Raw genomic sequence first — 72,089 nt, 5'->3', positions numbered from 1 at the left:
TCAGCAGCAAGCCACACCTAGTAACATCAAAACATGCTGAACACCTGCAAGTAGAATACTGTAATCAGATTTATCAACCATTAGAATAGCAAAAAAATGAGGGGGAGTTGAGTGGCAGAACTCAAAGTACCCAAACAAGATATTTGAAATCTTATTACCGCTACACACATGTTTCAGGCTTATCTGCTCCAGAATATGTTCAAAACAAATGCAACCATCAAAGACTCTGTTTGACTTTGCATTTTCTATTAGATGTCCTCGGATGCTTTTATATGCAAACTACAAACCAGGAATAATTGAAATATAAATAGTTCAGTTGAGTGGAATTCTTGATTTTGTGGCAAACCTTCAAAACCACAACTACAATTAAACTTTTCATGCGATAAAGAAAGCTAATTGGTTGAAACATGGAACACAGAACAAAGCAGCTTGATCGGTGGAATTTTGAGTAATGAACAAAAGATGACCTGTAACTGAAATATCAACTTACAGGACAAGACTCTACAACATAAAACTGAAGTCACCGAGATAAATCCCATGTGTCACAACATGATTATAACTGCAGCGGCTTTTATTCCTGACCATAATGAATTCAACACTCCAAATCCATTTCAAACTGTACATGTGTCCTAATTGTAGAAATTTCATCACAAACTGAGATAGCAGCTGGTCTGGGGGGCACAGGAGGACAAGATAAGAAATCCCAGATTGACTGAATAGAGGAACTTGTGGGGTAGGGCGCCTGGGCGTCTGACCAACTCCCATAAAGCGCTGGCTGGAGTGGATATGAGTAAATGACATCACCATCCGCAAGTCAGGAGGAAGGGAACCCTAGACCAAGGGAGGCATGTGGTGCAGAGGAACAAGAGGGATTGACTTCATGAGCCCTGCTGTCAGAAGTTTGACGAATAAAAGATGGATTAATGACTATCACAACCATCTCCATCTTTAGAGATAGCAAAGATAGTTGATCAAGCTCACACTTAGACAGTAATACCAGACTTGTTACAAGAATTGGTTTAGCCACAATGGCGCCAGAAAAGCGCAAACTAAAAGCTAAGCTAGAAAAAAGCACAAAATAAATTTTCAAAGGCCCTATACCACTATAAAGTACAACATATTGTCACTAGATTGCAAGCAAATACTAGGTTAGCTTTTCATAATGAAAAAGTTCTACTGAGCAGATTAGATGATTATTAGCTAGCTCCCACAAACTTGTCTGTCTTTATTTAAAAGTGATGTACCAACGGATTTTCACACAGTAGTCCCAGCTTCTTCAATAAAGTTAAAAGTAATAATATGTGCCCTATTGGAATAAAAGTTAGGACTTCAACGTTTCACTGGCAAAACAAATCAATAAGAGTAATAGCAATTACTTATTGAACGCTCTTTTTTTAGTATAGAGATTACATTTTTCCTACTTACTCGCAAGCACTTAAGGGAATAATACAAACTCAGTATGACTTTCACTGGCATGTCGCTTGATGGAATAATACAAAATCAGTGTTCGACTTCCACTGTACAGTCTAAACATTATTGATGCAGTACTTATAAGAAAACTTGATCAAGTTGAGACAGAAAAAGGAAGGACAGATGCTTCGAAAAGGGGTATAAAACAGTCCGCAACACTAGCATAACTAGATATGCAAAAAGACTCAACTATTGACACATCTAGATATACATGCTTCCTCGACTCCTCATGCACATAAATTCGAGGAAGTAAAAGAGACAAGCAGTTGGTGCCATTTTTATTTGTATATTCTAGTAAACATCAATCTTTCTAATTATCAACTCACAAAGTTGCCAAGTCTATGCACATAAGAAAGAAAAAGGTGATCAACACAACACTAACATGACAAAAGTCTAGTTTAATCTTCAATAGGGTTCATAGGGGGCACACAAGACCATTACCAAAAGAAACAATAAAACTACATGAACCAATATAACTTAAGCTTCTATGGTAAAATAAAATGTTAGTCCATCAGCTAAACACGTACAGATGAGTAAAAGCATGCTAACAATAACATTGCTGCCAAAAAACTTATCTCGGGAATTTAAGGTTGTTTGGAAAAAAATAATCAAATTCTTGATGCTTACCAAACTGTACAACTGATAATCAGCTTCAGTTGAGTTCATCACCATGGCATCTACATAATAATCTATCAAACGGATCCATAGTCAAATCATGGATCTGCTCCATATGAACCATGCTATACGGCAGACGTGTAATGCCCCAATTTCAAATATGGCTCAGTTCTACTCGCATGTTGAGTAAAACACGCACTCGCACGAACTCCGCTTACGCTTTCGTCCTCGCTTCGCGTAAAAGGGTTAACCCAGGGGCTGATGTACTTGACGCTTGGGTTTATATGTTGGTGAGGCTCACCCTCAACTAGCAAGGTGGGACAACTCCCCATGCATGCCATGTCACTCACACTTGGGCTACCAGTGGGCTCAAATTCATCCTTGTTGGGCCCGGATGTCACATACACCCTGCTAAAGGACCCGACGTCCTTGTCGGCAATGTACCCGCACACACTGGGGCAATCGACCAGAAACTTCCTCTCTTAGCACATGTCATCCATGTGTCTAGTACCGGCATACATGCCATACCGTGTGACCACACACGGGTGTCCACACGCCGTGCGCCATATGTCCGCATCCCTAGCACGCACACGCCCGTGTAACCGCGAGGGTCGGCTCTGATACTGATACCCCTCGTAAGAACCGCCCAATTTGACATCATTTTAAGCGAACCGCCGGTCATTATCATTAAGATGAGAGCTAACATGTGCTCGCACCAAGAGCATGCCACGTTTTAATCCACATTTAAGTCATGAACAACCGACACGTCATTCGCCAAAAATAATATCAAATCCGGTAGTCCCGGTATGTGCTCCACCATATACCCAAGATCACACATACACACATACCGTTTACAATCACATATATTGCCGATGAACCACAAAGAGCAATTTTAAGCATTACAAGGTTTAACAAATAAACATTACAAGTTCAACATAGGAGGGTTTAAATCTGAAATTTAAGGTTCAACAATAAAATACAAGCCTCGGCTCACAATTTAGCATTTGAAAGGGACATGAATCATAAAGTTTAATGTTTAACATGATATCCCCAAAAGAAACGATTGCACAGCGGTTAACTTGATAAACGCGATAAAATAATGGAGTCTTGCTCAAGGACATCATCAAGGCCACATTGACCTACTCCTCATCTGCACCAGGATCGGCGGGGTAGAAGTGGCCAAAGACAACTTCCGGCTCACCTGCAACTTAGTTAGCAATGTGAGTACAAAGGTACTCGCAAGACTTACGCAATTAACAACCAAGGAGTATGCAAATGAGGGCTCACAAAATAAGGCTTTAGAGTTAAGTAAATTTGCATAAGCATGAGCTCTCTATTCCAACACCTAGCTTTCTAGCAATTTAATTATCTTGCCAAACCACCTTACAATTTTAGTTGATTGAATTACTAAATAAATAAAGCATCATGAGGTGACATAAATCCAAAACCAAATACAAATGATACTTCTACGAAGAATTCATTCGATATTAAGCTTGCTCATAACCGAAAGCGCGGCAATTCGAATTGATTAATTAACCTTGCAAGGGTGTACTTCTTTACCCACACGATAGAAGGACCATGCGACTCACCCAACCGATCACATTGGGTAAGGGGGTACTCGCATCAACCTTTTTCAACAAGTCTCAACCGTTGAACATCACGCCTAACTTGCACGGAGAGTCACCTAGGTCCACCGGGGACACCCCTAAGCCTCTCTGCAAAGCCCTATGGCCACGCATCTAGGACCGTGCATCAAAGATTAAAACTTAGAAGGTATTCGGCTTATCCATACCATGATTGGATATGTGGTAGTACGATAAATTGCTCAAAACCGAGGTCATCCACGGATGGTCCTTAACCGATTCAAGCGGACTATGCCTTCGACACTCCTTTCTCTAGGCCCTACGTTCCGCCCGAACCACAAAAAACACATAACCAACTAGACCGTTCCGATTATTCCAACATCTCGAAACCGGACAAGAGCGATCAAGGTAACCAAGTTGTGTAATGAGCAAAGTGATCCTATTCCAAAAATTTTCTTACAAGTTACAGACCAACTCTAAGCATGGCTAAACATTTATTCAATTAATTAGTTACTGACTACAAGTATCAAGGACATGGATATATAAAAATAAGGAAGGTAAATGCACAAAAGTAGGATCAATGATGCAATAGATAAACATATAGCATAACCACATATACTCAAGTGAGATAACTAAGTTTAACTAATTTAAGTGGGTCAAGAATCATACTTAGCTGCTTGCCTTGGTTTTCTTCCGGCTCGACCACGAACTCAACTTTGGGCTCGGGTTTGATGGTCTCAGCGGGCTCAACGGGCTCGTTCTCCGGCATTTCGGTCACTATAATGCATGAATAAAATGCATGCATTAGCATGATCCCGGTGATATGAAAGTGATATGATATGAAATAAGGAATAAATGGCACACTTAAGCAAGACAAGCATTACGAACGCTAGCAACAAGATTTCGCTTCCTATGCTATTAAACAAAAGGACCTAAGCGAGGATTGCTCAAAACAATTCATCTAGCAATCATAAAACAAGATTTAATTTTGGCATACTGAGATCATCATAAGAAACTCATGGGAGTTGGGTTTGCAACAAAAACATTTTTGTAGAATTACTTATGCAATTCACAATTTTCAGCTACTCTAAACAAGTTAAATCTTAAAAGACATGCAAAATATTTCCACAAATTCTCAAAAAATTACCAGAGGATACATACATGAAAACAAAGATAACAGAAGTATTTTTGCCATTTTATCACTTTTTAAACAAAAGTTATAAATTAAACAACCTTGCAGGCAGAGAACAATTAAACACACTAAAACCCTATCAAACAGCATAGATTCATTAGAACAAGTTGCACCATGAGATAGCACATTTCACAAGGATTCCAATAAATTTTAGTTTGGCATTTTTAGAGCATCCTACCATTTATTGAGCAATTATCTTACTTTAATAAAGATAAAGCATAACAAAACTTACAGAACATTAACATGCAACACAACAATTTTGCCATGTAGATCTACCACATAGGAACCCAAAAAAAATAAGTTTCATAATTTTTGGAGACCTACACAAATTTTCATAAAATTTACAAGTTGACAGCTCAATTGAAACAAATAAAAACTTTGAAAAACACTAAGCCACCCATATCCGGTGCTCCCAGGCGCCGATAAGTGGGCCTAGGAGGCCAGGCAGGCCCGGACCGAGTCAAGGCCGGCCACTGGCCTTGATTCGCCATGGGGGCGCAGCCAGAGCGCGCCCACGACGCGGCCTACGCGCGAACGCGCGCGCGCGACACTGCGTCGCGGCGGCCGGCGGAGCAACGCGGCCGGGAATGCGAGCGGGGCGAGGGCCGTGCGCACAGGGAGCTTGATGTGGCAGGGATGCTCACCCATGGTACCAACGGACGGAGCGGTGCGGCGAGCGGCTCAGCGAGGAGTGGCTGCGGCGGGCGGAGGCCGGCATTGAGGAGCTCCTGTGGGGGAGGAAGATGACCGGTGAGGGTTGGAATCAACGAGGGGGTTGAGTTGGTGCCGTGCGTGCAAGGAATCGGAAGGGGGCTCACCGGCAGTGGCGGATCGTGGCGGCCGGCGGAGAGGAAGGAGGAGGAGGTGGCGACAGGCGGAAGGGAGCTAGGGTTTTGGGGGAAAACAGAGCGGCGTTTGAATGAGAGGGGAAGGAAGGCGAGCGGCCGCGGGGCGGCTTTCCATCCACGGCCACGCTAGCCCATCCAGCAGCCGATGACGTGGCGCCGTTGCGTGGGCTGGCCAACGGGCGAAGCCGGAGGCGCGGGGAAGGCGGGGGCGGAGTCTGATGGGTGGGCCTGAGGCAAGTGGAAAGAAAAGAAAACGGTGGTTAAACTTCCAAATTCAAAAACTGGTACTTTCTGGGCTCCAAAAACTATCAAAAATTTACTGGAGCAAGATCAAACTACCAAGAATACAATGGAATGATAAGAACTCAGAAATCTATTAAGGATTACTCACAGAAATTCAAGCAAAATAGCAGTTTTCAAAGCTTCCAAGAATTTTATGGCTCGGGATGAACGTCACAAAATTAAGAAAAATTATTTAAAATTCACCATTTGAAATCTAGTGTTTGAATAAAATTTTTGGTTGCACAGATACTTAGCAAAATTTAAACTTGCTTCACAACATTTACTTAAACAAAGCAAGAAATTTAATTAACTCAAGCCAATGACATGCATATGATGCTTAATTATGCTTGGATGATGCTCACGATGATGTTGTTTTAATTATTGACCATGTTTATCAACTTTGGATTGTGACAGACGGCTACAATCTGCTTCGAAATCAAATACCACTCCCTCAGAAGCTCTATCATTCACCTGTAGCTTCTTATGTTGACGAGCAATCCATTTTGTACCACATTTGTCACGACGGACTACAAACTTCATAGATTCAAGCACTCTAGCGTTTAAGACAAAGAACTTGATGAAGTTTACATCTAGCCTCTTCTCATCATAATTTATTATCTGCACCTTCTTGAGATGTCGGTCAAGGCATTCGAGTGGAGCAGAGCATTTTACATCATTCTTGAAAATCATCCAAGTATCTAACTGAAATTGAAGAGGGAGTGGAAACAAATACGATATCAATAAATCATGATCGACGATCATACAGCAGAGACTATGTAACGAATAGAATTTAACAAAGAAGAAACTCTGACCACAATGTATAACTTCTCCACGCATGGAAAGCATTTCAAGAAGCCAGTAACATAACCAAGATCGGGAGCAGTGAGTAGGCCTAAAATCTTCACAGAGCGCATCGCATCAGACGGTCCAACAAGCAAAGTTTTCTGAAATAAGAATGAACAGAAAACCATATGAGCGAGCGAGTAGCGGCTGGCAACATATAAAGACATGGGAACACCTCAGGCACAAGCGGCTGCAGCTACCTCAAAATGCATGGTTCCAAGCTGCAATATGGGGATGTGATCATCATAAGCCAATGTCCTCAGTCTGGGTGCCTGAATTATCCGGATCATCCGAACACATTGGATCAGCCTTTCTAGGAGGGGAGCGCGCATCGACAATAACAAGCTCTTCCAACCTTGCCTCCCGGCAATACCCACATTCAGATACGCCAACACTTCGAAGGGTCAGAGAGCTGATCCAGACGCGACGGGCGCCACTGATGCCATCCAGCGACAAGGTCTCCAGGACAGGGCACCTCGACAGGACGCCATGGAGAGCGCTCTCAGATATAATGAGGTCGAGGAGGCTGAGCTGCTTGAGGCTTGGGAAGCAGAGCGTGGGAGTGGTCAGCGCGGGGAGTTCCATATGCCAGGATGATAGGTAGAGCACGCGGAGGGCAGGAGAGAAACGGAAGACACACGGCGGGAGCTCACGGGTGAGATAGAACTCGAGCTCGAACTCCTGGGCGTCTTGGAGACGGGGAGACTGGAGCAATCGTTCGACGACGTGAGGCAGGCCGCGCCCCCCGGGGCACGTGAGGGAGAAGCGGCGGATGGGGGGCCTCGTGGGCGCTCAACAGCCTGCGGAGCCTGGTGGCCAGGCGTTCGTCGTCGCGAACGTCGCCGCAGCTGCCAACGAAACCGGCCTCGAGGTTGAGAGGGGCGAAGCGCCACAGGGGCCGCCACCGGCGCGAGAGGATCTGGGTGCGGGCGCCGTTCTTGGTGGGGAGGAGCGTGATGACGCAGCCAAGAACCTCGTCGGGGAGGCGGCTGATCAGGTCGTCGTCGGGGCCGCCGTCTCCTGCTCCTCCTCCGGGCGGCACTCCTTGGCCCCGCCTCCTCTGCTTGCTTCCCGTATCCTTCTCCGCCATCACGATCGCGATTCCTTGAACCCTGGTTGCAACGTGAGGAATTGGGAGAAAATCATCTCATCAAGACCTAGCAAGAAAACCCCCATTCAAGATCATCGTGGAGACGATGCGCGTACCTGGTGGCGGTCGGCCGCGTCCTAGCAGATTTCGGCCCCGTCCACGCGGCCATGCATTCTCGCCGGCATCCCGCGCAGGCCGCCGACCGCCGACCGCCGCCGCCGATCGGAGACTTCGAGGGCGGAGTCCGAGACTGAGGGGGGGGGGGGGGGGGCGGTGGGGGCGCGGGAAGCGTCAGCCTGGCGCCGCCAGTGGTAGACTAGAGCGAAGGGGAGTGCGCGACGCGGGCCGACGGCTTATAGCAGGCCTATCACAGCGCACATATTATCGAATTTGTTTACTAATTTTTTTAAGGGAATTACTGAAGGTAGAGACTTCCTGGAGGTAGAGACTTCAGGTTGGCCGGCCGTAGATTAATAACCTTTTACAGCCACGTTGTCCATTTCACACGGATCAAAGATATTATCCTCTTCGCAGAGCAGGTCTTTTCTTTCTCATGGAGTTGGAGCACCACGGGCTTTTCCATTAAAAATATATATTTAGACCTTTTCATCACTCACGTCAACGCATGCAATTAATGTTAAAATTTAAGAAAGTTATCGTTCTTGAACCGGGCATCAAACTCAAATTTCAATTTCACAGTTATATTTCTTTCAACGACACCTTCAAAATAAGATCCTACTTATATATGTTTGACTATATTTTTTAAAAAGACATAATTTGCTTATGTAAGGGGCGGGCCCCACATGTATTAGTATTCAGTTGAATACCTAAATTTTTGGCAAAAAAATTATATACATAGTATATAGCATGTATATGTAACAAAAAATAGAAAATAACACCACTAAATAGGCCTCCCAATATCATACGTTATGGGCTCAAAGTCCACTACTCCCCTCCTCAAGGCCCAGTTATGGGGGCCCATCCCCCGCCCCCTCCCCACAACCTGACCGGCCTGCTCCCTTCCCCGTGCGGCCGTCCCGAGCATGTCCTAAGCCCCTAGCCATGCCGCAGCCCCACAGGCGGCGAAGGCGAACCCTAGCGGCAGCCTGCCGCCGGCGGGCGGCGACGCCTGGGCGCAGAGCGGGCAGCAGGGGGCCAGCGTCACGCGGCCTGAGCGCATCCGCGGAAGGGCGGCTCACCGGCTCGGCACGCGCGGGAGTGCCGGAGTGCACCAGTGCGCGCGGCTACGCGGCGCAGGCAGCTAGGCGGCGTAGGCAGGGCGGTCTGTCCCTATCTGCGAGGCTGCGATTCTGAAAAAAGAAAGGTGAGCACAGAGCAATTTTGATTGGCGATTGCTTATTAAATTGTGACAATTCTAGAGCAATGCAGTGACTAGAGTGATTGCAATGTTTAGATTCAAATCATGAAGAGGAAGAATGGTAGTAGTGCTACTACTGATCTGAGGTCTTTCTTGCAAAAAAGTGCCGCAAAAAAGAAACAATCTGAGCCAGAGATTGTTACTCCATCTACCAATGAAAACAAAATGCAGTTGGTGGTATGCTAAAGACAGAGGGACAAAAGAACAAGCACTGTTCAACCTCAAGCTGTGATAGATGATCTGCGGCAGCCAGTTGAAACCCCGATAACAGAAGATGATGAATCTATGCGGACCATGCCCCCGGTTGAATCTGATTCCAGTGATAGTGATAAAGACAATAATGATTATGAGATTGAGCATGATCTGGGAATGAGGATTCCTATCTCAAGCTATCCTATCAATGCCCAAGATCCGGTTATATAGAAGGGCGCTTATTGCAATAGGTCTATGTCGACCAAAAATAAAACAGAGGGATTTCCCGCAACATAATTGTGGAGTTATGCGCTGCTTCAACCTCAAGTGGTATGATGAATTCAAGTTGATTGAGTATAGTGGGCATAGAGATGCCGCATATTGCTTTGTTTGCTATTTGTTCAAAGATAGTGGAGATGCTAGTGGAGATGCTTTTGTTGATGGAGGGTTTCGAATTGGCACATGAAAGCTAGAATCCATAAGCATGTTGGTGCTATTGATAGTTCTCACAAAGAAGCTGAAGAAAAATATAATTTGTTCATAAGGCCTAAGATATCAATTCGAGAGTCCATAGCATCAAACTCTGATTTGATCAAGGCTAGGTATCTAGCTCGATTGACATGGTGATACACGCTAGGGATCTCACTATAGAAAGGTAATGCATGTTATGTTTTTGTATCCTTCAATCAAGAAAGTTCTCTTTAGGATTGGGAATGAAAGTAAAGGGGTTGAGGCTAATGGAGCTCAAACTATGCTCACAGTATTTAAGTCATTTTAGTTTATTTTCCTCCTACATTTGATGAATGAAATATTTGGCTACAAAAATAACTTATGAATTGCTTTGCAAAAGAGGGAGCAAAACACTGTAAATGCAATAGATCTTCTTGAGTTCACAAAGGTAGAACTGGATGTTTTGAGACAAGATTCTGGATGGCAAGAATTCCTTAATAAGGTCACTTCTTTTTGTGAGAAGCACAAAGTTAGAGTTGTTGACATGAATGAGAACTATATTCCTCAGCAAAGATCAAGGCAGTTCTATAGATGTGCCATCAATTACCATCGGTTTCATGCTGATATGTTCTTGGGTATCATTGATAGACAAGTTCAACAGCTTAATAATAGATTTGATAAGGTAAACACATAGCTACTTAGATGCATGGCATCATTCAGTCCAGCCATTTCATTTGCTGCTTTTAATGCTGAGAACTTGATTAAGCTTGCTAAGTTCTATCTGTATGACTTTGAATTTGAAGAAATGAACAAGCTTCCTTTTCAACTGAACCGATATATCAATGATTTGAGGAATTATGAGAACTTCAAAAATTTGAGAAGTCTAGCAGAGTTATCTATGATGCTAGTTAAAGAAAAAAAGGTTTCTCGATATGATATTGTTTACAAACTTCTCAAATTGGTGCTACTTCTCCCTGTTGCAACTGCTGGTGTTGAGAGGATCTTTTGTATAATGAACTTTGTCAAAAACAAGCTAAGAAGCAAGATGGGGTAGAAATATTTGAATGGTTGCTTGATCACATTCATTGATGGAGAATTCTTCTTGCAATCTAAGGATCGGACATCATCACTCATTTTCAAGGCATTGAGGACCGAAAGGTTAACCTGTAGGCTGAAATTTGTAAGTTTTCTTATCATTTTGCTGTTTTATCTTCTATTTATTTCACATGTTGCAACTTGGATATGTTGATCATTCAGTACATCTATTATCTCCGCATCAAACAATTTCAAGTTATGATAAATACTATGATATTGGTACTTGATTATGTTCTATGAATCTGTACTTTATGCTGCCAAAAAAAAATTCACCCTTTGAAAATTTTGAATACCCAAACCCCAAATCCTAGGCCCGCCCCTGCTTATGTAGAATATAAAAATTCTAAATTAAATTAGTTAAAATGCTCAATTGGTTTGCCAAAATAACATATCCTTAAACATGCATGAAACATCCACCTAAAAAACACAATTATTTACCCTCTTCTCTGATCATACCATCCAATTTATCTTTGCAATATCATCACAAATATCCGATTAATTCATCAAAGGTGACTGAAGCAATCTTTTGTAATGTCATAAGCAACTTTTTCGAACGTGGTAAGCAAGTTATAACATATTGAAAAGTATTTTCTCACACTAAAATGGTGGCTATCCTTTTTAAATTCAGTACTGTGTGTTCATGCGTTGGGTCACTATTAAGAATGCTCCAGTTTAAGCTTTGCGTCATGGAGTCCATGCTTGGCGGATCTCCGAAGTGAAATCAGTTATCTTATTATTAACCATGTGATTTGCTTTCTCCATGGCTCTGTCGCTCTCCGAGTCTCTAACACCTTCGCAGACTACACGCCGATGGGCGGCAGTCTCCATTGTTTCCTAACATCTCCCTCATCCCAACTAGTGCTGACACATCGATTTATTCCCCCGGCCCATCACGGGAGAACCGGACCCGCTGACCAATTCTGCCATGCATGGTCTAGTGCAGTGAGATGCAGCGTGCATCTATCTTTATTTCGATTTGCTTAGCAGGGGGTAAAACTATTTATCTTCTTGATACCCAGCAAGATCTGTGTGTTTGTTTGTACTATTTGTTGTCTTCACTGTCTACAGACTTTTCAGAACCTCTTTTTTGAGCACATGCATGCCATCTTTTTCTATTTAGGATGACTTAGAACAGAATTCCACTATCTCTTATGTTAGAACATGCCACTAACACTAAAAAAATGTTCTGTGTCATCAACTTATCTTAAAACATTAAAGCGCTATATATACATATATACAGCATTATATGTATGGAAAAATTATCAAAAAAATGACATCTATATTTGTTTCCGGAAATTGCTAGACATAGACAGTATCTGGGAGTAATATTACATGACTCCACACTAAAAAAATAAAGGCAAAAGCGGGCAATTATAGTGGCTTCCATTTGATGGAACTGAGCAGAACAGCACAAAACAACTCAACACTTGTGACCCTCGCTTTATTCATTGCATAATGGAAAAGATTCAGAAGAGTTCAATCAAAAATAAGATGATCCATTCTGGTTTGGAAACAAATGACACTAATACCGGCAATATAATAACTCCTTATATATACCGCCAACAAAAATAATCATAACTGGCAGCCAAAAGGATTATCATAACTCAGCAGTTCTTGTGTAATGTACTCGTCCTCATACTGTCCGAAATAGGAACGATCCACAAAGTTAAGTTTAGCAACTGGAGAAGCCCATTCTTTCCGTTTTGGTAAAGCATGTTTCTGTTGAGCCTTCCATTTTTTGCTGCAAACGGAAGGTACTCGAAACTGCATCATCCTTAGCAGTCTTGCATTCATAAGAAAGAATTTGACGAAGTTGGCACCTCCAATGCATCTTTCATAGATCATTACTATTTCCTTGAGATGTCGATCAAGACACTCGATAGATGGACCACACCATTCAGCAATTGTCCAGATTCATCCTCCCATGAAAAACTTATCGGCTGAAATGAAAAGGAGGTCACAAATTACATAATCTACAGTGGAGAAAACGAGTGATCAAGCAAGAGCTGTAAATAAAGAAGAAAAAAGGGTAGGTCGTTCACCATAAAGTAAAGCTTCTCCAGGCATGGAAAACATCTGAGGAAATTATCCAACCTAAAACCATTCGCCGTGAGTGAAAAACTCTTCACGGCTTGCATGGATTTTATGGGACTGATGGCAACCAATTTCGGAGACAATTATTAAACAGAAAAGGTGAGTACTCGGGGAGATGCACATTAATAAGCTAACAACTAGCAAGATGAACTGATTTGGACAGATTACTGTTACCTGAAAAACTGTACTCTCGAGCTGTACTTTTAGCATGTTAATTACTTGACAGGCAGCCCAGAACCTCAAGTTTTGGTGCAAACTTCACATGAATGTTTTTGAGGCCTCCATCTGTCTCGAATAGCAGCAATTTTTCCATGCTTGGAGCATTCACAATGATGCGTTCTTCCATCACCGGATTCCTTTCGTTAACCGAGATGCCAAGCCTTACCAGTCTGGGAGAGCTGATGCGGACACGGTGGATGCCAATGTTATCCCCGAGAAACAAGCTGCTAAGAGCTGGGCAGGCCGAGATCAGGGCATGGAGGGCGCCGTCTGAGATTCTAAGCTGATAGAGGGTGAGCTCCCTCAGCTTCGGAAACGTCGCGCCTCGTCCTAGATCCTCCAGAAATTCACATCGGCCATAGCTGGCGACCCGGAGCTCGGAGAACCTCAGCGCCGACGATGGCAGCGCTTTCCGTCCAGGGCCATACATGAACTTGTAGCGGAAGTGAAGCTCCTCGAGCTTGTCCAGCGCCGGCGACCGGAACCAGGTGTCGGAGGTGGAGGTGTGGTAGACGTCGCCGAGGCGAAGCCGGCGAACGGGGCCGCGGTGGGTGGACAGGATGCGTGTGATGAGTCGTTCGACTCCGATCGAGGTATTCTCCCTGCCAGGGGCGCCCAAACTCGCCTGTCGTCGAGGTTGAGAGGGACGGAGGGCCAGAGGTTGCTCCATCGCCGGGAGAGGACCATGGTGTGGGCGCCGTCCTCGGCGGGGAGCGAGGAGACGATGGCGCAGAGGAGCTCGTCAGGGAGGTCGCTGATGCGGTCGACGCCCTGGTCCGGGACTGCACCCTGCGCGGCCGTGGGCGGCGGCGGCGCAGACGTGCCACTTCCTCTCTTTGCCGCAGCTAGCGGCGGCACCTGGTGGGCCGGCGCTTCGTTGCCAGCGGCGCCATGGGCGGCTGGACCGCCGAGAGATAGCTAGGGTTTGTGTGAGGCGGCGGCAGGGGTTTAGATCTCGGAGCTGCGATTGGGGTCTTGGGGACTAGGCCTCTGATTAAGAGGAGGGAGGATCGCACCAGATTAAGGGGAGGAGCGCGCAGGTTGGGATCGAGCTCTCGATCTGCAGAGCATGTTGAATGGAAATCGCCTAGAAACAATTGTCATCTACATGACGTAACTAGGGGCCAGGGATTAATAGCGAAATTCTTGTAAATAACAATCTGGGTTGTTTGGATCCCAAGATTATAATATGGATTACATCCCTAATAAATTATGAGTATCCCTTCCTCTTGCACTCTTTGTCCAAATAATCTTCAAATAATAGGACTGAGGGAGATAGTAGGGTTCTCACATAATATGTGAGGGGTTTTATTTTTATAATAATCCACACAACAATCTGAAATGTTTGGATCTCAGTGGAATATTTTAAGGTGACTTCTCTATCCCTACTAGGAGGACTACTAGAAAATGCGATAATAGTCCTGGTTGGAAAATCAGAGTTGTCCCGATTTTCTAATCGGGACTACGAATACGGGACACAGCCTTTAGCTCTGGGTGCAGTCCTCGAGACAGAAGCCGACCTTTAGTCTCGGTTTCATACGTACCGTACATGTGAGTATTTCACGTAAAAAATCGTATGACTTGTGCCTCTTCCCAAGTTTGAAATATTTTCTTAAAAGATTTTGAGTACCAGTGACATCAACAGGTACTAACACTACCAGAGACCAGGAAGAAGTTCCTGACGGCTGAAAACCGTCAGGGATACTGTTCCTGACGGTCCACCGTCAGGAACCAGCCGACAGGAGCCAATAGTATGGAAACGCTAACTAATTCCTGACGGTTGACCGTCAGGAAACCAACTAATGAAGGCAAAAAGAAAAAATAATATACACAAACAGACTTGCACCTGTATTTACAATTTTTCAGCTCCATCAAGACCAGCTTGTCTGATAACTCCATTTACATGTTACATACAGATCAGATTGACATCCATCAAGCTATTGGAATAAAATAAATAAATGAGTACTTAATATATATTCTTTTAGATCTATAGTCATCATATGAGAACTCCGCGAGTATACATTTTTGAGATCTAAAATCATCATATGATAGATTGCTTTAAACTCTACAACTCCTTATGTATGACTCCCAGCTAGTTATCTAAACTTGTGCAAGCTCAGTATATCTTTTAGTCAAGTAAACTAAAGATCAACTGAAATTCACCTTCTAGTTGCACTGAAGCAAGATGGCACTTCTGTACCTGAACAAGCGACCAAGTTAACTGAATCAGATGGCAACCCATATTGAAGTTTTCAAAACTGAAAATAAAAATAGTAATGATGGAAGTATCAGTTCACTCTACTGCACATATCTAGTTCAGTTAAAAACTTTGCTCAAGTACACTAGAGAATCCTTTAGTCTTAAATTGTCCTTTGAAAATTATTGCTCAAGTAGATTGCTAAACTCTTATAACTCCTTGTATACATGACTCCCAGCTAGTTATCTGAAGTCAAGTATACTAAAGGTCAATTGAAGTTCACCTTGAAGTTGAACGGAAGCAAGATGACACTTTCTTTTATCTCCACCCCATTGCATTTTTCTACCTGACCAAGTGACAAAATTAAATGAATCAGGTTTAGTAATGATGGAAGTATCAAGTTGGTCTGCTGCCAATATCAAGTTTAATTGTCCTTTAAAAATTCTTGAACTCAACAACAAATAAAACATGAGCCGAAATCATACAAGAGGTCAGTTTGATTCAGAAGTAATAAAGAAAAGCAGCTATATTTCTGGTGCAAAAAAGGCTTAAATTTGTACATGTTTAAAGAGAGATCACTTCTAAACTTGAACTTTCAACTGACATAGCACATAGGCCTCACAATTCAATTTATTTTATAGTTGTGCGCAGAATTATTTGTTTAACTCCAAAGCTGAACAGCAAATAAGATGCTAAACCTGAGTTCAGAACCTGAGCATATTTATTCAGCAGAAGTGAGATGCAAAACCGAGTCACATGAACAGATATTGAGTTGTTATTTCGAAGCTAGTTCAGTTGATGCAAATGAAAAGCAGTAGAGATTTCCTTCCCGCACACTGTGAGTAACTAAGTTAATTAGTAACAAGTATAAGTTTGACGAGAAACAATAATGCAAATCATCCTAATTGCTTGAAGAACACATGCTTCTACACCTATGCATATATACATATATCCGTCCTTGCACCAGAACATTTAAACAAATAGGAGGTGTGCGTGAATCATACAAACCTGAAACGTCTTGAATTGCTGCACCATTGGCCGTGCTCATAGAGGAGCGCCACCACCATGGCTGCCGTGTCGTGTCCCCATGCGAAGCCATCTGCTAGGGGAGGAGAGAGAGCAGATCTGAGAGGGGGATTTGGTGACAGAGATAATTGGGAGAGAGAGAGAGAGGGAGAGAAAAGCGGAGTGCTTGGCCGGTGAGGGGAAGGCCAAGCAGAACTTGTTATGACCGCCGCCTCCATGCCAGCTAGATCTGCAGGAGTGCCGCCTCGATCTGTTGCCAAGCCACCTCCGCCATGGTCCACAAGCTCCTTCGTCGCCATGGCGAGGTATGCCGCCACCGCGGCCGTTGCGCGTTCTCCGCCGTCGCGCCCCGCAGCCACACCGATTTGGAGCTAATGGATGCAGATGCTGCTGGGCGGTGGCCATGGAGGGGGGTGGAGGCTCAACGCCAAGCAGGTCGGCTGCGAGGAGTTGCGAATCGAGGAGAATAGGAGGAGGCGGCGGCGGCGTCCAGGAGATCTGCGAGACGGTTGGGAGGGGAAAAGAGATAGGGTTTGGGGAGAGGGTTGGGTTCTTGTCGGGCTAGGTTCCATCCTAAGGGCTAATCACAATGCCAGTTTTACAAGGTGTTTTATAGCATTAATTAATCTGCCATATCAATAATTTGGATGACATGGCATATCATTTAAGAAGTAAAAGTTTCATGGAGTTTCATGAGAATGAAACTATGTTAACCCATTTTCAAGAACTCGGAAACCGTGTGAAACCTCCATTGACAGTGTTTTGTTTCATCTTCACACAATTGAGTAAATTCTATTGGTTATTTATTTGCAGTATTTAAGTAGTATGTTGGCATATGAAATAGTAAGATGAAACTCTCTATTAAGAGAGGGTGTTTCATCCTTCTACAAAGTTGATGTGGCATTCTTGGAAACATAGACATGAAACTCCCATTGTGATTAGCCTAAGCTCCAACCATGCGAAGAGGTATATCCTCTTAGGAATCAGGAATATAAAATTATTTATCCACATCCGACCACGTTCCTTATACTTACGCACTGGAAATTTTTGTGAGTGTGATCCACGTAGCACGCCACCTGGTGGTTTCTTGTGGCACTTCATAAAATAAAGTAATGATGATGCAATGTGTTGGTATATATATCAAATGCTTGATCAACAAAGTGAGTTCTTACCTTAAAGTGAGTTCTTATTTTCAAACTCTCCTTCCGTTTCAAAGTTGTGTGACCTGTCGTTTCTTGTGTTGAACTTGTACGCGCTCTTTGGATATAGTGTCATATCTTATTAAATGAACTATTGTATGCATTATTAGTTTGTAAACATATAAAATAATTATTAACATTATCAGTTTGTAAACATATAAAATAATTATTAGTGTAGAACGTCTATGAATTCTTGGTATCATTACGTAGAACATCTATGAATTCTTGGTATCATTGTGTAGAACATCTATGAATTTCTTTGTAGCAGGCTGAGTCGAGAACCACCACTTTTGCTCTCTTCGACATCAAAATAAAACATATCCAATGGTCACTGCATGGTATGATTATAATACATAGGTTAGGATTGCATTAATAACCGAATAGTATAGTAAAATGAACTTACTCAAAACTACAAGGAGCTAGGATGTAATCCTTTTCCTCCCTTTTTTGCATCACTACTGATGATATGTAGACCGCAATCCTATTCCTTTCTTTTGTGTACACCTTTTTCCTGATAACATCTTTCTCCTCTTGAGTTGCGTCTAGAAAGGCCTGTACACAACCTTGTGCTTGTCCATCTTTCTTTCGTCCTCCCATTGCATTATGCAAAATTCATGCCAAACATGTCAATGAGTAGGTTCTATTTTGTGTATATGGGATATGCGCAAAATATTATTAGAAGAGTCTCTTATTAGAACATAGGGTTGGGTACCTACATGCATGCACCACATGGACATCGGTATCAGATCAAGTTTTTCGGTAGTAAAGATTGTGTAAGTGCCTAAAATCAATAATAACATGGGGCAGTCCTCTGTGGATCAAGTCTCCTAATGACATCCGGGTCCTCCCATACTATCGTGTTACAATCATGGCATGGAAAACGAATTTGCTTTTATCTTTTTATTATGAGTGTGCTTTACTATAGCATTAATAAACTTAGATACTGTAGACATAAAATGCGGCGAAGGTCTTAGCATGTGATCCATCCATGCCCTATCCATCTTGAACTTCCTATGACAGTAAAACTGAAAACTACAACGTTTTAAAATGATAATCAACAAATAATAAGTTCTTCTTATAGCACTAATTGAATCTAACAAAAAAAATCTCTCTCCAATCCTCTGTCTAAACAATTATATATAGATGGAGAAGCTCACATATTTAATTTAATTAATGAAGAAAAAATTCTATATGGAAAAAGAATTTCAAAAAATTGCAAAGAACTACTTACATCTTTAGATTAAATCCACTTTGGAATTATGCCTGCAATTGCATGCCAAACAAACAACAAAGCTCCCTCTTCCTTTCAAACAATACTGATTGCTAAGTCATGAAACGCTTTTGTAGGTTGGGAATTGGTCCAGATGGTTGACAGACACATTTGGCATGGATGGAGCTGGAGCTGAAAAGGATGGTCAAGATGCGGAACATAATGGTGATGACCGAAGAGATGCAGCTGAAACAAATTGCTTTAAGCTACACAGTGAGCTGAGTGATCTACTATAGAAAATGCAGCAGCTGTTTTTAGCAGACGCCCAGTATTTTCGTCGGCCACGTGGCCGACGAAAATACTGGAGCGTATCCAGTATTTTCGTCGGCTAGCGAAGCCGACGAAACTAACTACATGTATTTTCGTCGGCTAGCTCAGCCAATGAAAATATGGTGTTTATTTTCGTCGGCTTAGGTAGCCGATGAAAATACATGTATTTTCGTCGATTTTATTCCGTCAGCCTATTTTCGTTGGCCGACCGACGAATATATATATTTTTTACGGTTTTTTGGCTATTTTCGACAGTTTCTGGCCGACGAAATTAAGCTATTTTCTTGTAGTGACAATGTTTTAAAATGATAATCAACAAATAATAAGTTCTTTTTATAGCACTAATTGAATCTAACAAAAAAATCTCTCTCCAATCCTCTGTCTAAACAATTATATATAGATGGAGAAGCTCACATATTTAATTTAATTAATGAAGAAAAAATTCTATATGGAAAAAGAATTTCAAAAAATTAAGAAGATGTAAAACAGCCTAGTAATTATATTATAATTAAACTATGAAAATTTAAATAACAGAAATGGTCAAGCGCATACTTTCGTTCGATCTGGACTGTATTCGCAGGCATGCATGCAAATATCATTGGCATCACAAGCATGCAAAGATCACAGGCCTGTAGGAATATTGACATGCGTATCCACATGTTCACATCACATATAGCAGGTTCCGATCCACTCACATATTTCCTGTTGATGACCTGGGAGAAGGCGGCAACCTCTTAGCTTCTTGAATGCTAGATAGCATGCTTTTGTCGATGGGTTCAATGGCAAAGTCCCGCATATTAGGGGAAGAGAAACACCCTTTAGCAGCTGAAAAAGAAAAACATTTAGCACGGTGCAGCTAGTGAAAAAAAACAGCAAGTACCCTTCATGTAAGATTATATTTCAGAAACAGTAGAATTCACAAAGCTCATGTTCTAATTTAGATGCAACACTACAAAATTGTTGCTGCAAGCTGCACAAAAGAAAAACCTACACTATGGCTCTCATGCACTTGCACACACATTCTTTTTAACTCAACTATTGATCACTGAATTCCTAAATATTAGTTATTCTCCTTGTACTCCTCCCTGTAAATTTTATCCTTCTGTACTGGGCAACATTATTGGAACCTTCTGAGGGTTGGGAATGTATACAATTTTGTATATTGCAAAAGAAATTAGCAGATGCTTTATGAGTTAACAAAAAAACAGATTTGAGGAACATGAAGCGTCTGGATACCTAGAATAGTAGGAAGCAGCTGTGTCATACAGATTTGAGGAAGCAGCTAGATGCATGGCTTCATACAAGTTAATTAGTTTTTGCAACCAGCTGTGTCATACAGAAAATAAAGAGGAAGCAGCTTAATTAGGGACGTGGCAACTTTGACACAGTTTGCTCTACTAGTATTCTTATTGTTAAATCTCTATACCTCCGGATTTTCCAAGCTTGTTTTCCTCATGGTGACCACCAAGTGGATCCCACCCAGTGAATGAGCAGACGATGGCTGCAGCTGATCGCATGTGACGCTTAGGTTGAGGAAGATGCTTTCTTGCAATCATTGTTGTCATTGTGACCGCAGGTGAATGCCGGAGACAAAGGCAAATGACGAAGGACCACAGAATCCCCTACAGTCCCGATTCCCAATCCTCTTTAGTTCCGGTTATGGAATCGGAACTACGAATCCAGGACTAAAGATCTAGATTATTATTCCTGGTTTCCACACCCGGGACTAAAGCTCTTTAGTCCCGGTTATGGAACCGGAACTACGAATTCGGGACTAAAGATCTGGATTTATGTCCCGGTTCCCACAACCGGGATCCGGGACTAAAGGTCCGTAGAAAGGCAAAAAATTTACTCTGTGCCTAGGACTCAAACCCGAGACCTCTTGCCTCACACACAGCTTCTTTACCATCCCACCTACACATCACATGTGACTTTGAATGGGATACCTTCCTTTTAAACTAACATATGAAGAACCCTTTAGTCCGGGTTGGAGCCACCAACCGGGACTAAAGACTATTTTAGTCCGAGTTAGAGCCACGAACCGGAACCGGGACTAAAGGGTCATCCTTTAGTCCTTGTTAGTGTTATTGCCTGGGACTAAATGTTTAGAACTCTTAGTCCCGGTTGAAGCCACCAATCGGGACTAAAGCTCTCTCCGCTGCCCCCTAGCCGTTGAATCCGGGACTAAAACCTTTATTAGTCTCAGGCCTAAAACTAGTCGGAACAAATGAGGAGGACGAAAGATATTTCTGTAGTAGTGGACAGGGTAGTACTACAAAATCTTAGAACTACTGAATGGGAAAAGAAGATCCATATTCTATGATATTAGTGACACATTATTATTACAATTTGAACTACCAAACCATGAAAAGATATACTGAATCATCAAACAGATTACATTGGATTGATGAACTACGACTGAGGGGAACACTATTAATACATTACTGAATCAAATCATTGAGTAACACTACTTACTGAAGCATTGGAAAATTTGTGAGTAGTCATTTTGCGAACTACTAATGCAAGAAAGAGATTGCTTCTCCCAGTTGCTTCTTTAATTTCATAACTCGCTACATCCAGAGAGGCTGCATGAAATTGACCACTGGTACAGAACGAAAAAGCACATACTCAAACCATATTCTCTGGTTAAATTGAAGCATCCATGGTTTTTATGATACAACATCGATGAGCTTCACCTGTAGCCAGGTAGCTATTAAAAGGATGTTTGTTTCTTTGAAAAAAATGTTAGAAAGGATGATTTGAGAATTGCATCGTGGAGCTCACCAAGGGGCCGTCTCCTTGGCACCGCCGCCAGACGCACCTGAGGGACCAAGGGGCTGCCCTACAGCTCCTAATTCTGCGCTAGAGAATGAAGCTTGCTAGGATCAGGGGCTGCACCAGCTGCTCTGTTTCTTCTAAAGCAGGGAGGTCACCTATCCGGATTGTCGCACGGCCAGAAGCTCATGATGAAGGGCGCTGCCTCCAGTTCCCATGGTCCTGCAGTAGTCGGTTAGAGGGGACGCTACCCTGCTTGCGTAGCTCATCAGTGCTAATTACTAACCTCATCAGCAGTGTACCTGTTCGTTCAAATTATATGTCACATCTTGAAAGGTACAAAGATGATCCCTGACTGAAAGGTACTAACCTCTCATCTTGAAAGTTAACACCATGTTAGTGTTTGGACATGATTATATCAGAGCCATCGAAAGGACGTGATGATCCAGCTTGTCCATGAAATGTGTTATCATCCAGACTTTTCAGGGTACATGAAATGGAAAATAGTATGTTTGACATAATGCAACAAAAAAAAGCAAAGAGCATATGTCAGGAGAGGTTATTACTGTCAAGTGTGAGCTGCAGCAAACAAAAATAATTGGCACACAGCCATTAAGCAAGCACATTTGCCAAGTATATATGCCTGTACTTCTTTTTTCTTTTCAGATTATTCCATGTCATGTCAACTGTGTCAAAGACCCAACCATTGGACAAAACACTCGAAATAATGAAATTACACACATCAAGAGCTAGGCTTCAATAGAGAAGTATATGAAAGAAGATTCAAACACAATATGAAAAACACTAGAATAGAGAAGAAATAAAGAAGGTTATAATGAATAAAATACTGATGGAACATGGGCATTGAAGAATCGATATGAGAAACAGAAAATTAATTCAATAGACATATGAATCAACATACATCAACACAAATCAAAGGGAGGCAACCAAAAGAAGAATCGGTCCCTAGTTAAACTTAACTAGAACAAAATACATGCAAGCTAAATAATGTATCAGCATATATAAGATACTGAAGCTCCATCCGTTGTGAGGTGACCATGATCGAGGATGCGAAGATAGAAAAGAAAAATGATGATGCCATGGAGAGCCTATAGCTAGAGTAAATACAATTGCTGAAGCGTAGTGTTGTCAAAGAAATAATGATTGAGAAACATAACGCATGAAGTCAAGAGCAATAATAAAAAAACTTGTGAGCTTTTCTAGCTCCCAGAAACAGAGGGGTTGCATTTTGATAGTCTAAATGGATAAGTATGCACCAGCCTTCAGTCTTTTCTAATAACAAAAAAAAGGAATTGAAAGGTAACTATTAGTCCAGTTTCAGTTTCTTGATTACAGAAGTAAATTTTGTATATCGCCTAGAAATGTAATTTCTGAAAGGGATTGGTCAATGTGAGTTTTCCTTGTTTCTTCAAAGCAGTAATACACAAAAATTGTGAGTTGAGTTTAAACCTCAAACATTACGAGATAGCAGATTCCAGTTCTGAATTTACTATATATATATTTCCATGGAAAACTAATCTGGGGCAAGAAAAAGTCAGGGACATATGCCAAAAATACAACCTGGGATAAGTGGGAATAACATCCAGAAGCACATGAATATCAATTATCAAATATCATCAGCTTGCAAACTATGCAGTGGATGTCAAAATTTTGTTAATCATATCATTTGAGGATCTGAAATAACATCAACTGTCGATAGGAATCACATAGGGGGCCAGCAGGCTAAACTAACTAATAACCTGTCACATAACCACCATTATAATGAGAACCAAAACAGAAGAAAACTCAATTTGTGTATATTCTGGTAGCAAATTTGAACGTTTCATATTTTTTCAGTTGGTAAATTTCTTACTTTTGTAATAAAATGAGCTGATAAATGATCTATACCAGAGGCAAGGGAGAATTAACTTACCTGCGCTGCTCATTGAAAGATATATATTATATATAGTCTGTTGACTGTTTGTAGTTACTTTCTTCCTGGTTGTTTTTAGTTACGTTATATGAAAACCTTCTGCATGTTCTGCATAAAACATAGCCACTAATTGCACACAAGCATAGGGTTGCTACTTACTAAGTGATAAGAACCCTACCTGCTGGTAAAAACCAACCTCACTAAATATAGGATAATGCACACTCCCAAGTACATCCTTGTCATGTATGTCCAATGTGCACCTATTGAAGAATCCATATGCTATATAAAAAAGTCTTATTACAAAATTGCATGCCTTTGGTTCCTACAATTCAATGCATTGATCTATTATATTATCAAATCTCATAAACTTTATGCTTGTTGTGAAGAAAAAGACACCAAAATCTTTTTCCTAAAGTTCTGATCATATGTGCTCTAGAAATATACGGCCAAATATTTATCCTTTAAGTCATACACAAAATGAGCTTATATATACAGCATGTCTATCACTAAATAATGTTAGTTATTTATACTCCTTCATACAAAACCCCGTATGTCATAAGGATGGCATAAAAGACACTAGATAAGGCGTTTCTTCTCTACATACCATTAACACCAGGAAATCAAAATGTTGCAATTCTGATGCTTCCAATCATATAAAAAGCTATGCATTAAGTATTACTAGACAGTAACTAAATACCGCAGGAATAATACATTCTTTCACACAAAAGATAGATATATAGGATCGATAAGTTTGGACATTGATTCTAGACATCTCAAATTTATTACATGACCATCAAGAGTTTGTTATCTATCTCCTCATTAGCTCGAAGCGCACATCTACAACGGACAGTAATGATCAAAACATGCTATCAAATGGATCGGCCTTCGATAACTCATGTGTGCAGTATGTGTCCTCAAAGCTTCTGAAAATGCAGTCATCATACACAAAATCAAATCGAAGAGCTTGAGAAGCTCTGTTTATCTTTTTTGGTAGCTTACGCCGCTGGTTAGCCTCCCACTTCTTGGTGCTTTCTCTGATTGGAACTCGAAATTCCATCAACCTCAGGACTCTTGCATTCAGAACAAAAAATTTAGCGAACTTGATATCATCCTTGCCGCCTCTGAAGTTTCTGAGTACTATTTCCTTGAGATGTGTATTAAGGCATGGGATAGATAGTGCACCATAATTCAGCATTGTTTTGCCAAAATCTGTTATTACGAATGACTGAGGGGGAAAAAAAGGAAAAACATAAATTATACATAATCCCATGTCAGATCATGATCGTCAAAACAGTACAAGAAGAAACTAAAAACAAGAATTAAGGAAGACTTCATCACCGTAAAGTAAAGCTTCTGCAAGCAGGGAAAGCATTTGAGGATATCAACGAAGGTATTCAATTCAAAACTTCCCGCGTTAAGTGCGAGAATCTTCACAGTGTGCATTGGTGTTATGACAGTGGTGGCAATCATTTTCTGAAAAAAAAGAATCATGAAATACAGAAGGTGATTGTTAATTCATAGCTGCAACGTAAAATATAGTTCAATTTGAACCCATATATTTCTTAAATAATAACTAGCAATGTCAATACCTGGAGAACTGTACTCCCGAGCTGCACTCTGGGCATTGAACTTGACAGGGATCCCAACACCTGAAGGTTGGGTGCTCCCTGTACATCAATGTTCATGGGTCCCCCATCTGTCTCGAAGAGAAGCAGCCTCTCCATGCTTGGAGCATCAACGATGGTGAGCTCCTCCATGACTGCCTCATTTCTCAGGGTGGAAACGCCGAGGGACACGAGGGTTGGGGAGCTGATGCGGACATGGCGGAAGCCCATGTTACCTGAGAGAAGCAAGCTCCGAATGGCTGGGCAAGCCTGGATCATCGCCTCAAGGGTGGCCTCTGAATTGGTTAGGTCAAACAGGGTCAGCTGCCTGAGGTTAGGGAAGCTGACACCGGCAAGATTCTCTGGGAAGTGGCATCGGCCATAGCTAGCAACTGACAGATCCGTGAACCTCAGTGCTGAAGGAGGCAGTGGATCTACGTCGCCGTTCAAATACCTGAACAGGTAGCGGAAATGGAGTTCCTTGATCCTGTCAAGGACTGGGGATTGGAACCAGCCGTCGAAGCTGGGGTAGCGGTCGTCGCCATGGGTGCTGGACACGCGGGCGAGGTTGGTGAGGGAGAGCCGGCGAGCGGGGCCCGGGTGGGTGGACAGGATCTCCGTGATGAGGTCGACCAGGCCGTCCCCGTTGCGCCAGGGACGGAGGTCGCTGTCGTCGAGGTTCAGCGGAGCGGAGAGCCAGAGGTCTCGCCAGAGGCTGGAGACGGCCCGGGTGCGGACACCGTCGTCGCTTGGGAGGAGAGAGATGATGGAGCTCATCACCTCGTTGGGGAGGACGCCGATGAGGCCGTTGCCGTCCGCCGGCTCCACCGCGGCAGCGGGGGCCTTCTTGCGGGTGCGGCGGCGCTTCTTTGCCGGCGGCGCCATGGGTGGGCTCACAATTCACACACGCTAAAGCTAGCTAGGGTTCGAGGTGCAGCTGGTGGTGGTGGGGATTCAGAGGCTAGGGAACCGATCGGGGCTCGGGACCAGGGGGCTTTGCGGTGGGCTGACAACCCATGGCAGGAGGGACTGAGGGAGGAGCGAGGACCTCGGGACCTGCTACGGTCGGAACGCCGCCATTTCTGGGTGCTGGTCTGTCGATTGGGGGAGGAAGACAGGTCGAGACTGTGGTCTGCCAGGCGGCGGCTGCCAGTGGGGAGCCCTTGGTCGGGGCCAAATTTATAGTCTAGTACGGTCTAGGGTAGTAGGGTTTCGTGACACCGGCTTGGCCATCCAACGGCTGCACACAGTTTAATATTTCCCTGATCTTGTGATACAGCGTCTCCAAAGGAATCCAAATCTGACGAAATATAATGAAAACTTAAACACGGGGGAATCCAGATAAAGGATACCGAATCATACGTGTCGCGCACTCAAACCAATGGCCCGGTAGGCTCCCTTAGCTTGAGGAAAGGAAAACTGCAAGAACCAAACCATAAATCATCTGGGGCTCTGGACATTACATCCCACAGGTCATTTCTGCGCATGCCCATTCCTACTCACTCACTATGTTGCAAAAACTACCACAGTGTGCATATGTTTAACCAAATCAACCCGATTTCGTGGAGGTAGAGCCACTGCAGGGAAAGCTAGCTAGCCGAATCAATCTTGTTGTCCAAGTGCTTGCATTAGGCTTGTTTATGATGTTGCATTGAATTTTTTTTCATACAAATGACGGAAATCAGATTAATAATTTTGTATGGAATCTCTCTAAAAGTGTCAAGATTAAATTTCTATGAGTATCTAATTTCGGTAAAGGCCATGCTAACGGCTACAATTTATAAAAATGGGTTGAATCGCTTAAGCATGTGCGTACTAGGGTAGTTATTGCAATAAAACTGAGGAGAGAGCCGTATGCAAAGCTTTTCCGGGTACTACTTGCACAAGAAAAAGATGCACCAGTTTAAGTGTGACATCATCAGGTGTGACATCATCTTCTGAGCAGGATCCGTATAAATATTTGTTCAAAAAATCTGAAAAAACTAATGGAAAAATTATGACGGCCCAGCATTGTCACAAATCTGTGGCGCTTACTAGTTGCCATGAAAACGGAATAGCATTTGTCACAATATGAAACTAGATTAGTTTATGAAGATTTCTGGCTGACCATAATGATGAACACCAAATTTTCATCACTAAATCGAATAGACCCCTACAAAACATCATAAGAGGGAATGATCTTACGATGCTTTGTATTCAGAAAACTGTGATGTTTTTATTTGCTGTCATGAGATATTCATTACAGAACATCATATTTCTTTTAGTGCGTGCTCCTTTCTATATTTCATATGGTAGGCTCGACATGGAATATAATCTTATCTCTCTTGTATCTTTAGCCGGATGCTGCTTGTCATCTTTTTCATTTATATTTAACTCTCTTTTCCCGCTTTGGCTTTTCCCAAATCCAGGTTGCCAGTTCCAACCTCCCCATAGGGGACTGCCATTGAGTGCACAATTTTGCCAAGCAGCATGAAGAGTCGACACCATCCCTTAAAATGTGATGGAGCCGTGGATAGGAACCAAATGTGAGGTGGGGCAACACAGATTAGTGTGGTGAAGCATCGTGTCTCGACACATATAATTAGTGTTGTTTTCATTTTTTCTCCATTTTCTAGCTAGGGTACCCTTTTCTCCATGACGTTATTTAAATATCATATCAGATAAAATATTAAAATATAATTTTTTAATAAAAGTTCTGTTATTTTTTTGCAAAATAATTCTAAAACTTTTTTGGAAAAATATTTTGAAAATGTTCCCCATAAAAGCTATTTAATTAAATTTTTTAAACATTTATTAAAAATTTTCATTGAAATTTATGTGGAATGGTTATTTATAGAAAAAAAATTTATACAAACTTTTTGTTCAATTTATTAAAAAATTTTGAAAAAGTTTTGATCTGATTGTGCCAATATCGAGGATTGTGGGCTGAATTTGGAATGGGGAACTAGCAATTAAGAAAAGGTAGGGTAGTGATGTCGGTGCGAACACTATGAACAAAAAGGAAAAAGAATCATGATCCGAAATCACATAAGCTCTCGTTCCGTGGTTTGGAGAAACCCCATCGATGGCTTCCGCATTTGATACTACATGTGGAGCGACAGCAATTAGAAATAGTTGTTACACCCAATTCTAATGTTGTACACATCTCGTTTCAATATCTAGCGTTATAGTTTTGAATGAAGAAGGGGATTTATTTATGTTGACATTAAGCTTGATTGGCAATTCAGGATTTGTGACTCCCTATATTGGTATTCTTAGACATACCTGATTTATGATACTACATTTTGAATATTTTGAGCAAATAATCACAATTTGTTTGGTTTGGGTCATGAAGCCATCTTGAATAATGTGATCTTAAAACCGAACTTAATGCAGGCGTTTGTTTTGCAATCTGTCACCAACTTACCCCGTACAAAATCATTCCGGGCCTAATTGCAAGCAATCTAACAGGTGAACCCGTTCATCAGAAAATGTCGGACGAGCGGATCCTTTTTTTTCATGTCGGAACTGAATCCCCAAACCAAATGCGTTGTAAATCTCCTCAAATAAATATCAAACCTGGATTATTCTAGTCTAACCATTAATAAAACTAAAATGGCCACTGTACTCAGCTTCAAACAAAAGGTTTTCTGAAATAATTGTGTACATCATATATAATAGCTAAATTTTTAACACCGTAAATAAAATGAAGGCAAGTATACGTGGCCCTTGAATGCAAGGAGTCACCACTAGTAATAGAATAATATAATATGCAATTTGCAAGTTGTATTGTGTTTTTGACCCAAACGGTGCGTTCGGTTGGGGGGAATTGATGAGAGGGAATGGGAGTTTAAGGGGAGGAGACTTAAAGTCTCTTGTTTGTTTCATTGGATAGGGAGTTAAGTTGGGATGGGGAAAGGGATTTGATCGAATGAATTCCTTCCTATCTCTTCCCATGGGGGACCCTGGTAATTCGTAGATGTGGTGAGGAGTTCAAAGCGCAATGATGAGAATACCCCTGGCTTAATTCGGTAAAAATGATGTTGGCCGCCACTGATTACAGCAGGGCGCGAAACATTTCTTTTCGCGGGAACTGCATCGCTGATTTAGGCGCCAAAGCTCCGTAAAAGCAGGTAACAATCCCTGTTAATTTGCTTCATGCGGTTGCGGCAGCAGAAAGCACGACCCATCTCTAACTCCTTCTCTGGTCCGGCTCCCTTTCCCTCTCGCCTGTCTGCTTGCTTTCTCAGATTGCGACAGCAAGGGGTGAAAGCTTTTGCTTTTTCGTCAGATCCTTGCTTTGCAGAAGGGTTGAAGTGGGCAAAAGCTGCAGGTGCAGATTCCTCAGCATTCTGACATTTCATTTTTATCTTGATGGATTTCTTTCTTTGATTCCGCCGTCGTCTAGTAGATTGACTGGTCCATCGGATCAGATGCATGTTTCTAACTTTTACAATTTGCTACTGCATGCATCAACATTTTGATCTGTATTTTTTCTTACATCTGTCCTATTGGTTATTGTTCCATTCCCTTTCTTATGCTCATGATTAAATAAAAGATTAGAGTACAAAGTCATCTTCACATCATTATTATCGATATTGTTTTCGTCTTATGTTTGGGGGTAATCTAATAGTACTGTGGCGCTTACTAGTTGCCATGAAAACGGAATAGCATTTGTCACAATATGACACTAGATTGGTTTATGAAGATTTCTGGCTGACCATAACGATGAACACCAAATTTTCATCACTAAATCGAATAGACCCCTACAAAACATCATAAGAGGGAATGATCTTACGATGCTTCGTATTCAGAAAACTGTGATGTTTTTATTTGCTGTCATGAGATATTCATTACAGAACGTCATATTTCTTTTAGTGCTTGCTCCTTTCTATTATTTCATATGGTAGGCTCGACATGGAATATAATCTTATCTCTCTTGAGCCGGATGCTGCTTGTCATCCTTTTCATTTATATTTTAACTCTCTTTTCCCGCTTTGGTTTTTCCCAATTCCCGCTTTGGCTTTTCCCAAATCCAGGTTGCCAGTTCCAACCTCCCCATGGGGGACTGCCATTGAGTGCACAATTTTGCCAAGCAGCATGAAGCCTCGACACCATCCCCTAAAATGTGATGGAGCCGTGGATAGGAACCAAATGTGTGGTGGGGCAACACAGATTAGTGTGGTGAAGCGTCGTGTCTCGACACATATAATTAGTGTTGTTTTCTTTTTTTCTCCATTTTCTAGCTAGGGTACCCTTTTCTCCATGACGTTATTTAAATATCATATCAGATAAAATATTAAAATATAATTTTTTAATGAAATTTCTGTTATTTTTTTGCAAAAGAATTCTAAAACTTTTTTGGAAAAATATTTTGAAAATGTTCCCCATAAAAGCTATTTAATGAAAATTTTTAAACATTTATTAAAAATTTCCATTGAAATTTATGTGGAATGGTTATTTATAGAAAAAATTTATACAATTTTTTTGTTCAATCTATTAAAAACTTTTTTGAAAAAGTTTTGATCTGATTGTGCCAATATCGGGATTGTGGGCTAAATTTGGAACAGGGAACTAGGAATTAAGAAAAGGTAGGGTAGTGATGTCGGTGCGAACACTATGAACAAAAAGGAAAAAGAATCATGATCCGAAATCACACATAAGCTCTCGTTCGTGGTTTGGAGAAACCCTATCGATGGCTTCCGCATTTGATACTACATGTGGAGCGACAGCAATTAGAAATAGTTGTTGCACCCAATTCTAATGTTGTACACATCTCGTTTCAATATCTAGCATTATAGTTTTGAATGAAGAAGGGGATTTATTTATGTTGACATTAAGCTTGATTGGCAATTCAGGATTTGTGACTCCCTATATTGGTATTCTTAGACATACCTGATTTATTATACTACATTTTGAATATTTTGAGCAAATAATCACAATTTGTTTGGTTTGGGTCATGAAACCATCTAGAATAATGTGATCTTAAAACCGAACCTAATGCAGGAGTTTGTTTTGCGTCCTGTCGCCAACTTGCCCCGTACAAAGTCATTCCGGGCCTAATGACAAGCAATCTAACAGGTGAACCCGTTCATCACAAAATGTCGGATGAGCGGATCCTTTTTTTCATGTCGGAACTGAATCCCCAAACCAAATGCGTTGTAAATCTCCTCAAATAAATATCAAACCTGGGTTATTCTAGTTGTTGCCGGTCGAAACCCACTGGCGAGCAGCGACAGGCAACACGAGGAGCCGGGAGGATCCCGGGACTATTGGTGGGCCCCAATCCCTCGATCAACGGCCCAGGATCTGACACACGACCTGGCGTCTGGGTTTGCTAGGCATGCCACCTGACCTTGTACCTGATTAGGAAGTTGTACATGTAGTTTCAGTTAGGTCCCAGCATGCACAGACACGTTTAAACGTTAATTCGAGCCGTGATTGGCTCATCTTGTGATCCCTGATATCGGCTGTAAAGAGCTTGTTGTCTCCCAGTATCAGATCAGATCTGTATATCAAAACAAAGTGCATATATCTAATACTAATATAAACTTGCTCTGTAATCAATAAGCTAATTCAATCTACTATGGTTAAAGCTTTCACCACATAACTGGAACATCCTACGCATAGTTAAGCCTAACAAATACGAAAGATAACAGAATAGCAACCTAAACAGAGGCCTAAAAACCAACAGAAAGCTGATTCCCGGAACAATCCCTGTTTAGATTAATATAAAGCATCTAACGTATTTCCGAATCATTTAACTCGTTTGAAGGGTCTAATCATGTAGATCTTAAACCAAATTTTGAATGAATAAAGACTAACCATAATAGATTGGATCTACTAACCGAAACAGAGCAAGGTGCTACCTTTACACCCGGGATCGGGCACGAAGACAGCTAAACGTTTACAGGTGATGAACAATGCACAGATACAGTATGAAAAGCCGATGCATCCCTATAAATATTAAGATAACTAGTGTTACTCGCCATCAACAACGCTTCAGCATGAGAAACACAAAGATAAATAGGTAGAAACGATGCTGCCCGGATCACGCGAAGCGTGATCGGGGCCGCATACCACTTACCTGAGAGAAACCCTAAAACAGGGGTGGCGATGCGCTGAGAGTTGTTTTCATTCGTAGTCTAGGGTATATATTTATAGTCTGGAGAATTGCGTCTCCTAACCAATCCTAATCGACTACGACACGAATCCTGACTATCTATATCTAAACTAACTTAAACCAGATACATGGCCAACCTGACCTTAAACAGCCCGCGTAGGAGCCGATTCGCAAGCCCATTACAATTATCCTTTGAGCCCATCTTGCTCGCGGCCCACCTTCTGGCCCAGCCAAATTATGGCGATAACACATGCCCCCCTGGTTTCGGCAATAATAATTCCGAAACTATTTTTTTTCCTTTCCATCACCTCACCTCTTCGACTTCCAAAATCCGTACAAGTGTGCCACTTCTACTTCCACGGGATGTGACTACTCTGCATCTAACTTCTTGGAAATTGTCACGGTGCCGATCCGTATCCTATTCCTACCTTTATAAACTTGACCTGACAACCTATTCATTCATCTTCTTCCTCGAGCCGATAGCAACTGCCGCAGTCCACCCCTCCTTCTCCCGTAATGGCTTCCTTATCCTCTGCTTCCTCCGTCATCTCCATTGAGTCTGAAACAACTCGAGAGATGACCCCGGAGTTTGACCCCACAGCTGCCTATGAGGCCCGCGCTCGTCTGCACTGGGATGTAGAGGAGTGGGATTTCCAAGCCTAGTCAGAGGATGATGAATCCCTGACCGACGGTGAAGATCTCCAGCTCCTCCTTGGCGGGGAACTGGATGAAGATGACGACATGTCCTGGAAGGGGATTTCTCCTCTTCGGAGGAGGAAGTCAATGCCCCATCAACTGAGGAAGACTCAGCAGTAGAAGGCTTCCTGCGTAGCGGGTTGTCGGAGGACGACGAAGATGATGATGATGATGAAGAGACCGAAGGTGGCAACGGCTACAGCAGTGACAGTGGCGGGACGACGGTAGCGACGACAATAGCGACACCAGCGCATCCCCTCCGATCAAGCGTCGCAAGGTCTCAGGCACTTATTGGTGGTAGTTCGTAGGATTAGCAACGACTGCCATGTACAGAGCCCATAGATCGGCTTTAGGAGCAATCGGCTCTCTTTTTGTAATGATCTTCCCTATGAAGGAAATCTTATGTTTAGTCAACAAATGTTGAGAAGTCGATTCACCGGGAGCCGATGGCAACGCATCGGTTCCTTTTCTTAAAATGCCGATCCGGATCTAAGTTGATCATTGAACCAATTTCATCTTCTGCTTAAATCCGGAACTTTCCCGAAATAGATCTACACAGGTTCCCCAAATCCAAGTTGCGTTCCAAAAACTCCCGCTCATAAATTCAATCGCAAAATCCAGATCAGAGCCACAGAACGCGAACTCAAGACTCGCAAAGAAAACTCTAGATCCAATCTCGAGCCTTTGATCACCATTGGAGCTTCAGATGGCGGAACCCTCGAATGCCGATGCGGGCGTCCTTGGTCTGAAGGTAAAACTCCGACCTTTCGCTAATTTAATGAAGTAATTATTCGAACCCTTGAAGCATTAAATGATCCTTTCCTGTTATTTGGCTTCTTATCAATTCTTTTGGTTTCAGACATTCTTTTGTCGCATCCTTTCCCCAATTCCTTTTGTCTTGGGCCTCGTTCTTATGAGCGTCCAATAGATTTGATTTCTTGTGAGGCCAATCGAATCTCATTCGTAAGCCAAGATATAGACTTAGATTCCTGGGCCGACAGCCTGCGTGCCTTGCCAAATCCTCCCGAGGGCTGGGTATCTTGGTATAACAGAGTAGCAAAAGCCTACTAGCCCACATGGAAAATCATAAGAATAGTCGACGCTCTGTCTCTGTCATTGTCCCCCCTCGAGAAGAATGAAAACCTTCTGAAAACCATTGGCTATTTTTGGTCTGATGCCCTGAACTGCTTTTTATTTAGCCATGGGCCGATGAACATAAACATGATCCACGATAACCATAACCATAACCATGGTCCACGATAACCATAACCATAACCATGGTCCACGAATTAATTCATCTTCAAGTTCAATTATTATGTGAGGGTCCAAGCCGCTCTTAACCGTGAGCATGGCTGATATATCAGTTTTCACTCTGCAGATGTTGTACACTTTACCCACAATTCGTGTCTCCCGATTTGCCCGAGGTAGCTAGCCTCTTAAACACTTCCGAGGTGAGTGGCAAGGGATTCACTACGAGGCCTTTATAAAGATTCCCTAACTTATGACAATCCGCTAAGGTTTCAGGCCGCAGTGGTCATAACCCTCCCTAATGAGGAAGACGCCTTACCCAGGAACATATCTACGCCTCAAGAGGACCGGGCTATACCCCTTCAACGCACTCCCCTCTTGCCCTTTCGGTAAGATCATCACAAGCTAGAGTTTCTAATTAATTAGCCAAGACTAGAGCCATATAGTACTGTGGTTGCACCGTTTTCCTGGGTGGTTCTCCATGTTTCGATTAAACATATAATCTTGTGATTAACAACACAAAGAGCATAAACATGGATAAAACAGGTGTAGCATCATCATTATCATCATCATGGTTATATATTATTCCCAAACCAGAACCAGTTATAGCAACTAAGCAATAGCTACCCAACGTAAAGGTAAAACCCAGGTTGACAAGGAATGATCATAAAGACTAGGCATATCCTTAACTAGGATCCATCAAAATTAGGGCACATGCATGCATAAATAAAAAGTTATATTTATTATGATTATTAGGACAAAAGCATGATCAAGGAAACACTTGCCTTTCTTTTAGAGAATAGCTGCTCAGAGTCTTCAATTTTTGAAACTCTAAATCTTCAAAGCTCTTGGATCACGCTCCTTCTAACGTCACACAAGCATCGAGCCCAAGCATACAAGCAAGCAAATAAACAAGAATGACTAAGAACGGATACACCAAACAAAAGGAAAGCTTTAAAAGAATGTACTAAAGGAATAGGGCTCGTTGCTACGGTCACGAGAAAAAGAAACAAACATGGAAAACGGAGTTAGGGTTGAAAAGAAACAGCTATCGGAAGACTTATGTTATGAAAGAAATAAAAGAACTATAGGCTTTCATTTATTTTAATCCAGAAAACTAATGTAAAAGATATTCAAAAGAGAATATTCCAAATTATAATTAACTAATATTATATTTGCATTTATAAAGACGAAGTAGAACTTAGTCAAATTTTATATATACAATTCTCTATGTACAAATTACACTAATTAAATAATTAATTAGAAAAGAAACTGGTGAGAGCATCTAAACGTCGAACTTTATGATTCGAGTTAAACTAAATAAATTAAATTACAAACATATTTAAGTTGATATTAACCAAATTAACATTAATTATGAAAACCGGAGTAAAGACTTAATTGGATTTTATTTCGGAAAACTAGATGAGAGGATATTATTCAAATTAAATTGATATCTAATTTTAAAAATAGGAATTATGGCACAACAACGCTACTAAACGATAGCTTAGGGTTTTAGAAGACTAACGCGAAAAGAACGGATCGAAACGGATCTAAAACGTGGAAACTACGCATAAAACAGCGTTGCAGGGACCTATACGCAATTAACTATAGACTTTAGGGGTTAGCAGAAAAGAAATACAAGACACAGAAAATAGTGATTGCAAAACAGGAAAAGATTAGGTTAGATCTGAAAAATACCACGGGTGGGGCTGGATTGAGAAGATGTAATAGATCCAGGGGGTTTTCTGCGAAATCTGCAAGACACAGAAAAGAACAGGAAAATTTCAGAATCTTCCAGGGACCAAAACCTTCACAGCACAGCACCCATGGCGCCGGCGGGTACTGTAGCTCAAATTCCCGTCGATTTTGGGCACGGGAGATCGCGGGAAGCGGGGCAAATGAAAGAGGACGACGAGGGGATTCCATTCCATACCTAACTTACCACGGGGACGCATCGAGGTGATCGAATTTTATGGAGGAAGTCGCGGCGGCTGTTCTGTTCCGTTCTGTTCCTGGGCTGATGGGTGACAGCGCTCCTGCTGTTTGTTCTCGCGGTGCCACTGCAGGCTCGGCAGGGGGGGCGCAGGGTGCTGGGCAAGGTAGCGGCTGTGCAAGAGGGAGGAGCGGCGCTGGGCGGCGCTGGGCGGTGCTGGGCAGGGCCGGCCTGCTGGCTACGCAGGGGGAGGCACGGCGTTGGGCAGGGCCAGGATGTGCAGGGACTCGGGCCTGCGGCTGCTCTGCAGGTGGCGCACACGGCAGGGGGAAGAGCAGACGTAGGAAGCACAGGGGGAAAGGCAGGGCAGGCAAGGCGCGCACGGGAGAGAAAGAAGGGCGACGCTCCCGGCGGGGGCGCAACAGCAGGAGACGTGATGCAGCGCTCGGGGAGGCTAGGGCTGGCGTCGTGGGCAGCAACAGGGGCACCCGTAGGGGGGAGAGAGGTAACAGGAAAGAAAAAGGTCGCGGATTTATAGGAGCGTGGAGACCTGAGATTTGGCAGGCAGGGTCGATGAGGCGCATCGGGATGGGACTCGTTCCTGAGTCCGGATTGCCCACGGAAGGCGAGATTAGCTTGACCAGCGGGTTCCACAATTTAGCGAGCAAATAGAAGAGGTAACAGAAAGAGAAAATGAGATTGACCGAGTGAGTTCGGTTATGTGCCGAAACAGGTTCGGGTGAGGGCCGAACGTGAAAACGAGCTGATTGTGCTGGTTGAACATGAACGAGTTATTCGAGAGCACGGAAAAGAGAAGGAAAGGATCAGGTTGTAAAAGATAGTCACATCCTATTGATAGATGAACACATTGTAAAAGATAGTCATATCCCAAAATTGAATATTTTAGGGTGTGACACTCGCGTCTTTCGGAAAGCCTTGGGGCCAATGTTGCAGCAGATTGACGCTGAGTATGAAGCTCCTGAAGAAGAGGTATCACCATCAGTTTAGTACTTCTTCATGATTCTGCTTGACCCCTTCTCTAATTCTGTTTATTTTCTCTATAGCAGGAGGATGGTCCGGAGCCCAAAAATGATGATGGCTCCACTTTCAAGTTCTCACTGGTTGCTTCCGTAGTCCTTTTTGGCAAGAATGCACCTCCCCTGTCGAAAGTCATAATGCGGATACAGCCAGATTCTACAAAATCGGCCTCCAAGCGAAAACGAGTCTCCGATGTTGCTGCCCCCCGAGCCCAGATTAAGGCAAAGAATATGATTGTTAGGAAGATTCGGAAGGAGGCCGGACCATCTTCTATAGATCAAGAAGCTCCCAACGTCAACCAGGTTCGGATTGTTCCTTTAGAATTAGTCTTCTAAACAGGTACACTTCGTCTCAACTGCTCTTTCCTTGCTTGCAGGCTGATATCGTGGATATTTCTATCAGGGAAGAGCAAGCGCGCCAAGAAAACCCAACCCTAGAGGCTCCAGAGAATCCTGTGATGACAGTCGACAGCTTGGTCAACCTCCAGCATCCGATCCTAGATACTCCAGAGAATCTTGCAATGACAGTTGATACTTTGGTCAACCTTCAGGATTTGCAGGAGCCAATTATCACCTCATCGGCTATCAATCCTTCTCAAGAAAAGGTGTGTTATATCTCTGAGCCGTTTGCATCTTCCTTTCCCTATACCGTACTAATTTTCTACCTTCTTTCAGGGCTTGAACCTCTCGGAGCTGCTCTCGTTTGACCCTGCATTCGTTGGCTCGGCCATATTCGAAGTAGATGATCATCAACCACAGCTGACTGGTGTCGCTAGCCAACTTCTCCGCATAAAGGACCTGCTCTCAGCTCCAATTGATACTTTGGTCCAAAACTCCGACGAAGCGGGGCAAATTCTTGAGGAGATCAAGCCCCAACTCCCGTAAATCCTTCAACTCAAACTCTGGCCAACCGGACATCTTCCCTTCTTTCGGGCGAAGGTAGAAAAGGCTCGGCAAAGGATTGAAGCCCGTCGCTCACAAGCCCCTTAAAAGCCGATATTGCCGAGAGGTGCTAACTGCTCAACAAGAAGAAGGCGGCTCTAGATGCTAAAGCTGACACTTCTGCATATTCCCAAAGACTTCAATCTTTGGAGAGGGAGTTGGAAGACTTCAAGGCAAAAGTCCGGGAACTGAGCAGTGCATCTAGGATGAGAAGGACCTCATAGCCCGCTCCCAACAAGAAGCAGAGAATCTGACTGCCCAGCTGAAGACAGAGCTCACAAAGTTGAGTGTTTTGAGTCAGCAGATAGTGTCAGGCGAGGACAAGGATGATGAGGCAGTGATCGCAGAAACCGATCGTGTCTATCTTGAAGCTATCGCGGCCATTGATGAATTTCTTCAGTAGAACGCTTTGTACTCATCTCATGTATCCCATTGTCGCCCAGAACTTGCATGTATTCTAATTACACTTCTAAAGTCGATGGTTATACATCAGCTATTTGACCAACTCAGTGTGTTGGATACAAAATATTTTTTTACGGGCCGACTGAACGTATCGGCCCCTTTTCTTGTGTTGAGCTCGATGCGTAACATCGGCTTTCACTTGTACGGGCCAACTGAACGTATCGGCTTATAGCCTGATGCATAGCATCGGCTTTATTGCCCATCATCCCACATAATTGGAAAGTATTTCTTGAGATGTTGACCATTGACAGCCACCGGAAATTTGACGCCATCTAACTCCTCAAGCATATATGCGTTCCCAGGTAGGACTTGGTCAACTCTATAAGGCCCATGCCAATTTGGAGACCATTTGGCATACGCTGCATCCTTAGTCCCCAATGGTAACACCGCTTTCCAAACCAGATCTCCGACTTGGAATTCTTTTAGCTTGACTTTCTTATTGTACGCACGGGCTACCTTGACCTTATTTTCTTTGATCTTCTCAAGTGACCAAAGCCTGAGCTCCATAAGGTCCTCAATGTTGTCGTTCATCAGAGCAACATATTCTTTAGCTGTTAGGTCATTTTGGAACTCTACGTATCTCGAGCCGGCCGTAATCTCCCACGGTAATACAACCTCCTGTCCATACACCAGGTGATATGGTGAAGTTTTTGTTGCTCCGTGGCACGAAACACGGTATGCCCACAACGCCTCTGATAAGACTTCATGCCAACGCATAGGATGCTCATCGATCTTTCTCTTGATCAACTTGATAAGGCTCTGATTGGACGCCTCAGCTTGTCCATTTGCTTGAGCATAGCATGGGGACGACCTGATCAGCTTGATGCCCATGTCAGTATCAAATTTTCTGAACTCCTCTGATATGAAGACCGATCCTCCATCTGTTGTAATGGTCTGAGGAATCCCGAACCTGTGAATGACATGTTCTTTATCAAAATTGATGACGTCCTTCGACGCCACTGACTTCATAGGGATGGCCTCCACCCACTTGGTAAAATAGTCCGTGATGGCCAAAATGAACTGGTGGCCTTTACTAGATGGAGAATTAATTTTGGCGATCATGTCCATACCCCAACCTCTAAATGACCAGGGTTTGACGATAGGGTTCATTACTCACGCTGGTACCATCTGTATCTTCCCAAACCTCTGACATGCGTGACATCCTTTATAATATTTGAAACAATCTTCAAGCATGGTGGGCCAATAATACCCCGATCGCCTAATCAGCCACTTCATCTTATGAGCCGATTGGTGAGTCCCACAAGTACCTTCGTGGACCTCGTGCAAGAGCCGATTCGATTCAATCGGCCCCAAGCATTTGAGCAACAATTCTTCTAAAGTCCTGTAGAACATGTCGTCCCCTATCAGAACGTACTTCATGGCCTTATAATGTATCTTCTTAGGTGCCCCCCCAAGCTGGATCCTTTAAGTAATTAAAGATATCGGCTCTCTAGTCTCCTTGTTCCAGCAGGTGTACCTGAAGATCGGCTCCGTCTGCCACAGCTTTGTATCCCGAAGCTATCTGTGCAAGATCATTGGCCTCTAAATTCTGTATCCTTGGTATCCAATAGAAATTTATGTACCTAAATTGGGCCATCAGCTCTTGACATTGTTCCCATAAAGGGAAAAGCGACTCGCTCTTGCACCTGTATTCTTCTATAAGCTGAGCAATCACCAGCTTTGAATCCCCAAAAATTTCTACTGCTTCCGCTCCGGGCTCAAGAAGCAACTTGATACCCTTACGTACTGCTTCATATTCTGTTAAATTGTTGGTGCAAGGGGTAGGCAACCTGATTGAAAAAGAATATGCTGCCCCCCGAGGCGACACAAGCAGGATACCTATACCACATCCATCCCCACAAGCCGATCCGTCGAAGTACATGGCCCATGCGCGCACGGAGAGCGCTGCTATGTCAGTATTGATCCTTTCTGCAATAAGATCTGCCAGCACTTGCCCTTTGACTGCCTTCGCGGGTTGGTACCGAATATCGAACTCTGACAGTGCAAACATCCACTTCCCGAGTCGGCCTTTCAACACAGTAGCCGATAGCATCTGCTTGATAACGTCCGATTTGCAGATGACAATCGTTTCGGCAGATAGCAAGATATGATGAAGCTTTGTACAGGTAAAGAACAAACAAAGGCATAACTTTTCAATCTCAGGGTACCTAGTCTCCGCATCTAGCATCCTTCTGCTGAGGTAGAACACAACCCTCTCCTTGCCGTCATGCACTTGTATCACCACCGAAACGATGGAGGTGTCGTCTACTGATAAATAAACGTAGAATGGCTTATCCTACTGGGTGGAACTAACACGGGTGGTTTTGACAAATATTCTTTGATCTCTTCAAATGCTCGTTGTTGCTCAGCCCCCAGCGAAACTAATCACTAGCTTTAATCTTCACCAACTCCATAAAAGGCTCAATCCGCCTGGAGAGATTGGAAATAAACTTTCTGACAAAGTTGATCTTGCCAATGAGCTACTGGAGCTCCTTCTTTATAGTAGGTGGCACCATTGTGTTTACGGCTTCCTGACTCTTTAGGCTGATCTCAATTCCTCTTTCATGAACCAAGAAACCCAGGAACTGACAGGCCGATACGCCAAAATCACACTTCTTTGAATTCATCTTAAGTCCGAACCTTCTGGTTCATTCTAGAACTTGCCGTACATCTCCTAAGTGTCCCTCTGCAGATTTAACCACGACGTCGTCAATGTATATCTCCACCAACTTGCCGATCAGATCGTGAAAGATGTAATTCATGGCACGTTGATACGTGGTGCCGGCATTCTTCAACCCGAAGGTCATGACCACATACTCGAACAATCCTACTACCTCGGGTACTCTGAACGCGGTCTTGTGTATATCCTCCGGAGCCATGAAAATTTGGTCATAGCCAGCATTGCCGTCCATGAAACTCAAAATCTTGTGACCAGCAGCTGTGTTGATCAATGGCTCCGCGACAGGCATCGGGTATTCGTCCTTCGGTGTAGCTCTGTTGAGGTCTCTGAAGTCCATGCAGACTCATTATCGGCCATCCTTCTTTTGCACAGGTACAACACTTGAAATCCACTCGGCATACCTGCACAGCCTGATGAATCCTGCTTTTAGCATTTTCTCCATCTCTTTCTTGACTTCTTCTAGAACTTCAGCCTTCATTTGTTGCGCTCGTTGCTGAAACGCCCGAAATCCCTTCTTGAGAGGGAGCCGATGCTCGATGATGCTCCTGTCCAACCCAGGCATCTCCATGTAATCCTAGGAGAAACAATCTGCGTACTCCTTCAGCAAGGCTATCATCAGCTCTCGTAGACACGGGCTTAACTTTTTGCTGATGAATGCTGGTCGTGGCTTATCCCCAGGACCAATGTCAACCTCTTCGAGCTCGTCAGCTGATGTAAACTTGTATCCTAGCTTTCTGTCATCTGTGGAGTCAACGCTGCAAATGGACAAAGAATGTGACGAAAAGAGTTTCGGCCGATTGTTAAGATCAGCCACCTTATAATCTTCATTAATCCTTGAAACTTTACAATTGATTTTTGGCCGGCTGCTAGAGCGGGCCTCCTTGTAATTGCGACTATTATGCAATACACTTATCATCAGGAGTTTACATTTTATTTTTTGGGGCGGATCGCAGGGATCGGCCTTGCCAAGTGCGTCAGAATAGCTCGCCCTTAATGTTTCGTCTACTCTGTAAGGCCAGTGGATAAGACCAGCCTCACCCCATTTTTTGTAGCTTTCACGCGATCACAGCCTTCCAAACTGATTCCTGAAATCGGCTTTTGATCTTCTGCGTCCCAAATGCTCACGACGGCGTGTGAAATCTCGATCGAATCATCCGCATGGACCACCTCTACTTCGTCTCCATCCCGCTGAATCAGACATTGTTGCATCATGGAAGGAATGCAGCAGTTGGCATGAATTCAATTCCTCCCATGTAGGACGGTGTAAGTACTCTTGCTGTTGACAACGAAGAAAGAGGTGGGGACAGTCTTGCTTCCCACAGTCAGATCCACATTAAGGACGCCATGTGCCTCTGATGTTTGGCCATTGAAGTCGCTCAACGTGACGTTGGTCTTGATTAAATCTCCAGTAGAACGCCCCGACCGATGCAGCACTGAGTATGGCATTATGTTGACCGCTGCATCGGTGTTGACCAACATCTTGTTGACAGGTTGGCCGTTGATGGAACCCTTGAGGTATAGAGCCTTCAAATGCTTATAATTTCTTCCTCGGGGCTTCTCGAATATGACTGGTCGCGGCCCCAAGTCAAGCTGGGCTACTGGTAACTCTTCACGGCTTTGGGTGTAGAACTCCGCAGGGAGTACAAACACCATATGCGCGTCAGCCGATATCTTCGCATCGGCTCTTGTTAGCTTAGGACGCCACTCTTTCTTAGGAGGGCGCGATTCCCTTTTCTGGGTGTGGTGAACCTTATCCGCCAGATCTGGGCGCGCCTTTCTTAGCATCTCGAGATATTTGGCCTCGGCTTCCTCCAAACTACACAGCCGCTGCACCCTGCTTCTAGGAACGATTAAGTCCATCAGGGCACCAGCACGGTCGGTGATATTTGTCCTCTTCTTCTTCAAAGTCCTCCTTTTAGCGCGGTGGCTCAGCTTGCTCATGTTGGGGCGGCACAGGTCCCAAGCGCCGAAACACCGAGATCCCTTCTGCATCACGCTTTCGAGATCTGCACTCCGGGCAATCATTGACAGAAGAAAATCGGCTCATACCGGAATCCCAGCAAAACTTGAAGAACGGGCTATGCCAATGGTCACATGTATCTTCACGCTTCTTCAGACTCTTCTCAGTATGGTGCTCATATTCTTCACCCTCTGATTCATACAGGAGATGTTGCCGGTACTGGCATTCATACTTCATGAGGAGATGGGCGGAAGCCGGCCGTTGATTTCTGACGTGTCTCACTTGCTCTTCAGTGATGTATTCCTTTCCCCTTTTTTGGGGCCGATCGCAGGGATCGGTCTTCTCCTTCCTTGCATAGCAACGTGGCACAGGCCCCACCATATTGATGCCAAATGCGAAATCCAATTGTCGTCGAGCAGATCGGTCACAACCCTCTACCATGTTCACGCTTGGGAAAGGCTGAGTGTCGACCTTCATGGCATACTGACCTAAGATCAATCGGCCCTGCTCAATAGCCGATTGGATCTGTCGACAGAGTTCTTTGCAGTTGCTAGTGTTGTGGGTGAAAGAATGATGCCATTTGCAGTATGACCTCCCTTATAGCTCTTGTGCTATAGGAAACTTATAGCCTTCAGGTAACTTTAACTACTTTTATTTTAATAAAAAATCAAATATCTGCTCGACCTTGCTTACGACAAAATCAAAACCCTTTGCAATTCCTTGCTGCTTCACCCACTTACAGGATACGGGATTTGCCCCCCGAGTCCACTCTGCAACCGCTACCTCTTGATCATCCCCAGAATCTTCAGCATCTTCTGCGTCGATCAATGTTACCTGACGCTTGAACCTATCCTGGTATAATTCTGGGTGGCGCTGCTCATATGATATCAATTTCTGCACCAAGTGCGCCAAAGAATTGAACTCCAATTGAAAGACCAGATCCTTGATCGGCTTCACCAATCCCGAGGATGCCAGCTCGACTGCCTCTTTTTCTGAAATTCGGGTTGAATAGCATCGATTCTTGACTTCCCTGAAATGCTGGATATACTCTGACACAGTTTCCCCTCGCTTCTGCCGGACTTGTGCCAGATCGGCAATTCCGGCCTCCACAGCTTCCAAGTGGTATTGGATGTGGAATTGCTCCTCCAGCTGCTTCCATGTGGCCCAATAAAGTGTACCATCCAAAGGCTGGCCCTGTAAGAGACTGCGAGAAGAACCTTACTCGCAGAGGATCCGACACTGAGATCATCCCCAATTGTGCCAAGTATCAGCTCACATGCTCGATAGAGCTGGACCCTTCTGACCCACTGAACTTGGTGAACTCAGGGAGCCGATACTTAGGTGGCAGAGAGATCAAGTCATATTCACTTGGATACGGCTTAGTATAGCCGATCGCTCGCTTTTTCGGTAAAATACCAAATTGATCCCTCAAGATGGTACTAATCTAGTCCACAATTTGAACTCCTCGGGCCGAGTGTGTGCTATCATGACTCAGCCCAGTGGCATATTTAGCTAGCCACGCTTGCTTATCGGCATCTATTCCAGACATTCCTCCAACCGCCCGCTGCACCGATTATACCGGGTTGTTGCTGTGCGGTATATATGCACACATGTACCCATATGGAATTTCCTTAGGCGGTTCACTGAAAAACTGATGGTCCACAGGATCATCTCCCATCTTGTAGACAACGTATGCCGGTGAACCTTGCGACTCTGGAGCCGTGAATGTATAGGGCAATGGTGGCTTGGTGTAACACCCTAAATTTCAAACTAGAAGTTTAAAATAAACTTGGTTAGTTGTTATTTAGAATTCATAAGGTTTAAGTCAAATTCTTTTGAATTTAGAATGGTCATCGTGAATTAAAAGTATTTTATTTATCCATAAAAATAAATATAGGGAAATATAGGGATGTGCATCTCATGCCTCAGTGCATTGTTTTATTGTTTGTTTCCCCCACTTGAATTTGATTTCCAAAGTTGAATTTGAATGCATTCTAATGGATTTGATTTCTCCTCCCTTTATTCTACTTTGGGCCCAGCCCACCTGGCCCACCCCTCTCCTTTTCCCCCTTACGGCCCGGCCCACGGTCTCCTTCTCCCCTTTTCTCTCCCTTCCCTTCTTTCCCCACGCAGCCCGGCTGGCCGGCCTTTTCCATCTTTCCTCCGGCCCAGCCGCGCGCGCTCTAGCCCACGCTCGCGCCCTCCCTCCTTCTCTCTCTCTCGCTCTAGCAGGTGGGGCCCGCCTGTCGGACCTTTCGTCCTCCCCCGCACCGGACTCGAACCCGAGTCCGGCTCATCCCCGCGCTTTCTCCGCCACCTCCGCCTCGGGCCTACACGTCAACACGCCCTGCAGCCCTCCTATAAGTACCGCCCGTACCCTAGGGGTTTTTCCCTCAAGCCGCAGCCGCCTCACGCCTCTAAACCCTAGCGCTCGCTCCACTGCCACCATCGCCGCCCCCGTGCCTCGGGCCGCCGCCGCGCCGCCGTTCCGCCGCTTCCTGCCGTCGAGCAAGCACTCCCGGAGTACCGCTTGGTGGTGAGGACGCTCGGCCGCCCTTCTTTTTCCTCTCTTCTGTTTCTCCCATGCCCGCTCAACGCTCACCGAAGGTCCGCGCCGCCTCTTGCCACCGGCCGCCGCCTACGGCCGCCACCCCACCCTCTTAACCCCTCAATTGGGTTCTCCAACACGCGGGCTACCTTCTGGTCTTTTTTCGTGCCAAAACCGTGGCTGGAAACGCGTTATCGCGTTTCTCCAGCGAAGTCCGGCCGTGCGCCGTCGTCCGAGTCGCCGCCGGCGTTACCCCGCCACCGCCTGAGCCGCCCCCGCGTCCCCACCGTCAGATCAAGATCCGACGGCCCAGATCCAATCTAAACCCGAGTCAATAGATCTGGATACCGGTCAACCGAGGCATTTTTGCAGTTTAGCCCTTAAGTTTTCTGGAAATCAACCCGCAGTCCACCGCAGTTCAAAAGTAATCGCGATTAGGTCCCTTTTTCTTCTGTTTAGGCCCCTGTCTTTTCCTAAAATAGAACCAGCCGTCCTTAACCCTTCTATTTTTCAATCTAGCCCCTAGGTCTAAGGTTTAATTACAATCTAGCTCTCAGTTTCTTCTGTTAGGGTCCTTCTAGTTTCAAATCTTTCACAAATAAGCCCCTGGAATCCTGTTTTAGCCCTAATTTCTCCGTTTTAACTCTGTTTTCATCGATTCTTGTGCTCACGCGATCCTTATGGCATGAGCAGTAGTTTTATTACATTATTTTGTTTGGTTTATACTAATTGGTGTACTATTTCTTATTATTTGCACTTGTTTGCTTGTATGTGCTTGTGTGCGACAATAGATGATACGTAGTTCGAGGGTCCGCAAGAGCCGAACTTTGAAGAATTTCTTGAGCAGTAGTAGTTTGCTAACAAAGGCAAGTGGTTCTTGATCATGCTTCAGTCCTATTAATATTACAATTACACCTTTACTTTATATGCATGCATGTGTCTAGAATATGATGGATCCCAAGTTAAGGACATGCCTAGTTTCAATTGAACTTCCTTGATTAAACCTGGGTATTTATATTTATGTTGTAGCTACGCTAATTGCTTCTACATAGATTTTGGTTGGATAACCTGGATATCATAATAATGTTTTACTTATATTCTGGAATACTATCTAGTGATAAATAAGACTATTTGAATCAATTGGAACATGGAGAACCACCCAGGAAAACAGTACGACCATAATATTATATGGCTCTGGTCTTGGCTAATTAATTAGAAACTCTGGCTTATGATAATCTTACCGAAATGGCAAGAGGGGTTGCATCGTCGGGGCATAGCTCGGTCCTTTTGAGAGTGAGATATGGTCCTGGGTAAGGCGTCTACCTCATTAGGGAGAGTTATGACCGCTTTAACTTGAAACCTTAGCAGATTGTCATAAGTTAGGGAATCTTTGTAAAGGCCTCGTAGTGAAGCCCTGCCACTCACCTTGGAAGTGTTTAAGGGCCTTGCAAACCCAGGCATCAAGGGAAACACGAGTTGTGGGTAAAGTGTACAACCTCTGCAGAGTGAAAACTGATATATCAGCCGTGCTCACGGTTAAGAGCGGCTTGGACCCTCACATGATAATTATACTTAAAGATGATCTAAATTGTTGGTTCTTGTTTATTTATCTCTATGTTATGGATTGATTCATCCCAGATAGTTTATTTAAGGGCTGGTATATACTTACACTTAGCTAATGCTTGCCTAATTAAAATTTGACCAACTAAAAATGCTTATCGCAGTCAAACCATGTCAGCTTTTCCTTGATCATAGCCTTGCATGTCATATAATTTACTCCATTTGCTGAGTACCAACCATAAGTGTACTCACACTTACTTTATTAAAAACAATGCTGCTCAGAACAAGATAATCGTCCGATGTTTCCCGAAGATATTGAAGAATACTAGGCGTATGTCTCCCAGTCAACTGCCTGTGAAGTTGAAGTCCGCTGCTATTTATCGACGTTATTTATTCGTTTTAGATTAAGACTGTCGGTCATGTAATAAAGTACTATTTTACTCTATTTCTTTAATGCATTGCTTCGGATATTCGCTTATGACGTCTACTATATGTGCGAAACTTGATCCCGGCGCACATATGGGATGCATTCGGTTACCTTTTCTAAACCGGGTGTGGCACTTGGCCCGTAACGACAATTCTCCTTTGTGACTCCCTAGGGCAGGTCCCGATGGAGAGTACTGATTCTTCATGATTTCTTGGACCACGCGCAACATGACACGCTCAAGAGCGTTCACCAGGCTCTCGGAGCGCCGATGCAGTGAATGAACCACCATGTAGTTCACCTCCTGGCGTAGAGCTCAGGTGCACTCCTCTGAAGAGGTAGATAGATCCACTTCATCAAGAGCGCCTTCAGGTGAGAACTCCTTCCACCTGATGCCGTGGTGGTGGGTCCTCTCAAAAGAGCCGATGAGATCGGCTTCAAAGAGAGCCTTAAACTCATCATACTTTTGCTTATGCTCAGCGGAAAGCTCCTCGTATGTGACTGAGTTTTCCTTTGACATCCTGGCAGTGGAAGTTGATGTAGTCGATGAAGATGGTCCCACTGGGCATGCCAGAATGTGTTGTCGATCGAAATCCACCGGCGAGCAGCGACAGGCAACACGAGGAGCCGGGAGACTCCCGAGACTGCTGGTGGGCCCCGGCCCCTCGGTCAACGGCCCAGGATCTGGCACACGACCTGGCGTCTGGGTTTACTAGGCGTGCCACCTGACCTTGTACCTGATCAGGAAGGTGTAGATGTGGTTTCAGTTAGTTCCCTGCATGCACAGACATGTTTAAACGTTAATCCGACTGTGATCGGCTTATCAGGTGATCCCTGATATCGGCTGTAAAGAGCCGATTGTCTTCCAGTATCAGATCAGATCTATATATATAAAAAAGTGCATATATGTGATACTAATATAAACTTGCTCTGTAATTAATAAGCTAATTCAATCTACTACTGTTAAAGCTTTCACCACATAACAGGAACATCCTACGCGTAGTTAAGCCTAACAAATATGAAAGATAACATAATAGCAACCTAAACAGAGCCCTAAAAACCAACAGAAAGCTGATTCCCGGAACAATCTCTCTTTAGATTAATATAAAGCATCAAACGTATTGCCGGATCATTTAACTCGTTTGAAGGGTCTAATCATGTAGATCTTAAACCAAATCTTTAATGAATAAAGACTAACAATAACAGATTGGATCTATTAACCGAAATAGAGCAAGGTGCTGCTCTTACACCCGGGATCGGGCACAAAGACAGCTAAACGTTTACAGGTGATGAACAATGCACGGATACAGTATGAAAAGCCGATACATCCCTATAAAGGTTAAGTTAACTAGTGTTACTCGCCATCAACAACGCTTCAGCATGAGAATAAATAGGTAGGAACGATGCTGCCCCGATCACGTGAAGCGTGATCGGAGCCGCATAGCACTTACCTGAGAGAAACCCTAAAACAGGGGTGGCGATGCGCCGAGAGTTGTTTGCGAATGCTTGTTGTTGTTTTCATTCGTAGTCTAGGGTACATATTTATAGTCTGGAGACTTGCCTCTCCTCCTGATCGAGTACGACACGAATCCTGACTATCTATATCTAAACTAACTTAAACTAGATACATGGCCAATCTGGCCTTAAATTGCCCGCGTAGGAGCCGATTCGCAAACCCATTACAATTATTCTTTAAGCCCATCTTACTCGCGGCCTACTTTCTGGCCTAGGCAAATTATGGCGATAACACTAGTCTAACCATTAATAAAACTAAAATGGCCATTGTACTCAGCTTCAAACAAAAGGTTTCCTGAAATAATTGTATACATCATATATAATAGCTAAATTTTTAACACCGTAAATAAAATGAAGACAAGTATACGTGGCCCTTGAATGCAAGGAGTCACCACTAGTAATAGAATAATATAATATGCAATTTGCAAGTTGTATTGTGTTTTTGACCCAAACGGTGCGTTCGGTTGGGGGGAATTGATGAGAGGGAATGGGAGTTTAAGGGGAGGAGACTTAAAGTCTCTTGTTTGTTTCATTGGATAGGGAGTTAAGTTGGGATGGGGAAAGGGATTTGATCGAATGAATTCCTTCCTATCTCTTCCCATGGGGGACCCTGGTAATTCGTAGATGTGGTGAGGAGTTCAAAGCGCAATGATGAGAATACCCCTGGCTTAATTCGGTAAAAATGATGTTGGCCGCCACTGATTACAGCAGGGCGCGAAACATTTCTTTTCGCGGGAACTGCATCGCTGATTTAGGCGCCAAAGCTCCGTAAAAGCAGGTAACAATCCCTGTTAATTTGCTTCATGCGGTTGCGGCAGCAGAAAGCACGACCCATCTCTAACTCCTTCTCTGGTCCGGCTCCCTTTCCCTCTCGCCTGTCTGCTTGCTTTCTCAGATTGCGACAGCAAGGGGTGAAAGCTTTTGCTTTTTCGTCAGATCCTTGCTTTGCAGAAGGGTTGAAGTGGGCAAAAGCTGCAGGTGCAGATTCCTCAGCATTCTGACATTTCATTTTTATCTTGATGGATTTGTTTCTTTGATTCCGCCGTCGTCTAGTAGATTGACTGGTCCATCGGATCAGATGCATGTTTCTAACTTTTACAATTTGCTACTGCGTGCATCAACATTTTGATCTGTATTTTTTCTTACATCTGTCCTATTGGTTATTGTTCCATTCCCTTTCTGATGCTCATGATTAAATAAAAGATTAGAGTACAAAGTCATCTTCACATCATTATTATCGATATTGTTTTCATCTTATGTTTGGGGGTAACCTAATAGTACTGTCCAGATATATGAAAACTTGTCCTGATAACCATCTATTAAATGAGAGAAAATAATAATCACATACTATGGTCTTTTGTTTTATATTCATACAGGCAGAATGGAGGGTGATTTCATCACTGTCAAAATTCATCATGGGGCTTCCTTTTCAAAAGAAGGAGCACTTTCTTACCAAGGAGGAGAAGTGTCAATTCTTAGAAGAATTGACAGTGAGAGAACATCCTTTTTTGATATAGTAGACTTGGCCAAAGAAGTAGGATTTCAGACTGGAGATGAAATTTTTTATACGACCTCTGGCTTTGATATTGAAAATGGTATTGATAGTGTTCACGATGACCAATCTGTTTGAAAAATGCTGGATTGTGCGAAGAAAAATGGCTTCATTGAGCTATATATCGAACCTCGTAGTGCACAGGCTGCTCCTGCAAATCCAAGTGCTGCTCCATCAGCCAGTCGACGTAAATCTGAGCAGGAGGTATATATCACTCACTTTTTATATGCTTTTTTTTCCTTAAATGTGTCTATGTCATTCCTTTTTTCATGATGTAGTTGCTTGTTTTTTATAGCTGAATGTTCGTATATATGGTACCAGGAAATCCTAATCTTGTGGGAGACAATGAGACAACGTAGAGTAAAAAATTTCATTATGTTATATGTGCTGATGCACATCTGGATAGTGTTAATTAGGAGGCATCGATGTAGGATCGTTCAAGTTAGGCAGCCTTCCTGGTATGATCCAGTTGCTCGGTCTCAAAGTTTGAGTAAGATTTTCACAAGCAATAGAGAATGCATTGACCAACTACTTGGGCATGATCAGAAAGATCGAGCTATACATAAGGAATTCCAGCGGTCAACTGACACAATAAGTCGAAGTTTTCATAAAGTTTTGACATCAATATTGAAACTATGGAGAATTTTGCTCAAAAAGCCTCAACCAATTCCTTCCAACTACTCGGATGATAGGTGGAAGTGGTTTGAGGTATGCAATAGATTAGAGAATTATAACATTTTCTAGGAACTATAACAAATCATGATCTAATAATTATAATTTGTACTACAGAATTGTGTAGGCGCCCTAGACGGAACATACATAGAAGTTCATGTGCCCACCAATGATAAACCACGATACCGCTCAAGGAAAAATATTGTTGCAACAAATGTTCTTGGTGTATGTGCACCTGATATGCAATTTATCTGCGTATTACCTGGTTGGGAAGGATCAGCGGCCGATGGAAGGGTACTTCGAGATGCTTTATCTAGGCCAAATGGCCTTGTTGTTCCACGCGGTAAGAGTTAAAACTGAAATAAATATATTTGTTTACAACTATACATGATAAATAGGTTGCTACTATCTTGTTGACGCTGGATACAAGAATTGTGAAGGATTTCTTGCTCCATATAGAGGTCAACGCTACCACCTGCAAGATTGGAAAAATCCACCAGTGAAGAAAGAGGAACTGTTTAATATGATGAAGCATTCGTCAGCAAGAAGTGTGATTGAGAGAACTTTTGGATTGTTGAAGATACGCTGGGCTATAATTAGGAATCCATCTTATTACCCTATAGATACACAAGTTGATATAATTTTATTAGCATGCTGCTATCTTCATAATCTCATAAGACAATAGATGGGCTCCTTTGATCCGTTCGAACAACAATTGGATGCTTTCATGCAGCAACAAGATGTAAATGGGGACACCATTCAGTCCACTGAAACATCATCACAATGGAATGATTCGAGAGACAGGCTAGCTGATGAAATGTGGAATGCTTGGAAAGCAAAAAGGAGTCTAGTTAAAGTTACTAGTCCATATAAAGTCAAGTTTATTAATTGTCATGTTTTTTAAATTGTTAAGATATTGTCTTCAAAAGTTTTCCTGTCTGTGTAGCATCTTTTGCTATGAACCTTGGTGACTGTATGAGCATGCTATATTTTGTTTAATATTCCATATCCTACTCATTCATGCAAGTATGTCTATCTCTTTATAATCTGAATTAACTAGCAGGGTAACAAGGGGAAAGAGATTAAATTAACAGCTAAGAAGAGAGACAAGAGAACATGGACAACAGAGGAGGAGAAATTGCTAATCGATATTCTGTATGACATGAATGATTATGCTTGGAAAGTAGATACTGGTCACAAATCTGGCTATCTCACATTCATTGAGAAGGAAATGGCCAAAGTATTGCCAAATGCATAGCTGCAAGCTGATCCCCATATCAAGTCCAAAGTGAAGATTCTAAAGAAGCACCTTTCATATATTTTGGAAATTCAACAAACTGGCAGCGGCTTTGGATGGGATGATGAGAGTAAGATGGTAGTTGGGGACAGAGAAACATATATAGGTTGGGCAAAGGTATGTCCTATTCTGCAATTTATAAATTTTTAATTGCTAAATAAGCATTTTGCCATTGTTCTTTTTTTTTTGAAGATGCATATTTTTTTGTAGTCACGTGATGGAGCAGCTGCTTTATATATGAAACCAATGGTGAACTTTGAGAAGCTATGTGATGTTTATGCTAGTGACTTGGCCAAAGGTGGGAATGCTAAAGGTCCTGGAGAGGAAGAAGTGGCAGAAGATGAACCTTTTCCAAATGAAGCACATATGAATAGTGAGCCTGCTGGTGGGGTTCATGAACAAACAAAGGACGACAACAGCACCTCATCATCTGGGAAGCAAGGGCGTAAGAGGGTGTATGCAGATTCTGATGGTCTTGAGACAGGACTCCTTAACATGTCTAACTCATTTGCAAAGTACTTGGAATCTGAAAAGAAGAACGCAAATACCATGGCTGACATCGGCAAGGCACTTGTTCATGGAGTTGCAGTGCAGCAGCAAACATCGGCCAATAAGTCCAAGTTGTTTTAAGTGATCAAGAATCTACCTCGACTTGATGATGATCAAGTTGTGATGGCTGTTCGTATCATTGGTCGAGATCCTGAGGATACAGACCTTTTTCTTCAAATGGAGGATCGTTACAAAGTCATCTTTGTTAAACAGGAGCTTGAGGCGGCAACAAACAAATTGAAGGATGCGTAGAAAAATTATATCAATAATGGTAGTATATGTTAGGAGGTTTTCTATTCATCAACTTGATATTTGCTTTATCATTTCATTTTCCAAAGTCACCAATCAGTACTGTTACCATCAAATTTGGTCATTCCAATATAAGTAACCCTTTTAACTCAGGCTTATGTATAAATATTTTTTCTATGCTTGGTATTCATTGAGAAAGCGGATACATGTATCCAACAAAAAGCAGAGAGAAGAAATGTGCTGCTTATGTTGTTTGGTTGGAAGAAGTCAACGTAATCAGGAACAAGGGCAAAGTAGTAAAGATGCAGTCAACTCCCATGTCCAAACCCACACACCAAACAATGGATAAGAACTCCCTCTAAATTTCCCTTTCTTAATTCCCAACACTTGCCAAACAAAAGGAATAGGACTACAAATTAAACTCCTAAGCTAATTCCTCCTACCAACTCCCACCTCCAATTCCCATGCCTCGTCCCATCGTTTACCAAACGCACCGAAAGTAGTTTGGCGCTGTCGAGGCTCCATTCCCGCTCATCCTTCCCCAACTTTTACTACTTCGTTTGGCCAACGCAAAATGGCAGCCATCCAATTCATTCTGATCGGCCGCAATCGGGCAACTGCTGATGTTGCTGTTCCCAAATACTAATCAACCCTGATTCCTCATTCCTCGATCCCACCAAGACAATATCCACTTAGCCAGCCGCCGGCCATCATAGAGGACGGCGTACACGGCCGCCACCACCACCACCACCAAGTTCACAACCTGCTCTCTGGTTGCCCTTTTCTTGAGAGCCTCTTGCTGGAGGGGAGTGCCGGCATTGGTCGCCTGCGCATCAACTCGCCGAAGCTATACGTTGATGCAGGATTGTAGTATTTCAATCCTTATGAGAACGAACTGGCATGAATTCTTTAATAGCCGGCCTAGTTGCAGGAAAATGGAGGCTAAAACATGGGAATAGTTAGCTGCTGACATCTTTCTTCTTCGATATTATTAAATTTGCACTCAAACCAACAGCAAATCCCTAGAGCAAACACTTTTCTATTATTGGAAATTTTCCTAAGATGGCCTTTTACAGTTTCACATAATTGAATTTTCACAAATCTATCCCTTGAAATTCCATAGAATATGGGTTGGTCCGTAGGAATTTTGGAGAAATTCTACCAAGACAGTAAACCTCATGGAGAAAAGGGTTGTGTCCATTTTGCTTTTCAAATTAAAATGCAAAGTGCAAGGTGCCGGTGGATAGAAGATTATTGATTCTTTTGCAAAGACCACACTAAAATGGTTCTCCCGCCATTCTTGAGCGAAATGCTTTTGGCGCCAACAATTCCCGCTCCGTGTTCCCTCTTTATTTTTTCACCCAATGCAACAGCGAGGGAAGGATACAGCAAATCTCAGCCGTCGATTTCTCCCAACGGCTGAATTCACAACGGCAAAAAATACCAACCTTTGCCCATTCCCCATCCCTCCACCTCGCCAGCCGGCGGCGGCGATGGAGGCTGCGGCGGCCACCGCAGCCAAACGGAGGAAACCTGATCCAGTCGAGGCCCAAAAACCACCGGGGAGCAGCAACGACGACGGCGATGACAGCCTCGACCTCATCATCCGCCTCCCCGACGAGGCTCTCGCCTCTCGGTACCGTCATCTCCCTCCTCCCCACGACCCCACCAAGGACGGCGCCCGTACGCAGGCCGTTTCCAGCCGGTGGTGGCGCCGCTCAACCTGCAGGCCGAAGGCACCCTCACCGGCCAGGACCACCGGCGCGTCGCCCTCGTGCCCAGGATGCTCTCCGACCACCCGGGCTCGCCCGCGCTTCGCGCTCCCCGTGATCGGCCCCAGCAACCGCTACGCCAAGGTGGACGGCTGGCTGCGCTCCCGGGCCCTCGCCGGCCTCCGGGAGATCGAGTTCGGGTACGAGATGGAGGACCCGACGCTGTCGTACCCGCTGCCGCCGTCCGCGTTCCGCTTCGCGCCCACCTTCCGCGTCGCCAGTGTCGGCTACTGCTACTTTCCCACCGAGGCGGCGCCGTCGCTGAATTTTCCCAGCATCAAGCAGCTTACCCTGTGCTGGGTCACCTTGTCGGAGGACGCCCTTCAAAGCCTGCTCTCTGGCTGCCTTGTTCTGGAGAGCCTCCTAACTCTTAGGAGCATTGGCTTCGCTCCCTTCAGTGCTTATTAGGAGAACCAAGTTGCCGTCAGGTTCCAGGAGCTGGTCATCGAGTACGCCCCCCCATCTTGAAAGATTGCTATCGCTTGATCTAAAGTTTGCTCCGGCAACCATCCGGGTAATGCTGGCACCAAGGCTGGTGGTATTGAGCTTACTGTCAGATGGCATTTCCAAACTCGATCTTGGGAACTCAGTCTTTCACGTACCAGTAGCCTTCTGAATCTTGCATCTGGAAATTTTATGTGAAGACTATTAATTATTAACTCTTGGTTTTGGCACAGGAAATGACCGCTACCAGCTTGACAACCTCAACGCCCACAGTGGAGGTGTTGGTTCTTGCCTCCATAGTTCCTAATCTGGACTCAGTTGTCGGTTTTATCAAATGTTTTCCCTGCTCGGAAAAGCTGTAGATCATTGTGAGTCCTTGTCTACGCTTGATTTTAACGTTTAAATAATTGTTTGAGACATAATCTGGACATATAGAGCAATACATTGTCATCTACCTAGCAACTGCTTACAAATCGTTTCATTTTTTTCTCTATACAGTCGCACCCACAGAAGAATATGAAAACTAATCCGATGGAATTGCTTGAGCTCCATCTAAAACAGTGATCCTCAAGAACTATGATGGCAAGAGGAGACGTATGATGTTGACTTTGCCAAGTTCTTTGTTTTGAATGCAAAAGTGCTCAAGGAAATGGAATTTGAAACCCTTAACAACTATAATGAAAAGCGGGTTGCTAATCAAAGCTGAACAATGAACTTCTCGAGGTGCTCAATTTAAATTCCGAAGTGGGTATTGGAGTACTTCCACAGGAAATAAACATACCCATGATTTGTAGATGGCTGATCCCTATGACAGCTCCTTATGTAAATGCTGCATGAGGATTCGATGCCCTTTCAGAAGATTCTCTTGTCTTTTGTGCAAAGCCAACATTTGATATGTGCTGGATTCGTATTTTGCAGTATTGTGCTTCTTCCTTCACAATTATTGGGATACTGTCAACATGTTTTTGAGGTACCTCAATTTGAAAATGCAGACATGTATGCTATATTGTTTCAACTTTGAACAAGTTCCGCCCAGCTTTATTTGCTGGTATTATAGAACTGATATCTTTCAGCGCATGTCCTAACACAATTCTCATTGTTATGCATCAACAACTCTTGTCCTGTTACAACAAAAGCATGTGGAAAATCTCATGTATATTTGTCTTCGAAAGATCAACTTCGTGTTCTTTCTAGTTTGCGTCGGTCTCTCTGACACGGTGGTTTTCCTATGCATGTGTATGGCACTGTATGCCCTCGTCTGATTAGATTTAGGTAAAGCTGCAAATTTTACAGTGCTATCCTAACATAATTCTTATTTTGATACCAACGTTCATACAGTTCCCAATGCACTCCTGAAATGCTCTGGTTAGAGATACGAACTATATGACACAAATTGGCTTATTGGCAAATGGCTGATCTGTTAAAAGTTTATTTTCCTCCAGATGTATAGTCACTTTGTTCTACTGATATCATATTTTCTTAATCATTATTTTTGTGAGTTTTCATCTTTGAAGGAAATAAACAGACATGCATGATATTCTTCAATTTTTGATATGTTCATAAAATATAAATGAGATCGTACAGTTAGAAGATTATATTGTGTATGCCTTCACGACTCATGACCTACTGCAGCATTACAAGGTAATACTTTGCTTCTTGTTCCATACTCCAGTGAATTCTTGGTTTACTGGCAGTTTTTATCTACAATTCATCTGATAATGAGACGATGTCTTAGATAGGTTATATCAAAGTAACATGCTGCTGATAGAATCCTTCTATTTCTCATAGAATAGTGCTGAATTTCTATTTTATTGCCATACCTTAATGGAATTATCTGGAGAGCAAATTTCTCAAAAACGCCTTGTCATAACATCTATACAAATTTCTGTTTGCATTTATGCTTATCTTTCATTTCCGCAGTCCAGAAGGCTGAGTCATAGTCACAAAGTTCATGGGTCAATGGGATCAAGGAACGTGGTATGCCCCTTGCAAGAGGTTTTTACAAGGCTGGGATGAAAATAACCCCGCGTTTGAGGGACAGGGTCGACATTCCCCGGTCGAGGAACAGTGCCTTCGACCCTTATTTCTGTGACTATGAGCTGCTTTATAGATAATCTTCTCTCTGCTTTATGTATGGTAAGCTAATCTACTTTTCCCCTTGGATTTCACAAATATTGATTCTCCAGCAGAAATATGAGATGTGACATGACAGAACTTGATTATCTAAATCATGTGCCTTTTCTTGATAAAATACATAGTTAAAAGGTCTAAAATTTGTTGCCTTGCTTTGTCTGCATTTTCAGTAAGTATGGTAAATTTGCTTTGTTCTTAAAATAGGTTTAATCCACCCACTATGCCACATCTAATGCTTGCGCACTGCCATGATTAATATACATTTGATATACTCACTCCAGTTGTTAATAAGTCACGTCTTGGACAAGGACTCAGCCTCCACAACACCACTTGACTAATAGTTTGTTGTTATATATTTATAAAACATAGCAAACTTGTACTTTTTTAGAAAACTACTTTTCAAGATAAAATTTAGTTAACCGTTTTTAAAATATCGAAACCCAGTACGTAAGACGCAATCTGTAACTGAAGTCTGAAATGGTAAATGATATAGTGTCACCTATTTGTGACTATAGGGATTATTTGATTATGTTCCATCCGCCAAATAAATTGCACTGCTAATTCTTTCAGCTCTATATTCTCAGGACATATTCAGTATAAAGGTGCCATAATGTTTCTTGATTCACTGATTCATAAATCATAATAGATGGAGTTGTCTCCTTTGTGCTTTTGTCTGAAGCTATAGCATCGATTTCTGTCACAAGGGCACTAATACACCCAGTGGCTACTGGACATCTGTTGTCAATCAAAACCCACCGGCGAGCAGCGACAGGCAACACGAGAAGCCAGGAGGCTCCTGCGACTGCTGGTGGGCCCCGATCTCTCGGTCAACGGTTCAGGATCCGGCACAGGACCTAGCGTCTGGGTTGCTAGGCGTGCCACCTGACCTTGTACCTGATCAGGAAGGTGTAGAAGTGATTTCAGTTAGTTTCCTGCATGCACAGACACGTTCAAATATTAGTCCGAGCCGTGATCAGCTCATCGGGTGATCCCCGATATCGGTTGTAAAGAGCCGATTGTCTTCCAGTATCAGATCGGATCTAAGTATTTAAACAAAGCGCAGATATCTGATAGTAATATAAGCTTGCTCTGTAATCAATAAGCTAATTCAATCTACGACGGTTAAAGTTTTCACTACATAACCGGAACATCCTACGCGTGGCTAAGCCTAAGAAATACGAAAGATAACGAAATAGCAACCTAAACAGAGGCCTAAAAACCAACAGAAAGCCGATTCCTGGAACAATCCCTCTTTAGGTTAATACAAAGCATCAAACGTACTGCCGGATCATTAACTCGTTTGAAGGGACTAATCATGCAGATATTAAGCTAAATCTTTGATGAACAAAGATTAACCATAATAGATTGGATCTACTAACCGAAGCAGAGCAAGATGCTACCCTTACACCCGAGATCGGGCACGAGGACAGCTAAACGCTTACGGGTGACAAGCAACGCATGAATATAGTATGAAAAGCCGATGCATCCTTATAAGCGTTAAGATAACTAGTGTTACTCGCTATCAACAACACTTCATTACGAGAAACACAAAGATAAACAGGCAGGAACGATGCTGGCCCGATCACGTGAAGCGTGATCGGGGCTGCATAGCACTTACCCGAGAGAAACCCTAGAACAGGAGTGGCGATGCGCCGAGAGTTGTTTGCGAATGGTTGTTGTTGTTGTTATTTGTAGTCCAGGGTACATATTTATAGTCCAGAGACTTGCCTTTCTTAACTAATCCTCACCAACTACAATACGAATCTTGACTATCTGTATCTAAACTAACTTAAACGCACATACCTATCTAGATACATGGCCAATCCTGATCTTGAAACACCCGCGCAGGGGCCGATTCGCAAGCCCGTTACAATTATCCTTCGAGTCCATCTTGCTCGCGGCCCGCCTTCTGGCCCAGCTAAATTATGATGTTTTCTTATCTGTGATGCACTTCTTTGTTTGATGTCTCATCCATTTTTTGTTGAAGTGAAGATTAACTTGATTCTGTGAACAGCTCAACTACTTTGAATTTTATCTCCGTGCAATGATTTAGATTTAGTGTACCGCTATTAATAGGTATCTAATATCAGATAAAAAAAAGAGATCACAAGTAGCTAACATATAACAATGTCACTCAACTATAGATGTCCAACACGCTGCAATATTTCAATAAAAACCTTGTATAAACATCTGTCACTTTGTCCTTACTTTTATAGAAGTATCAAATTCAGCTGGTGACTGGTTGTATGTCATCGTCTTACACCTTCCATTTCCACCTCCATAAAACCAACTCGGGTGGTTACATGTATAACTTAGAAGTTAGAACCACAGTCGACAATGGTTATTTTTTTAACCCAGGCTTGTTTAAATTTGCTCCCATAGGAGTCGAACAAAGGACCTAGTGGTGTTACTTGAGCTCTGCTAACCAGTCAGTAGCAGGCCCGTTCGCAGCTGCCAGAGCTTAGGTCACGCCACAATCCAAGCTCGATGTGGCAATTGGCGAGCTTGACTAGCTTGCTGTGGAGCTATAATTAATTTTTTGGTCTCTCTTTTTCAGTTTGTTAGGAACAAGTCAAAAGTCATCCTGACAACAATTTTTTTTCTCTTCCACACAACTAGATATGACTTCATGAAGGTCTCCCAATCTCCACAGTCAAGTTGCGACACGCATGGAGGGACTTGGTATGATGCAAGAACTAGAAAAGTCAAAGTAAAGTTATAATCTTTTACTTTTCTCCCTTAATTTCCAACTTCAATGGTCAAAAGGCATGACATGTGTGTAGAATTGATGACTTTGCCTACTTCTGCATGCAGCAGTGCATCCAGATTGCTCGGTAAGAAAATTGTAACTTTTCTTTGCCTTGGCATCACAATACCTTGAAATAAAGAAGATCTCCAATGCATGATTAGGGAAATAAAATTTCCTATTTTTCCTAGTTTGGAAGTATATAGGCTTCATGTTACAAACAAAAGTAGATGTTAGGGAGAAAGTATCATTTTAAGGACTTTACAAATTTTGCTTTGTCCTTGTTTCGCACGTCTGGCCAACCCAATTCACATTCCGTACAAAGTACACTTCATTCGGCTCCTTTATATCTGTGAAAAAGATCAATAATAAATATTAGAAGAGAACAGAAGTGTTTGTGGAGACATGCACCGCACTCAAGCAATAGTGTTTTACTCACTGATATATTTGTTCTTTTGCATTCTAGATTCCAAAATGTCTCAACAAAGTAACCAAACTTATAGTAATAAAAAATGGGAAAAAATAATTACAGGGATTGTGATAAGTCAAATTTCACTTATGGGTTCGGTAGTCTGTATATTTCTGTTTACTGGAATTATAACTTAAAACTTCTGCTCCTGAATATTCAATAAAATTTTGTTTTATTAAAAATTATTTGCAATCCTCTTGATGGCAATAGTGGCGTACTTCTTAAGAACCTGAGGACAAACCAATTCACTCATTGTGGGAAAACAAAAGTCATGAAGGTGAGAAGTCAGATGAAGACTATGGACTTGATGTTAGTCTCTAGAGCGAAAGATATATTGCAAAGCAGGAAGCCAACCTTGCTTCAATGCTAAATACCCTAACACCATTGTTCCCATCTCCACACAATACCATGCCGTCCAAAATAAAGCCTGTGTCCACGCTTCTACAGCTCCTCTTCCTTAGCCTTAACCTAGCAGCCTTCACCACTGGTGATGACCATCAATTCTTCTACTCTGGCTTCTCCAACAATGATCTTGTTGTGGATGGAGCTACCACGATCACATCAAATGGCCTACTTGAGCTCACCAATGGAACGGACCAGCAAAAAGGCCATGCCTTCTACCCAACTCCACTGCGGTTCGCGAGGTCGCCCAATGGAACAGTGCAATCTTTCTCCACCTCCTTTGTGTTTGCCATCTTGTCTGTGTACACTGACCTAAGTGCCCATGGCATGGCATTTGTTGTGGCACCAAGCAGAAATTTCCCATCAGCCGCATTGCCTGGGCAGTTCCTAGGCCTCACAGACATACAGAACAACGGCAATGTCAGCAACCACTTCTTCGCTGTTGAGCTTGATACCATACAAAACAAGGAGTTCAATGATCTCAACGCCAACCATGCAGGTGCCAACGTCAATGGTCTCAAATCGCTGGAGTCCTACTACGCTGGCTACTATGCTGATGAGGATGGTAAATTCCGCAACTTGAGCCTGATTAGCCGTGAGGCTATGCAAGTGTGGATAGACTATGATGACAAGGTTTCAGGCATCACTGTTACCATGGCTCCTTTGAAGGTTCCCAGACCTATAAAGCCACTGTTCACAACCACCTACAACCTCACAAGTGTTGTCACAGATGTTGCATACATCGGCTTCTCCTCTGCAACCGGCACAATCAATTCACGGCATTATGTGCTTGGCTGGAGCTTCAGCATGAATGGTCCTGCTCCAGCCATTGATATTGCTAGGCTTCCTAAGTTACCACGAATGGGCCCGAAGCCTCGATCCAAGGTATTGGACATTGTTCTGCCAATAGCAACATCTGCATTTGTCCTCACTGTGGGTACTGCTGTTTTCCTACTCATTCGAAGGCATTTGAAGTATGCTGAGCTGCGGGAAGATTGGGAGGTTGAGTTTGGACCACACCGATTCTCCTATAAGGATTTGTTCTATGCAACAGAAGGATTCAAGGACAAGCACTTGTTAGGTATTGGAGGATTCGGGAGGGTATACAAGGGGATACTTCCAGTGTCTAAATTGGAGGTAGCAGTGAAAAGAGTGTCTCATGATTCTAAGCAGGGCATGAAGGAATTCATTGCAGAGGTTGTTAGCATAGGACATATCCAACATCGCAATATGGTGCGTGTGCTGGGCTATTGCCGAAGAAGAGGTGAATTATTTTTGGTGTATGAGTACATGCCGAATGGAAGTGTTGACAAGTACTTGTACGGTAAACAAGGAAAGCCAATTCTTAGTTGGGCTAATAGGTGGCATATCATCAAAGGCATTGCATCTTGCTTGCTCTACCTCCATGAAGAATGGAAAAAAGTTATCATCCATCGGGACATCAAACCAAGTAATGTCCTCCTAGATAGTGACATGAATGGACGACTTGGTGACTTTGGCCTTGCTAGGTTATATGACCATGACACTGATCCACAAACCACACACGTGGTTGGAACAATAGGGTACCTAGCTCCTGAGCTAGGACATACTAGCAAGGCAACACCTCTTACTGATGTATTTGCTTTTGGCGTGTTTCTTCTTGAGGTCACATGTGGACAGAGGCCTATCAATGAAACCTCACAAGACAGCCAGTGTATGTTGGTTGATTGGGTTCTTGAGCGTTGGAGCAGTGGATCGCTTCTAGAAACGGTGGATAGCAGGCTTGAGGGAAACTATAACATTGGTGAAGCATGCTTGGCCCTAAAGCTAGGACTGCTATGCTCTCATCCATTTTCCAATGCGAGGCCTACCATGCGGCAGGTTATGCAGTACCTTGATGGTGACACACAGTTACCAGAGATGACACCAACAGATATGAGATTTCACATGATGGCTATTATGCAGAACGAAGGATTTGAGGACTACATCACGGGATCCACAGCAAGCATTGGTACCACATCTGTTCTTTCTGGTGGAAGATGAGACCTTCAGGATGCCTGTTTGCCATCCCCAACATCTAATTGGTGCCATGTAAAACTGTCGCAAAGGGTAGCAACATGCATGTAGCCTGTATACTTTGTTTTCTACTGTCGAAGCACACATGTCAAGGTGTAACATTCTAAATATTATTGTGAAACTCGTATACGTAATTTGTCCTGAATACATTCAAGTCGCCTGATATATGTTTGCACACTTTACCTCATCATTTCAAAAGGCAAAAGGCAAAAAAAGGCACGGTTGCTAAAAACTAAGGCAAAATAAAAAGAGTGCTGATGACCTTATTATGCAACTGAAGCTTAATAACTCGGTGTAAATTTCTTGTGCATATAAAACCTCAAGGATAAAAATCACAACTTTTGAAATATCAAATGAACTACAAGAAAATATGCAAAAATATTATTATTGAACCCTAAATAAAGGCTCTTAGTGGCATAGTGTGTCGTAGCCTGTGCAGCAAAGGGTGAAGGGCAAGGGAAGTATGCACCGAGGAGGGGCGTCCAACACTTTTTTTTTCTCGAATATGCAGGAGAGCTGCATATCATTGTATTCATAACAGAAGAAAAGGAGTCAAACGGGACTCACAACAAACACACCCCACACCCACACACACTTGCAGACACTCCACACTAAGCATCCAATACCCTTTTGCACTCCCTTGGATAAAAAAAGATACAGCATCAAAACTGATTAAAGAAACAAAACTTGTCATCATAAACTCTTTGAGAGAACACCTTAACGAAATATGTGCATTAATTGCACAATCTAGAAATAAATAAAATCTTCTAGAGAAAAATAGTTGAGAAGGCTAATATATTGGGAATCAGAAATAGTACAGTAGATTGCGTACAATATATGCATTTCAATAGTCTCTTCGTTGACCTGTGATAGAACACTGCCATAAGAATCTGCATTAGCTTTAGGTCCTGTTTGGTAGGACTTCTACCCGGCTCCAGCTCCGGCTCTTTCAGAGGAGCCCTGCCAAACGTTTTGTATGAGGAGCAGTTTTTTATGAAAAACAGAGGAGCCGGAGCTGTTTTGGAGGATCCAAAACTGCTCCGGATCCTCCAGAGGAGCCCGTCAGGAGGAGCCCAGCCAAAAAGGCTCTTAGACTAGATGGAAGTGAAAATAGTAAGTGAAAATAGTACCGGTCCAAACACGCATGCCACGCACAAACCCAAAGCACATTAGTCAATGTATGCTGAGACTAGCAGTCGATGGTGGTGGCACAGAAAATCTGGAGAACCGGCATAACAATCAATGGAGGACTCTGCGCTGTCATCTGGACCAGGTGGAAGAGAAGAACAGTCTTGACAACGACAGCATGTTGGTTAGTCTGAATGGGCACGATGACAATCAGTGTCTAGATACGGTCAGTGGTTAGACCAGCACGCTGAGCATGCTGGTTACGGCGTTGAAACGACTGTTGGAAAAATGAGGAGTTTCAGTTTTAAATTAATCCGAAGATAAATCATGACCACGATGAAAATTGTGTACAGAAAACGTATAGATCTAAACATGCTCATAATATGATAGAAAATAAAATATTGCAGCAACAATATCAATCCTAACCAAATCATACTAGGTATGAAAAGCATAGTTAGGAACAGAAAGTCGTACGTGTCTTGCGTGACTGGAATAACCAGGCAAAGATGACGACGTCGATGATCAGCACCTCCGCGCGCTTGACGACGCCGAGTCGCGCCCCACTGACGAGGAGGTAGGCGAGCCGTGGTGACGAGGATGCAGAGCCGATGTGGAAGCGTTCGAGCAGTCGCGCGGAGCGCTTCCCAAAAACCTTATTCGCCCTCTCCCGGTGCAGGATCGCTGAGGACGAGGTTCCGGAGACGTGCTCTCCCGATCGCCGGTGCACGCCGACGAACGGGATGAAGTAGCGTACGCGGCGGCGCAACAAGCAGGCTGAGGCGTGTTGTGCTTTGTAGGTTTTTCTCTACGCTGTTTTGCTTGTACTTCTTTCTATGCTGGCACCCGTGCGTATTTATATGGGGAACCGCTAGGGTTTTGGCGTCCCAAAACCTAGTCAGTTACGAGTCCCAAAAATCCGCGCGTGAAATCCGTAACAGATTCAAAGTGGCAAAAAGGAAGGAAGCCGCCGGGCTTTCTACAGCCTTTTACCCGAGACTGGAGAGCCGATTCATAGGAAACAATCGGCTCTTTCGCCCGAGTCTGAAGAGCCGATCATGGGAATGATCGGTTCTTTTACAGCCGTAGTAGTTCGCCCGAGACCGAAGAACAATCGGCTCTTTCGCCCGCAAGAGACCGGAGAGAGCCGATCGGCTCTTTACCGGATCGGCAAAAAGAGGCCGCATGCCCGCAAGGGTTGGACACGGATTTTGGCGGACCATTCACGCGCATGTCGCGTGCGCGCGCCCTTCGCCCGAAGCCCGAGCCCGAGCCCGGCCCGGCGAGCGAGCGCGCGCGTGTGTTCTTTCTTCTTCCTTTCACCCACACTTGCAAGAGCATGGAGAGCATCCAACTATTTAAGTTAGGTTCCCTCCACCTCCACTAGCAAGGTGGGACTAACTTGTTGCCATGCACCTATGCACTAATGGGCCTTTGAGATTTTACAGGAATTATTTGGATTTACATGGGCTAGGCCCAAATATTCCAACAATCCCCCACCAGATCTCAAAGTCTCATTATGACTTTGCCTCAAACCCACTGTTGTTTGATATACCAGTGTTTCAATGGAGACTGTTAAGTTGAACTTCCATCTAGAACAGCAAGTTACACTCATTCACAACTTGAACAATGGACTAAGCCTTGAATTGCAAGTTTTGTGCAAATGAGTTTCACTTACAGTCAAACTAATACTTGACCTCCAGTAGGCTACTTCGCGGTTGGAGCATATCGGTCGTACTCCCTGGTCTCTTCATGAGCTTAATAGAGATCACCTGAATCTCACAGACTGCGATCGTCCAACAGTCGGGCTCACATAGGTGTATTCTTTCAAGAACGTTCTGCAGGATAACGTCTTTGCTAATTAAAGCCAACAGAATACATTAAGACCAGTGCCAACCTGCCATGCAGTAATTGAGAGTATTGCATCCTTCTCGAGTGAGTATAAACGTTTACTCTCATGCTAACCTCTAGCTTGTTCTTCCCAGATCCTAATTCACGGGATCTCCGATCACATAGGTTGGGTTACCACTAGGGAATAGCTTATACAGGTCTCAGACCCATCTCCTTGGATGCATTGTCTATCACATTACGTGACAGTCCCTTGGTAAACGGATCAGCCAGATTTTTCTCAGTGTGGACATAACACACAGTGATAACTCCGGAGTTTCTCATTTTTCTGACTGATTTTAACCGTCTCTTGATATGTCTTGAAGACTTCATATTGTCCTTTGAACTGTCTATCTTGACAATCACGGTTTGATTGTCACAGTTCATCATTATTGCCGGCAATGGTTTCTCGACAATAGGTAAGTCCATCAAGAGCTCACGAAGCCAATCGGCTTCCACTGTAGCTGTATCTAGTGCTGTGAGTTTTGCTTCCATAGTAGATCTCATCAGGATCGTCTGTTTGCATGATTTCCATGAAACAGCAGCACCGCCAAGAGTGAAGACGTATCCACTAGTGGCATACAGCTCATCTAGATCCGATATCCAATTAGCATCACTGTATCCTTCCAGTACTGCAGGAAAACCGGAATAGTGAATCCCGTATTCCATAGTACCCACCAGGTAGTGCATTACGCGCTCAAGCGCACGCCAATGATCATCTCCCGGATTACTCGTAAACCGGCTCAACTTGCTAACAGCAAAAGAGATGTCAGGCCTCGTTGCACTCGCAAGATACATGAGTGAGCCAATTATCTGTGAATATCTCAATTGGTCTCTGCCAATTCTTTTGTTCTTTCGAAGGATCAAGCTCGGATCATAAGGAGTTGGACTAGATTTGCTATCCTTATAGCCAAACCGATTTAACATTTTCTCCACATAATGGGATTGCGAAAGAGTAATCCCATTATCTCCCTTGATCAGCTTGATGTTGAGAATAACATCAGCCTCACCAAGATCTTTCATATCAAAGTTTTGACACAAGAATATCTTGACCTCGTTGATCATATCAAGACTAGTGCCAAAAATCAGTATGTCATCGACATACAAACACAATATAACTCCTTGACCCCCACCATAGCGGTAATACACACATCGATCAGCCTCATTGACACTAAAACCTGCTGATATGAGTGTTAAGTTGAATTTCTCATGCCATTGCTTAGGTGCTTGCTTCAGGCCATACAAAGATTTATACAACTTGCACACCTTGTTCTCATGACCCTCTACTACAAACCCATCAGGCTGTGTCATGTAGATTTCCTCTTCCAGCTCTCCGTTGAGGAAAGCTGTCTTAACATCCATCTGATGGATGAGAAGACCATGCGAGGCAGCCAGGGAGAGTAGGACACGAATAGTGGTCAATTTCGCAACAGGTGAGTAAGTATCAAAGAAATCTTCGCCTTCTTTCTGGGTGTAACCCTTAGCCACAAGACGAGCCTTGTACTTATCAATAGTACCATCAGGCTTAAGTTTCCTTTTGAACACCCACTTGCAACCCACAGGTTTGCAACGGTACGGTCTTTCGACCAGCTCCCAAGTTCCATTGGAGAGAATGGAGTCCATCTCGCTACGGACAGCTTCTTTCCAATCATCCGCATCAGGAGATGAGAATGCCTCAGAAATTGTTTTGGGAGAATCATCTATGAGATATACAGTAAAATCATCACCAAAAGACTTCACAGTCTTTTGTCTCTTGCTCCTCCTAGGAGCATCACTGTGAATCTCCTCATGATTTGATTCAAGTGTGTGTTCATCATGCTCAGAAAAATCAACAGATTCAGGAGTTGTATTCACTGTTTTATTTAGAGGTAATGAACATATAGCATGCGTGGCTTTCATAGGAAAAATATTCTCAAAGAAAGTTGCATCATGAGACTCAATCAGAGAATTTACAAGCATATCAGGCACCTCAGATTTAACTACTAGAAATCTATAAGCAACGCTATGATGTGCATAACCCAAAAAGACACAATCCACAGTTTTAGGTCCCAACTTGCGCTTCTTGTTGATTGGCACATTCACCTTGGCCAAACAACCCCAAGTGCGCAAGTAAGAGAGTGAAGCTCTTCTCCCAATCCACTCCTCGTAAGGAGTCTTTTCCTTATTCTTCATGGGAACTCTATTCAGGACATGACATGCAGTCAATACTGCCTCCCCCCACCATGCCTTAGATAATCCAGCGGTGTCTAACATGGCGTTAACCAAGTCAGACAACGTGCGATTCTTCCTTTCGGCAACCCCGTTTGATTCGGGTGAATAGGGAGGCGTCCTCTCATGAATAATGCCATGTTCCGCACAGAATAAGTCAAAATCATTAGAGAAATATTCACCTCCTCAATCGGATCTAAGTCGTTTGATCTTTTTCTCAAGTTGGGTTTCTACTTCAGCCTTATAGATTTTAAAGCAGTTAAGAGCCTCATCTTTCGTTTTCAGCAAGTACACATAGCAAAATCTAGTTGCATCGTCAATCAAGGTCATGAAATATCTTTTCCCACCTTCTGTTAACACGCCATTCATCTCACAGATATCTGAATGGACGAGTTCTAGAGGTGCCAAATGTCTCTCCTCTGCTACCTTGTGAGGTTTTCGAGGTTGCTTAGACTGCACGCAACTATGGCACTTAGAATCTTTAACTATGGAAAAATTCGGAATTAAACTCATGGTAGAAAGTCGAAACATAGAGCCAAAATTCAGATGACATAAACGCGAGTGCCAAACAGATGCATCGCTCTCATTTATTCCATCTGAAATAAAGTTCACAGACTTATTGCAGTAATCTGAGACTGAAAAGCGGAACAGACCTCCGCACTCATAGCCTTTACCGATAAATTGTCCACACTTAGACACGACAAATTTATTGGACTCAATTACTACTTTAAAACTATCCCTACACAGAAGGGATCCACTAACTAGATTCTTGCCGATAGTAGGGACATGTTGTACGTTCTTCAGCTGCACGATCTTTCCCGAAGTAAGTTTCAGATCGACCGTGCCAACACCATGAACAGTAGCATGCGAGCCATTGCCCATCATCACGGTAGAATCCCGAGCGGTCTGGTAAGAAGAAAACAAGGTAGTATCAGAACACACATGAACATTTGCACCAGTATCAAGCCACCAACTAGTAGATTGAAACACTGAAAAAACCGAAGGTATAGAATTATACCCACTGGTTTCCACTCCAGCCATGGTGACCGTGTTCACAGTCTTCTGCTCAGGTGAAGGCTTTCTTCCTTTGCGGTGTGGGCACTTCTTTGCCCAATGATCAGTAGATCCACACACAAAACAGCCTCGACCTTCCTTAAATTTCTTCTTCTTGAAAGTAGTTGTAGGCTGCGGCTTGGTCTTCTTTCCCTTGCTCTTGCCTTTGCCATGAGACTTTTGCACCATGTTGACACTAGTCTGGCCCTCAGCAGCCTTAGATCGCCCATCCTTGGCCCGAGCTTTCTCCTCAACATCAAGAGATGCTATCAGATCAGACACTGATATCTCCATCCTCTTGTGTTCGAGAGTAGTGGCAAAATCCCTCCATGAAGGAGGCAACTTGGCAATGATGCCACCAGCCACAAACTTGTCGGGTAGGTTGATCTTGAGGTGCTCAAGCTCCTTGGCCATGCACTGTATCTCATGAGCCTGCACGACTACAGATTTCCCATCGGTCATCTTGTAGTCATGGTACTGCTCCATGATATACAGCTCAGCGCCAGCATCTGTGCCACCATAATCGGCTTCCAGGGCGTCCCACAACTTTTTAGCGTCTGTGTGATGTAGGTACACATCCTGTAGACGATCTACAAGTGTACCGATCACAGCGCCCACAAAAAGTGTGTTGGCCTCGGTAAAAGCCTTCTCCTGATCAGGGGTAAGAATCCCATCAGGTTTGCCCTTAGACACCCACAGCACGTTCATGGCGGAGAGCCACAGAATCACTCTCGTTTGCCATCTTTTGAAGTGCTCGCCAGAGAACTTCTCGAGCCTCAGAGCATCAACAAATCCAGGCATGAAACTGAAATTCCTATAATAAGGTTTTTGGATTGTTGGAAAAATGAGGAGTTTCAGTTTTAAATTAATCCGAAGATAAATCATGACCACGATGAAAATTGTGTACAGAAAACGTATAGATCTAAACATGCTCATAATATGATAGAAAATAAAATATTGCAGCAACAATATCAATCCTAACTAAATCATACTAGGTATGAAAAGCATAGTTAGGAACAGAAAGTCGTACGTGTCTTGCGTGACTGGAATAACCAGGCAAAGATGACGACGTCGATGATCAGCACCTCCGCGCGCTTGACGACGCTGAGTCGCGCCCCACTGACGAGGAGGTAGGCGAGCCGTGGTGACGAGGATGCAGAGCCGATGTGGAAGCGTTCGAGCAGTCGCGCAGAGCGCTTCCCAAAAACCTTATTCGCCCTCTCCCGGTGCAGGATCGCTGAGGACGAGGTTCCGGAGACGTGCTCTCCCGATCGCCGGTGCACGCCGACGAACGGGATGAAGTAGCGTACGCGGCGGCGCAACAAGCAGGCTGAGGCGTGTTGTGCTTTGTAGGTTTTTCTCTACGCTGTTTTGCTTGTACTTCTTTCTGTGCTGGCACCCGTGCGTATTTATATGGGGAACCGCTAGGGTTTTGGCGTCCCAAAACCTAGTCAGTTACGAGTCCCAAAAATCCGCGCGTGAAATCCGTAACAGATTCAAAGTGGCAAAAAGGAAGGAAGCCGCCGGGCTTTCTACAGCCTTTTACCCGAGACTGGAGAGCCGATTCATAGGAAACAATCGGCTCTTTCGCCCGAGTCTGAAGAGCCGATCATGGGAATGATCGGTTCTTTTACAGCCGTAGTAGTTCGCCCGAGACCGAAGAACAATCGGATCTTTCGCCCGCAAGAGACCGGAGAGAGCCGATCGGCTCTTTACCGGATCGGCAAAAAGAGGCCGCATGCCC

General features: G+C 43.4%; 3 protein-coding genes, 1 long non-coding RNA gene and 2 pseudogenes across 4 annotated transcripts; 2 read left to right on the top strand and 4 right to left on the bottom strand.

The window, feature by feature from the left end:
• Positions 1-6,368: 6,368 nt before the first annotated feature.
• On the bottom strand, positions 6,369-8,095 carry LOC112880844 (annotated as a pseudogene).
• Positions 8,096-13,343: 5,248 nt separating this feature from the next.
• Positions 13,344-14,021, bottom strand: LOC112880843. Its single transcript, XM_025945584.1, has one exon. The coding sequence runs from the start codon at positions 14,019-14,021 to the stop codon at positions 13,344-13,346; it is 678 nt and encodes a 225-aa protein (XP_025801369.1).
• Positions 14,022-15,178: 1,157 nt separating this feature from the next.
• Positions 15,179-17,073, bottom strand: LOC112883539. Its single transcript, XR_003226862.1, has 3 exons — positions 16,557-17,073; positions 15,832-15,894; positions 15,179-15,551 (listed from the first exon to the last, which is right to left on the bottom strand). It is a non-coding gene; the product is annotated as an uncharacterized LOC112883539 (long non-coding RNA).
• A 7,653-nt stretch (positions 17,074-24,726) lies between these two features.
• Positions 24,727-28,371, bottom strand: LOC112882609 (F-box/FBD/LRR-repeat protein At5g22660-like). Its single transcript, XM_025947699.1, has 3 exons — positions 25,611-28,371; positions 25,360-25,494; positions 24,727-25,246 (listed from the first exon to the last, which is right to left on the bottom strand). Exons 1-3 carry the CDS (start codon positions 26,508-26,510, stop codon positions 24,878-24,880), a joined length of 1,404 nt encoding a protein of 467 aa, XP_025803484.1. The 5' UTR covers positions 26,511-28,371; the 3' UTR covers positions 24,727-24,877.
• Positions 28,372-55,544: 27,173 nt separating this feature from the next.
• Positions 55,545-56,973, top strand: LOC112880842 (annotated as a pseudogene).
• Positions 56,974-62,034: 5,061 nt separating this feature from the next.
• Positions 62,035-64,093, top strand: LOC112882116 (L-type lectin-domain containing receptor kinase IV.2-like). The gene has a single exon (XM_025947107.1). The coding sequence runs from the start codon at positions 62,345-62,347 to the stop codon at positions 64,037-64,039; it is 1,695 nt and encodes a 564-aa protein (XP_025802892.1). The 5' UTR covers positions 62,035-62,344; the 3' UTR covers positions 64,040-64,093.
• The last annotated feature ends 7,996 nt before the right edge of the window (positions 64,094-72,089 follow it).

Source organism: Panicum hallii, chromosome 2 (genome assembly GCF_002211085.1).
Source record: "Panicum hallii strain FIL2 chromosome 2, PHallii_v3.1, whole genome shotgun sequence".
NCBI classification, from domain to species: domain Eukaryota; kingdom Viridiplantae; phylum Streptophyta; class Magnoliopsida; order Poales; family Poaceae; genus Panicum; species Panicum hallii.
This window is presented reverse-complemented; position numbering and strand designations above follow the sequence as displayed.

Bases quoted from the DNA above. Each gene is read 5' to 3' on its own strand.
- LOC112880843 (XM_025945584.1), bottom strand. From the start codon at position 14,021: ATGGAGCAACCTCTGGCCCTCCGTCCCTCTCAACCTCGACGACAGGCG.
- LOC112882609 (XM_025947699.1), bottom strand. From the start codon at position 26,510: ATGGCGCCGCCGGCAAAGAAGCGCCGCCGCACCCGCAAGAAGGCCCCC. The intron at 25,495-25,610 runs GTATTGACATTG...CTTTTTTTTCAG, and splicing joins TCGGGAGTACAGTTCTCCAG to AAAATGATTGCCACCACTGT. The intron at 25,247-25,359 runs GTGATGAAGTCT...TTTCCCCCTCAG, and splicing joins TGCAGAAGCTTTACTTTACG to TCATTCGTAATAACAGATTT.
- LOC112882116 (XM_025947107.1), top strand. From the start codon at position 62,345: ATGGCATTTGTTGTGGCACCAAGCAGAAATTTCCCATCAGCCGCATTG.